The following is a 72089-nucleotide window of genomic DNA, read 5'->3' as shown; positions in this document are numbered from 1 at the left end:
TGTTTACCGACCGACCAACCAACCAACCGATCAACCGACCGACATAGTGAGTTGTAGAAAGATGGCGGATTTCCTGTAATTCACAATTACTTCTTTTCACGCTGCTGCTCTAGCCTGCTACGTCACACGAAATGACTCATTAATTAGTTGAAATCAAGCAGCAGTTATAGTACTACACTTTGGGCCTGTTTCTGCTGCATCAAAAATAACCGGTTAAAATCGGTGTGAATAAATTAAAATCGGTGTGAATAAATTAACTCCATTTTCTTGGCAGCAGAAACAGGACAAATTTGTGGTAACCGGTTAAAAGGCAGCGCAAAATAACCGGTTAAAAACACCAATTTAAATCGGTGTTAGAACGCCGTTTAACCGGTTATCGCTGAGCAATTCTTAGCTGCAACACGAAATAACGGTTATTTGATTGACAGTTGTGACCCCGGGTCAGATACCGTCGCATACGATGTGTGTTTTCCTCGTGGTTTTGACAGTCGAACGAAGAAGTGAACATGTATGTGGATGAATGAAATCACAAGATAGGTTATTCAGTTGTGGGGGGGGGGGGGGAGAGAAAGTACGGGGAAGGATGGCAGGCAATAGAAAAGAATCACAGATAATAAATAAGAGCATTTTTGCGAAAGTAAAAGAGGAGTTTGGGGTGGAGTTCCGGGGACTACCCAAGCTAAGCAATTTGAGGCGTTAGTACACGCTCGCGAAGGGTATGGATGGTCCTATATAAACACCAAAACTGAAACAAAAAAGGGACTCAGAATGTTGCAAATACCTACCAAACGATAGTAGATAATGGTTAATTAATTATGAAAACCCAAATTTTATAGCAAAAATCATCCGAATTTATGTTATAAACGATGAATTTAGCAACAAAAACTTAGTGCCTTTAATAGGAGAACAATGAACATTCTTTGATCGTTTTACATAATATAATTTTTTAGAAAAACATCACATCGACCGAAAACAAAGGTAATCAGAGCCTTTGATAATATATTAAATATGATTTTATTAAGCATAGAAATGTGTTATTATTTATGTTAGTACATAAATATACGAAACAATGTTTAATACTCATTACTTTATTAAAGGCACTATGTGCGTGCGATATTCTATGACTTGGATACTCTCGTTTTATTTAAGTTTTTGTGGCTAAACTCATCGTTTTTAACATAAATTCGGATGATTTTTGCTATAAAAGTTGGGTTTTCATAATTAATTAACAATTATCTACTCTCGTTTGGTAGGTATTGCAACATTCTGAGTCTCGTTTTTGTTTCCGTTTGGTGTTTTGTAGGACCGCGCTCGCGAAAGACAACAGTCGTTCACGTGGGAAGGGCCGTATTTCATCGCCTTTGTTGAGGATAAAAATTATCCTAGGTGATCGGGCGCTGCACGACCCTCCCCATCATGTTATTGAAGGCGCCATGAGAATTAATTTTATTAAGGCCGGTGCACACCAAACGCGAAGCCGCGAATTTCGCGTTAAAAAGTGACGCACGCGGCAGGCGACGGACGCTTCCAGTGTGAACATACAAGCGAACAGTGTACGATAGTCGAATTTCAACTTCAACGCGTTGAAAACGACAGCAGCGAAGGCTTCGCACGCGAATTTTCAAAAGTTGAACCTTGGTCAACTTTTTGAGGCGTCGCGAGCGCGGTTTGCGTTCGTCAACCAATCAGAAGTCAGGAATATCTCTCATCGACGACACCGACGGCAAAAAAATGGTGGCTGACGAGCGAGGTCTTTATGGAAATACTTACCCTTCTTGTCTTTACGATAAGGGAAGTAAGTCATACACAGACAGAAACATAAGGATTAATGCATGAAGACAATAATTTCAGACAAACATCTGTGTAGAAGAATGCCAGAAAAACTAGGCCTAAAACGCGTCAGATATCAATTTGTAAAGTGAGTTGGCAAGCCTATTTCTATCTAGCCTAGGCCTAGCTAGGCCTACCTAGGTTTAGGCAATACTAGGGCCTAGCTAGGCCTACCTAGCCTAGGCTACATATACCCTAGTAGGCTAGGCCATGCCAAGTAGTACTTATAGGCCTACATAATACTTACTAATCCCTACTAGTCTACTATGTGCTAGGCCAGGCCTAGCCTAGGTTAAGCCTACTACTAAATATGAGTACAGTACTACTAGCCCTAACTAACCTAGCTAGGCCTAGCCTACTTATTATTATTACTTAATATTTATAGGCCTAATATTTAGTTGATTTAGTGTTGTAAGGCTAGGATAGGCCTAGTAGTAGTAGGCCTAATATTAATACATAAATACTGTTGTTTTTTTTTTAGGTCAATTAGATGAACATTGATAAATCATATGGGATCCTTCAGGCTATTACCAGCGTTACAAACTCCACCAATGACCAAGCTAGTAGTTTAAGCGGCCAGTATTATTATTGCCATGGAATTAAGAGCAATTGCTCCTCAAAAACGTGGACTGGCAATTATGAGGCTGATACAGGTTTGTATAGACTTTTTTCAAATGGGTATGTCAGTTGGTGACATACATTGGCCAGAAAAAATGATTTGAGCAATATGCCTTACTATAGCAATTTTTTAATACTTGTTTCATTTTTTTTTTAATAGAAAATGGAAGAGATTAAGGAGGAGTTGGACTGTAACTAGTATTTATTAAGTGGTTATAGAAGGAAAGCTGAACTGAATTTCTTTTTTTAGCAATAGAGAACACATGGAAATATATGTATATGTTTTGTTATACTCCAATACTAAAAAAATAGTAAAATTGGCTGCCAGCTAATGGAATTTTTTTCATTTTATAAGTGAAAACATAAGTTTTGTTGGGTTTTTTTCTATGTAAGTGATTAACTTTGTTAAAACTACAAAATGGCCTATTCAAATTTGATTTTAATCATCTTCATTTTTCATGATTCTATGGGACAATACATCTTTAAGTTTAGTGTCATTTTTTGGACAAGATATATTGTCTTCCTGAAAATATAATTTAAAACATTTTCGTTGTGTGTGTTATACAGTATAACACTTTAGGGTTAGTTATTCACTTTTAACAATAATAATATTTCTTCAATTTTCATTTTTTTTTTTGGGATGATACCTTTTAAATTTATTATTTTGATATTATTTTGCGAAAGTATTCAGGAGTAGTAAAAAAGAAAATCTGGTTGATATTTAATGATACCTTTAAAAACAATGATTCACTATTTCAATAAGTGTATTTATGTGAAAAAGTCATAAGATAATATACAGTGTAACGATTAATTATTTAATGATACCCTTAAAAACAATGATTCACTATTTAAATAAGTGTATTTATGTGAAAAAAAGTCATAAGATAATATAAAGTGTAAATATGAGTTTGGGATATTTATTACATTTAATCAAATGAGAAAAAAACTGTATGTTTTGTCATGAATAATATAATATTTAATAATAATTAGAAAATGAATGTGAAAACTTTACATTAATATATAGGCCTATAGTTTATTTTATTTATTTATTTATTTATTCAATTTCTGCCATAAACATAAGAAGACAAAACAATTATAAAAGGAGGCACGGAAAGACCAAACAGGTGCTAAACACCTATGCTATAGTTGGTCAACCCATTGAGATTCCCAGTTCGTGTTTATATGAAATGTTTTATATGGTTATAAAATGTTGTTGCAATGTGACTGTAATTACAATTGCACCTCTGTTGATTGGTAGGCTGACGCTGCAAAAGATATTTGTAACGCCACTAATACTCAGCAGATCACATGTACGTGTAATCAACAATAAACGCTTTAATTCTTGTAACTGTATTGATATTGGATACATCTTTTTCTGTCCTTGTGATACGATGTTTGACTGCTTGGAGGGAGGGGCTAAAAGTCACAGGGGTAAGTTGTCACAGTGCTTTTTCAACCCTTTAAAGAAATGGAATGTTCCAGTTAGTGACCTGATTTGTTACCCCTTACTGTGCACTTCACACATACCGAAGACCAAGACAAAACTATTTCTAGATTTCATGTACTAAAAACACCTCATTTTTTGGCCTATAGATCAACTTTTTGTATTTCTACTAAAAACGGTATGTATGCTTATCATTGTGGTTTACAAAGGAGAAATTTATGTTATAATGTAGTTAAATATCAGTGCTAAACAATGTTCAAGAGTATGGTCGCTTGTTTACCACGGATTTTGTGTAACGAGTGGGTTTTCTATTAAATATGGTAGTGGGGCAAGTTGTCACAACCTGTGACAACTTTCCCCTAAACATTTTATTTTAGTGTTTTATCTATCCCAGTCCTACGGCCTAAGAAACGTTCTCTAGTCATATACACTCTCTTACAGACTATTTACTATTTTAGGCCTCTATTACTGTCATATAAATAAATAAACTGCTAGATAGGCCTATTCTTGCTTTGTAGGCCTAATCATTTTGTTTTCTTGTCAATTGGATAGGATATAGGGACCCCTAATAATCGAGAAAACACAATGTTTATATTATTTTTTCTATTTTATTCATATGGTACGCAATTAAAAGCGTAAAAAAAGTTTTAGATGAACATCAGAACCAAAGAAGAAAGAAATTGGATGTGTTTGTAATGCAAAGAAGATTATTCCGTGTCAGGAGGAATCTGTATCATGTTCTCTGTCTGTGAAGAATAGGCTCATGAAGATTGTGCTGGTATCAATGAATCAGATGCAGACTTCACATGTGAATGATGTTGCTAGCTAGATTTTATTTAAAGTGACATTGTAGATAAATGTATTGCGGACTCTCTGCAACAGGACTATAGACTATAAATAGACCTATATCGATTACAACATACTTTAATACTTATTATTATTGTTTTTAATACATTATTCATCATCTAAACTCACTAACTTATGTATAAACACACTTTCTATAAATAAATAAGTTTTAAGCAGATCTTTCATGCATATTGTCTTATTTTTAACGATGTGACAAAGTGCCCCACTGAGCTGCATGTGACAACTTGCCCCATGTACGGGGCAAGTTGTCACATCTGACCCATTGGGGAAAAGTGCTCCCCTGGGTCACGGTCAAGAGTATTTTCACAATCAATGGTCCCCTTATATAGACCATACCCTAGGCTATATTTGAAGGTACAAACTAAGTTAATTTAGCCTAAAACTTAATATTTATAGGAGATTAGAATGAATGTGTGACTTTTAGCCCCTATCTCCCCTACATACAATCATGCACATTTCAGGCTTTGGAAAAGGATAACATTTTCCCACCAAAACCAAACACTGTGAATGGTTTAACCAGGGAAGAGTTAAATTACATTTTAATTTAACTCTTCTCTGGTTTCACTTACACTATTCATTGTATGCAGATCCAACCTGGAACACCCTAGCAATCGCGCCGAATCAGCAGATCGTGACGCGTTTAGTGGGAACCGACAAGAAAAACTAATAGACGCATGACAATTCAACTTTCAAAGCGATCCGTCAAATGACGCGTGACGCATGACGCTTCGCTGCTTCGCGTTCGGTGTGCACCGGCCTTTAGCGATGTAAGTAGGCTTTACAAAAAACAAAACTTGTAGACCTGGAGACAACATTTTATTTTTTTAACATGTTTGAGTGAGATGTTCGGCGATCACACACGTGTGTACTCACGACGTCGATGTAAACAAACAGCCAACTTACTACTTCCGTCTGAGTGTATTGCATTTTGGGTAATTATGACGTTTTGCTCGACGACCACCCATAGATTTAACCGGTTATTTCGGAGCACAAATTGAGCAGAAACGCGGTCTTGTTATTGTTATCTATTTTTAATCTATTTAAAAATAACCGGTTAAATTGCGTTATGCAGCAGAAACAGACCCTTTATTTGTTAAAATAGAAACTCCACTATAATGTATAGGTAGCAGCTGCATTTCTGATATTTATGAGTCCCATGATAATACTGTATTTCGCTGTCAGATAATCATTGAATTATTATCAAAACAGTCCATGAAAGTTTTGTTTGTAACATGATACTTCACACTTGAAGTATCTAAGGGGTGATGAAGTGACCCCCAGACTTGACCTTATCAATAAAATAAACTAAGTTGAGTCTGTTTCATATCAAAGTTATTCACTTCTGTAACAAAATTCACATTATAGAAAAAGAAAAGAAACGTTTAATTATAACTCAAAAACCACATTGTCTGACAGACAATTGAAGTATTTTTTGCTTTTAATTACATTTTTTCAGGTAAAATAACTATTATGTGACAATAAAATGGCACATTCAAAACAAATTTGAAATAAAAAATATTTTTCAGAGGGACAATATATCTTTAAAACTGTTACATCAATAAGCGAGCAGCGTTTTTTGTAAGAAATATGTCTTGTTTATTTTGTTATACATCCATACTAGGCCTTTCGGTGAAGTTAAACATATTTTTCCCGTTCCTCATTAGGCATAATAAAAGAACTTTCGTAACTTTCTTGTTAAAAGTAAACTATAATATAGGAATGCTTGAGCCAAAAATCCCACAAAAGTTATCCTGACATTTGAGAGAAATATTGATTTAAAAACGATAACAAATAAAATTTCTGCCGTTGCCATTTTCCCTCACCTGATCGACCTTAATTGGACCAATAATGCGCAATTTATTTTCAGCAGACGACAAACTTCTCGACTAAACAACCAGTTCAGACGTTTTGGGGCTTGCAGATGAGGAAGAAATAAAAAAGTATTATTGTCAACTCTTGGTGCATTTTTTATACAAAAATACAAGCGCAACGAAGATCAGGTAAAAGTGGAGAAGCATTCGAACAACATGTTGATGTATTCAAGAGTTCAAAAGTACAAAAAAACTAATACAACTTAGGATGCTTGGCAGCCTGAGGCACAGAGTGAGACTACAGACTACACCTGTAGTATAGGTAGGTGTACTAAGCCTATATAGACGCGATGCTATGCAGCATGCAGTGGGGCCGCTGTACACACAGACGGATGATCAGTAAACCGTAACATATAAGGTCATTACTATTATACTTGATTTATTTAACAATGTCAATACTATATTCACAGCTAGTGTAATTAATATAGTAAGCAGAACATACAATTCAGCAAGCTGGTAAGAAAAGACTAGTTAGAGTTAGTAGTACTAGAAGTGTAGGCCTAGCAGTAGAGGAGTACTGTATTGGGCTTAAACTATATTCATCTGCCATGGTGGCGATTTTTTTTTCGCTGCTTACATAACTCCACCGGAACTCCGTGAGTCTAAACATACCCTAAACCATTGAGGTATCCCTCCGAGGTTAAAACAAATAATGTGGAATGTTCCATTCATGGCAATTCAATACATTTGTATAAATGTATATTAAATCTATCAAAATAGTATTTTTTAAAGAAAATCGGCCTGTCTTCAACATTATAATGATGCACTCGAGCTGTTCAACCGGTTTTCAGCTATTAAAAACAGGCATTCCCACCGATCACAAAAACTATTGAGACAAAAAGACATTCCCAAGTCTCTAACTTTTAATGGCTGGGATGATAACTGGTATCCTTTTAAGAAACGGTTCAGATCTTTCGCAAAGGCGCAGAACCTTACCGCCGGGGATAGTAAAAATGGCCTTTTTTTGTGTATAGAGGGACCTGCGGCGAAGTTCTTAACCAATCTTCTAAGTATGGAGCCAACATTAGATTTCAAAGAGATGATGGATGTCCTCAGTGTACGTTTTGGAGACGGTGAGCGGTCTCTAAAACAGGAACGACACGAAACTAAAGAAGAATGGGCACGTAGAGTCATGACTGTGACCGAGAAAGCCTGTAGTGATCTACCTAGATCTAGAGTGCAAAAGCTACAGGTGGAATGGTTCTGCACTGGGTGTCACGACAAGGAGGCTGGTGAGTAAGTTTCACGGAAACATTGTGCTACTATCACCGAAGCTCTTGAAAATATAGGAGGTTTAACTGTCGCCGCAAAGGGTTGTACAGAGAGCAAGGAGCAAAGTCAGAAATGATTTAATGTCCCGTACTAGGTCTGTGACTTATACTCTCTGTAGCTCAACCCATCATCACATATCCTCACACGAAGCTCAAGCTTCTGAAATCTGGAGTAGGCCGAAAGCGGAGTCATCAATTGGAGAAGAGGACGTGCCCAATGGGAAATCTCTTACCATGATGAAGGCTGCATGGTGGCAAGGTAAAAACAGACTTCCTGGCACATCCGATGAACTCCAACCTTTGGCATCTTACTCTTCACCAACATCGGACATGCTTCCTGTAGCAGGCCCATGTATTACCATGGAACAACTAGAGACCACAAAACAAGGGTGCATTTTACCCACTGGTGAAATGCCTAAAACTCTTGTAGGAGGAGATTCTAGAAATAACGCGCGATTTACCGAATTTTGCCCTTACGTAAATGTATAATATATAGATTATGCATATACTCATGCAAGCCTTCACATTATTACGATAATTTGTTGCTGAAATGCAAACACTCAATGTCGATTCGAGTACTATGCTGTATGCAGGGAGTTGCCCTGCTGTGTTTAGCCATCCTCCCCCACCTCCTTCTTCAATATTTCCAATCTTTGTCGTTCGTTTAACCATACCTTTTTCAGAATTCCATTACATAAGAAATATAATAAAATACTATCAAGTAATTTAATTATAAGAGTATGTGTATTAGGGGTTGGATAAATAATGTGGGATATCGTAAATGTTGTTATTATTAGGGAGGTTTCGCAACCTTACGAATACGATAACGAAAACGGATACGTCACACATTTGTGAAACTTTTGAGCTGATCCCCAATTCATATTCGTAAAGCATATTCGTGTTGACGAATATCACCAGTCATATTCGTAACTACAAAACGAGTATAGTTTTTGATCTATTTTGCACATTTTGCATTTGAATCAGTAATGATTCATGATTATAATATAATTATACTTTTATTGAAAGTAATTTACTAAAGTTATTTACTAAAATGTCAGGTCAATTTTGATGAAATAGCAGTTTTTAAAATCCATCACTCGCTTTGATGTTACGCAAGGCCTAGGCAGTCAAGCATCGAGCAACACGTACCTGCGCTTCGCTCAAATTTACCGCAGTCATATTTTGGACGGCACCCTCAATATTTCGTTGCCATGCAAAAAAACAGATTTTTACTGGCTTATGAAAAACGAATACATGTGCGTGACGTATCCGTTTTTGTTATCGTATTCGTAAGATTGCGAAACCTCACTATTATTAATTTATTATTATTTTCCCTGCCAGAGTTTGTCGTCTAGTTTTCCATAGATTTAATGTATATTTCTTAATTTTTTTTTTCAAAGTTACATTTTTCTTTTTTTTTTTACGTGTAATAAAAAATAGACTCCTAATGCTTTGACTGGTTCTTTGGCCATTGCATATCTAACGGCTTATTTGTGTTGTTAGCTATTTCAACCTAGCTATTATAGCCTGTGATTTGCTGACGTTTAATTTTAATCATGACACTGCTGTGAAATGTTCTAGTAACGTAATTAATTTTCTTACTGATTTTTTATCTTGCAAGATAAACTTGGATATTGGGTTATTTTAATTTCTCTTTCATCTATATATAAATTATGCATACTTCTGACATAGACGAGCACAATGGAAAAACTTCGGGACAAAAATCTCCATCTTTGATACATAGGCTACCATAAATTGTGTTTATTTTCGAATAGTGCGTGTGAAGGGGTCAGTAGTTAGCAAAATAAAAATTATGCTAAAAATCAACCAAGATCAAATTAAATATATTATTCATGAAGTATCGAAGTATAATTGTGGGGAATATTATATAAAATTATATCGGGATAACTGATGTTAAGACCGTTTGTTTTAAATCGATACATGAAACCCCGATATATGAGTTGTTGAGTAAGTAGAAATAACTGTAGGCTATCACCTGAGATACTTCTGCCCATGTTGCAAGCCGTCTAAAACGTCTTTCTTCTTGGAAAGAAACGACCCACTGTGTCGCGGAAGTTAATTTCAAAAGATGTTTAAACTAAATAATATATTACTTATACCAATTACGATGTTATATATTTAAAAAAAAACGCCCAACACCTTCCTAATAAAAACTTAGAATGATAATATTATATAATACACAAAATATTGTATTATATTTATAACACAATTATATTGTAGTAGAATTCATTGGACTGTTATCTTCAATTTACCAAGTATTTGTTATTCCTTTTACCACCCACTTTTCATAATTAGAGGATTTTATTTGAATATAACTGTTACCATACTAAATAAAACTAAAACATTAAACGTATATATAATAATAATAATAATAATAAACTCCGCCTCCCTACCTCGCCCTATAATAAAGGTCTTACCAAAAACGACCAAGCGATACAAAACGTCCTTCTAAAACATTTTTACAGGAGTCAATAATATTTCCGCAACCATCGAACAGTGGGCCAGACTCGTTTCAATGTTTGCCAAAAGTAAAAAATGGTAAATGTGACAATCCAAACTTGTTAAAATTGTAGTAGAAAGAAGATATCTTAAATTATATAAATCCACAAATAATTTTATTTTTGGTAAATTTTAATAGTGTTTTGTAGCCATGGAAACTGAGAGAAACCATGCAATTTCGCTTACAATTACCAAAAACAACAGTGTTAATAAATTCGTTGTTATTTTTTTCTAGAAAAAAACAATGGCTTTTGTACTGCATGACATGTGTATACTGTATTAGGCAGTAAAAATAAAATGTCAATTATTGCTTTATTTTGGGTGAGGTTAAATGTCACCAATTAAAGGCCCAAAATACAAACAAAATCGATTCACGCGCTAATGTTGACATTAATATTTCGAGCAAAGCTTGAGATTTTACGTTAATACCAAATTACCACCACATTTCATATAGCAAGCTATTTAAATGTTCTCAATCTCAATCTCATTTCAGGGAAAATATCACTATTTTTAGTAAATTCTGTTAAATTATTAATAGTAATGAAATAATCAAGTCTGCATTGTACTAATCGGTTGCGTTGTGTCCACGTGTGTATACATTTTAATGGGTGCATATTCCTCAATATATCTATAAAATCGAAGTATTTTATATATCTAAAATTGTATCAACTACTTTTTGTTTCAGTTTAATATTTACTTTTACTGAAGTATGCCTTATTAAATAATGCAAAAAATAACCTCCGGAATAAAAACCTATAAAATGTGGAATTTCCTGAAGGTGCTATTCAAGATTATAAAAGCTGAAACCGTGTAAGATGTTGTACAATACCAACAGGTGATCATATTATTCTAATGATAACCTAATTAACAATGCCTCATTTAAAAGCGTATCAAATAGATTACTGATATATACAAATTCTACAATTATCCGATTCTACGCCAATTTGTGAAGCCATTCCTACCTCAATATAATTTAAAATAATAAAACACATTAAAATGGTGATTAAAACATTAGTGATAAATATAATATTTACAGTATGTTCTTACCGGCAAAGTTATCGGTGACACTTTCTTTAGTAGGCGTCCAAACACGTTGAAAATCAGTGAGAAGTAAAATGAAAAAAAGAGATGTATAACATATTAAATACGTGTATGTATACCAGTATAATTGTCGAATGCCAATGTCACTATTTATAACGTTTAAACTCTTCAGGAACTACATTTTTGTAATCGTTCAATTAAGGGAAAAAGTAAACCAATTTATTTATTTAATTCACAAAAACCTTTTATAATAAGAAATATGGGGTAAAGTGCGAAACATTTTCATTATTATAGGTCGCCTTCTGTCGTGAACGGAAATGCCAATTAGTGTTACATTCATCTATGGCACGCCAGGCCTGGTGATTTCGTTAACAAAAAGTCATAGCCCCTCTGTAGTTTTAATCTAATATTTTCCATAAACTAACCAGAGAGGGCGCACTATAATTTTACCCGGAAGCCACGTTTTGTGTGAGTGACCTCTAGAACAAAGAACAACTAATCATATAACAGTTGCATTTATTTTAATAATAACAGTATAATAAAATCAATTAGCAATTTATATATATATATTTTTAGTAATAATAATGATAATATATTCGCTTTAAACTTGAAAATATTAATAATACTGATATTAAATAGATAATAAAATTAACTCCATCATGTAGGTTAAGTATTGTTCGGTCTGTAAGATCAGGGAAGAGTTAACTCTTCCCTGGTAAGATTACCTTGTTTTTACTATGTCATTTTACTTGTATAATTCTTAGTTAAGACTTAAATGTTATGTTTGACACTTTTCTTTTTGTTTTTACATTGCCTTGTAAAAGAACGCAACGTGTGCCGCTGATACAAAAGCGTTTGTTCAATAAATTTATCTTATCTTATCTTATCTCTACAACGAAATAGAGCCTTAAAAACGAAAAAAAATATGAATATTCATGAGAAAATGTTAAATGAGTGGTTATTTTATCTTACTATGGGATGGCGAGAAAGAACGCGTGTTTCTTCGAAGCCTGGTGAGTGACACGCAAGTGAAGTTTCAACGCAAATTAAATTATTATGCAATAGTATGATTGAAACTGCATTTTTTGTTTGTTTTTAGTGCCAATTTTATGTGAACTCGACTCAAAACACATAAAAGGCGCCTACATGCATAAATACTATCCCTTTCCTGTTCAACTACCCGAGAGAGTTGGTAAACAACCTTTTTAAACCAGCTTGATGATTTTTTTTATATAAACGATGTGCTGCACCAGCTGAGATTTTGCTAATTGGATAGATAATTTTGATGTTTTATTTGTTGTTGATGAGTACATAGGTCTACATGATTTCTTAGAAAGTGACTTGCCATAATAATATTTATATTCATGCAATAATGGATATGCTATTAGGTTAGTGACACCCGAGTAAATTTTCAACACAAAAAATAAATGATTATGCAATAACTTTTTTATTGTAACTTAAAGATTGCATTTTGGGAGGGGGTTAGTGCCAATTAGGCCAGGAACTTCCTTAAAAACAACCCATTTTTCTGTGAAACATCAGATAAGTTGGCCTACCAGCCCTGTTGTTATATTGATAACATGAATATAGCTGTGGAGAGAATTATTATTGTTGATTCTGATATGAACTGGACCTATATACACACAATATACAACAAATACTTTGTGTACATGTACCTCATGGTACATGTATTTTCATTTATAGTCCATAGACTGGAAGGGGTTACCGTGCACCCTCCCCCACAGTTAAACTTCTTTGCTATTTTTTTCTTCCCACCTGCATAGCGAAAAAATCGATGTTAACAAGAAAAATATAGGGATGCATTGTGTGTACTTGCGTCATTTGTAATGATCATCAGCGTTTTATCTTCCAATATTTTTTAGGGGTAGGGGGTAACATTTATCCTAACCCAAGAATCAAACATCTAATTAATTTTATCTTAGTACAATTGTGTAGCATACATCATTTAAAATCTTATACAATTAATCGGACGATTATTAAGGTCAGTAGGGGTCAAAGGGTCATTGACCTTTTGTAAAAATGCAAATTTTTGCCAAAATATAGATAAATTTCAACATAGTATCTACAATTTTTAATATTTTTTATCTTAATTGTGTTTTACTTGTGCTTACTGACATATTGAATAGGAAAATATATGTTAACAAAATTAAAATTGCAGTTCATTATATACAAATTGTCATTTTTTATTCTTAAAAATTGCAATAAAAGAAATATATTTTTGGAGTAGGGGGTAACATTAACAGTCACTGAGCTTTTTGCAAAAATGAAATTTTTTGGCAATTTTTTCAAAATCAGATCTCAAATTTTTTATATTTTTGGGGTAGTGGTTAACATTTAACGCAAGAATCAAACATCTAATTATTATGTTCTTGGTATCATTGTGTAGTTCTCAATGGCTAGCATCTGTCATAATGTTATCTGGAAACTCCGGTACCAGTACATGTCGAATACATCCGATATATAAACTTTATTAGTGAGCTAAGTGGCACATCATGTAACATATTTAGGTCACATAAAATGTTATTAGTTTCCTCTTTAACTCGACTGGATAACGACCCTTTAACATTCTCGACGTGGTACGGTTGGAAAACAACTAGTCCTCAGTTGTACGCACGCGCACCAGTGATCAAATTGATACGCCATCATCTATTCAGTATATTTATTTACGAGGCGGGATCTCCGAAGAGATATAGTATATATATCTAACATTTATAAATATATATATATAAATATATTATCAAGCAGGCGGTCCGAGTTCGAGTCTCGGTTGGGGCGACTTTTTCTCATTCTCACAGATTTCCTCATCTTTATCGTTTCAAATTAATTAATTAAATTTCTGTATATCACCGGGCGGTTAGAATTAATGTTCTTTGCCTGTTGTGTTTATATATATAAAAAGCATTTCTTCGGAGATCCCGCCTCGTGTATAAATATACTGAAAGATGAGGGCGTATCAATTTGATCTCTGTTGCGTGTGCGTACAACTGAGGACTAGTGCTGTTCCGCCGTACCACGATGAGATTGTTAAAAGGTCGCTATCCAATCGAGTTTGAACAATACCATGAAAACCCCAGTGGTCTAATGGTTAGGACATCTGCATATCAAGCAGGCGGTCCAAGTTCTAGTATCGGTTGGGGCGACTTTTTCTCATTCTCACAGATTTCCTCATCTTTATCGTTTCAAATTAATTAATTAAATTTCAGGATATCACCGGGCGGTTTAGAATTAATGTTCTTTGCCTGTTGTGTTTATATATATAAAAGTATCTCTTCGGAGATCCCGCCTCATGAATAAAAATACTGAAAGATGAGGGCGTATCAATTTGATCTCTGTTGCGCGTGCGTACAACTGAGGACTAGTGCTGTTCCGCCGTACCACGCTGAGAATGTTAAAGAGTCGCTATCCAATGGAGTTCGAACAATACCATGAAAGCCCCAGTGGTCTAATGGTTAGGACATCTGCATATCAAGCAAGCGGTCCGAGTTCGAGACTCGGTAGGGGCGACTCATTCTCACAGATTTCCTCATCTTTATCGTTTCAAATTAATTAATTAAATTTCAGTATATCACCTGGCGGATTAGAATTAATGTTCTTTGCCTATTGTGTATATATATAAATCAATGATGTTGCGTAGCACTGTGTAAATTATATATAAATCATACTGTAAATTATAGAAACAGTGCTTATATTCGGAACATGATCTCATAAAAATACGGAACTTTCGCCAATGAGCTATGCTTGACGCGATTATGAGATCATGTTCCGAATATGAGCACTGTTTCTATAATTTACAGTATGATTTATATATAAATAAAAATACTGTAAGATGAGGGCGTATCAATTTGATCTCTGGTGCGCGTGCGTACAACTGAGGACTAGTGCTGTTCCGCTGTACCACGCCGAGAATGTTAAAGAGTCGCCATCCAATCGAGTTCGAACAATACCATAAAAGCCCCAGTGGTCTAATGCTTAGGACATCTGCATATCAAGCAGGCGGTCCGATTTCGAGCCTCGGTTGGGGCGACTTTTTCTCATTCTCACAGATTTCCTCATCTTTATCGTTTCAAATTAATTAATTAAATTTCAGTATATCACCGGGCGGTTTAGAATTAATGTTCTTTGCCTGATTTGTGTTTATATATATATATATATATACATATATATATATATATATATATATATATATATACATATATATATATATATATATATCCGCCTCACAATGGAGTTTTTACTGCCTGTGTGAGCGCACAATGGCATTTGACCTGCTTGTGTAAGATCACAATGGCATGCGTTCTGCCGCCATGAGAGCACATTGGCAGTTGTCCTGCGTGTGTGAGGCCCTTTGGCATTTACCTGCTGGCACTTACCTGCTGGCATTTACCTGCTTGGACCATGGCATCGGACCTGCTTGAGTTGAGAGGTGTGGACAATTTCGATCGCGTTTGCTATACGTCGGCAACGTTATGATTTCTCGTTGGCATTTACCTGCTGACTTTCAGGCTCTGCATTAACTATATTTTTGGAAAAGTAAATAAACAAAGGTTCCGATCTTCCTCCATTCGATGCAAAGATTAAAATTGAGTTGGCTTTTGTTAGTAAGAGGTAAGAAAAGTAAAATACATCTATTTTCTGATTACATCATACTGACTGCTAGGCTAATAAAGTACATTTTAGGCCAGGCCTATCATAGAGAAGATGGTATATAGAATAGGCCTAGCCTAGGCTAGACTATGGTAGCCTACTAACTAGGCCTAGGACTAATAGGCGTAGGGCTGGGATGCTAGGTAAGGCGCCTACCTAACACAGGCCTTAGTTTAGGGGTGGCTGCCCTAAAGGCCTACGCTGGCTAGCTTGCTCTGCCTATGTAGTATTGCATGCTTAATTATTTTTCTTTGTTTTTATTTGCAGAAATTCAATATAGGCCTAGGCCTATTTATATACTGCCTGACCAAGTTTCTGAGAATTTATGAAACATCAAACTGTACACAGTACCTTATGCATACACACATTATAGGCCTTACAAGGCCTAATATAATATAATTATTGTTAGCTATATTATTTACAAATAAATAATGTAATGTTAAGTTATATAGGCTAGGCTTAAATGTATACAGGTACTGTATATTCAAAATTGTGTAGGCTACTACTTTTACTTATTTATATTATTTTAATATATCCCAAATAAACGAATTCATAAGTACAACATTCAATTTCTGCCAAGAACTACGCTACTCTACACACTAAATAAAATTATATATATTTTTAAATGTCTAATTTTAAAATTTGACTAATTTTGTTTATGAATTATGTTTGTGTTCCTGTGTGCAAATGTTGTATAATCATTTTTTTTAAATTAAGTATTCTGATGTGTAGGTCTTACAATGATCTAGTTCAAATGTTTTCTAACATCAATTTTTTATTTGTAATATTTCAGCATTTAATGTCGTTTTTAATAATATATAGGCCTATGCCTAAATCTGTTAAGTTTGTTTTTGTTTAATGTACACTTTTAATGTAAATCAAATTGTATAGAGTATTTTTATGGCAATCCTTTACACTGGAATAAATGAAAATGAATAATAAATGAAAATGAATAATAAATGGAAAATGAAAATAGTAAATTAATGTAATATATTATTGTATGAACATTAATTTTTGTTGGTACATATAACTCTAAATTGATAATTAAAAAGCAATCAAAGTAGTCATTTTTTGCTGTATTTTCACTAATCCAAGCAGTAATTGTTATATCAATTGGAATATAAATAAAAATAAGCATTTTGAATCAAATTTAGATTTATTCTTGTGTTTAAAAGAGTCTGTTATATGGTATTATTAGTTTAGGGGTCGTTGCCACTTTTGCCTTATTTATTTATTATTTTTGAAGAATTTTAGGTAAAACGTAATCATGGTGAAGTTTAGCATGCAGCTGATAGACAAGAAGAAACAACTCCATCCATGTGATAAAGTCAAACTCCACGCTCAACCATACGCTTTAACGTGCAACCACTAAATTCCAATCTTCTTATCTGTAGCTATATACACTTATACATCCTTTGATAAATCAACAATTTTATATTTAGAAATTGGATTTGATCAGGTTTAGGCCTACAAATAATTAAAGATGTTAATTCAATATTTATTTTTTTTTAAACTTTATTTATTCACTTTGTTTATTTAATCACAAATAGCAATATAATTCAATTTAAAAAAAATTTTACTAAAATATCACAAACAACAAAACAAACAAACAAATATCTATAAACTACTCAAAAGAATTTTAGTTTGTTGCAAAATATTAATAAAACATAAATGTTCATTTTACAAAATAATACAATAGTAAACTTCCATTTTATTGAGTAATGTTCTCATCATAGTACACACAATAACCATATCTATTACTAGTAAAACAGCGTCCTCTCTTTTTATTTCGCGTAGGTTTCAAATAACGGGGAAAAAAGTCACATAATATCTAATTAATGACTAATAATTACATTACATTTAATATTTAATAGCATAAGTGTGTTCCACTCATAAAAGAGTATTTAATTTCAAAATGTTAATACAGTATATCGAAAAGTTAGATTTTTATTAGTAATAGATATTTAGTATTATTTGGATAAAATAAAACTGTAAAACATCATTAAAAAACCATCGCGGAAAAATACTTAACCAACTTCAATTTTGTTCAAATTTAGTACAATAATTTTATATGTATTTATTTATCTTGTGTAAAAAAATTGTGTACTTTACTAGAATTTTAGATGATTTAGACATTTTTTAATTTTCAAAATTTGATGCCTATGGTTCTATAATACATTTACAACATTATTTTTACTAAAAGTGCGCCTAAGTTAATAAAAAAAAAAATTGACACTAGTATTTTTCTTTTACATTATAACATTTGTGTAGTAAATTTGTCTTCTCATAAGCTATTATAGTGTAGGCCTATACATTTATTATTATAGGAGAACCCCTCGTTTGGGGGGATAGCTCTTTTAAGGGGAATATTTCCCGATAAACGAGATTTTTTTTAATGTTTTAACACTATAGCCAACCCCTATACTAAAGGGAAATGGACAGCAATTGAGTCGTCAGGGACAATATAAAAAAAAATAAGACAAATAATTATAGTCATTTATATCATTATTAATACAAAACATGATTATATCGTAATTATGTTAATAAAAAGTAGGCCTATGATAAATTTTCTTGGGTTCGACAGTAATTTTTATTGGTGAAACGTTGGCTGCTAATTCAATTTTCTTAATCAAGAGATCAATTTTTGTTTATTTTGGTATATTGACTTCAATATATTAGGAGAGAGTGAGATAAAGCAGTCGTGAATTATTTCCATAATGTTCCATTACATTCGCCATTTACATCGCATAAATAGTATTTTATAGTGGATTTGGAATAGCTATAGATCATGTGTGTATTTTAAACTAACTACAATATATCAGGGGACAGTGAGATTTAAGCATTAATGAAATTCCATCAAACAAATTTGTCATTTTGGAATTTCGCCTTAACGTCTGTTTTTTTACATTTGCCATTTACATCGCATTATAAATGGTATTATTATTATTTTTATAGTAGATTTGGAATAGCTAGAACATGTGTGATAATAGTTTTGACTACACTATATCAGGGGAGAGTGGGATTAAAGCAGTCGTGAATTTGTAAAAAAATTTTCAACAAATATAATTTTGCAATTTCGCCTTAACGTCTGTTTTTTTTATATTTGCCATTTAGGCCTACATCGCATTATAAATGGTATTATTATTTTTATAGCAGATTTAGAATAGATACAAAATGTGGGGTAGTAGTTTTGACTACACACTATATAAATAAAATAAAATAAACTATAGGGTCTATTATAAATGGTATTATTCTTTTTATAGTGGATTAGCTAGAACATGTGTGATAGTATACTAAAATATCAGGGAAGAGTGAGATTAAAGCAGTTTTCGTTTTCGTAAAGCCTTTCGTCTGTTTTGTTTACAATCGCCATTTACATCGCATTCATATGAATGTATAATATATCAATGTTATATTCCGTAAATAAAAGCGACACTCGCGCGCTGTCGTACACCTTGAAACGTGGCCAATTTGTGCAAAAATCATCATTATCTATATATAAATTTACGTAAGGGCAAAATTCGGTAAATCGTGCCTTACTTTTAGAATTTTTACTCGATGGTATATAAAGTTGGTTCGTACTTTCGGTACTGATTTTAACCACCTGATGTAACCCTGTTTACTAATTAAATTGAGTTAGATAATTAGTTATTGACGATTAAAACGAATTTAGGTTCAACGATTTGCCCCAAATAGGGGTGTTTTCCGATCGTGGTATACACTGTCTAATGGATGTCCATCTTGAAAAATACCCGCCACAAAAATGCGAGGAGGTTTCGCATTTTCCTATCTCCTCCTACGATAATTGATTTTAATAGCTGAAAACCGGTTGAACAGCTCGAGTACAGTATCATAATGTTGAAGACAGGCCGATTTTCTTTAAAAAATACTATTTTGATAGATTTAATATACGTTTATACAAATGTATTGATTTGCGAAGAATGGAACATTCCAATCTCTGTGTCGTTCCACAAGTTTCTATTCCCTCAGGCGTCGTAAAGGAAAGTACTGTATACTCATAAAAAATAATTCGATCCATTTTTTTTTCAATCTGTGCTGCAGAGGTTGAATATAATTTTTTTTAAACGGATAATGAGCTAGCGTTTTCAGTCGCAGTATATTTATGTACAAATCTTTATTATTGCAGTTAAACCACCCACATCATCACCCTTCCCTCACTGGCATGAGTAGCGTTGTAAAGCCAGTAGAGGATAGGCCTACAGTGCATCACATGCCTTAAACGCAGAACAACTTTGGTGGGTAGGGTAGGAACCAACTTAAGTATGAATTGGCTCTAAGAAACAATTGAAAACCATTAGGCCTACTAATTAAGTTGAGTTAGATAATTTAATATTTATTGAAGATTAAATCGAATTTATGATTTGCCGCGAATAGAGGTGGTTTTCACAAATTGTTATACATTATATAAACATATACACGTCGTAGTGATGTGTCGTTACACGTACTGTACTTTTCAATCGACTAGGACGGTGATAGTTTCAAAAAAGTATTACATCGCAATGTTTTACTGTGTTTAGTGGTATATTATTTGTAAAACATGAAAACAATTAATATTTCGTTACTAAATAAATAAATAAATAAAGAATAAATAGATAAAGAATATATTTAAAAACTGTTCCTCTTTGCCCCATCCTCTTCCCCATCCCTCAACCCTAATGTTACATATAAAACACAAATTAAGTTTGTTTAAATTTGACTTAAACAATTGGTCTCATTTTGTGACAAGTTTCTTTTTCGGAAGTAATTCCCAGGGTGCTAATTTTAGTTGAGTACATAAATCACAGTGTCTATTTATTCGTTCCTGTAAACGACATGTATTATTGTCCTGCGGTACGTACATTTGAAATCGCCAGTTTTTTAACGCTGACATTATTAGTATTCGAGAACCATCTGTGGGCACGACCTAGATGGTACGCGAGCAAAGCGAGCGTACCATCTAGTTCTATTAAAATTTTCTCCATTATTAATCGTCGGAATTATCTGGTTCAAACGGTAAAATGTGTAGAAATAAAAGCTTCATATTAGGCCTATTTCATAAATCAAATCCCTTAAATATGTGTTATCTCGTCGGAAAATCTAGTTTTTAATCACAATTTTGCTACCTTTTACAGTGTAGCCACCCATACTTCGTATAGGGTCCATGTACTTCCAACCATTGTAGTTTGAAAACTACTGTTAGGATTCACAGCTGTTCCCGCTATGCATAATTTTTCTGAAAAGTCCAGCGCCCTCAGACGGAGGAGAGTGGTAGCAGACGACGTTCACAGTGATTACGGAAACCGCGCGAGCCTTGAATTCTATTTACATTGTCAACAGTCGGAGAGCCGCGTTGGGAAATATGACCGTTATCGTGAAATTTTCGACTTTGCATGACGTCATCAATTTTAGACGCCCTCTCTCGTCACAGAACCGTCAATGATTCGCGCGAAAACATTTGCATATAGTGTACGTCATTTAACTGCTGTTAAATAAACATTAGTGGGCCAGAGAAATACCATATATGGTGATATCGATTCCTTATATATCTAAGATGTACCAGGTAACCACCTTTTCATGAATAATACATTAGATTAGTTGTCAGGGAAAGTTTATTGAAATCTTCATGTGCGTCCACCGAAGCCAACATTTTTTGGATGGGTGTTTGTTTACAAAGTTTCCATTAGTGGGATTTGCATCCCAGACAGTAATTTTGTTTAAAAACGGTATATATGGATAGAGTAAGTATTAATGGTCTGTTTTATGTTGAAATTGGCTTGAAACCTTATTCAAGCTCCCTTTACCGAACATTTGAAAAAAGGTCCTCATGTCACATGTTGTATGCATCTGCAGCGGCGTTGACAGTGTACCGCACACGCATGTGGTAATGACTGTAGTGTTAGTGTTAGTGGGTGCATGATATATCAATCAAAATTACATACAATATCGAAACATTTACTTAATTGTTATATTATGATATAATAATTATACTTATACTTACATTTTAACCTACTAGGCCTGTAATACTATTATTGACAACAAGCTCACCCAGCCAGGGCCTCTAGGCCTAGTTAGAATAACATAACAGGCCTGCTGGCAAGGCCTAGAGTTATGCAGTAGTCACAATATTAATCATGATGGCTATATTTTTAGTTCAGATGTCTTATATTTAATGTAGCCTAATGTATAGCCTTGTAGGACTAAATATTCTGCTCTGGAATTCTCTCTCAACTGTTCTATATAAATAAAACAGGATCAAAGATGTCTTTTTTTTAGTCATAAAATGTAGTTCATTTTGCCTAGTTTTATATTTTTTGAGCAATTTGATTATAGGAATTTATTTATTTTGGTTTCTGTTGTTAATTACAGGCATACATTCATAGCTTTCATCTACTAGGCCTACTACTGTTACTGCAAGTGGCTATTTGTTCCTCAGTTTTAGGTAGGTATGCAGTAATTGGGAATCAGAATAGCATGGCTCCGCCTAAGCAATGTCAAATTATACATCCATTCAAAGAAAGTGGACCATGTAAGTTGTGTGGTAAATCTGACAGTAAGGAAAAATATTGGCATATTAAGGCAAAGCAACCACAACATGAGGTTGCAGTTAAACATATAACAATGTATTGTAAAGATATTAGTGAGCTTGACTGTATATGTTGGAACTGTGTTCGAAAATGGAACTCAGATGAGCCACCTCCATTAAAAAAGCCTAAGCTTAATGCTTGTTTGAAACAGTGTATTTTACCTAATTGTAATTCCAAAGATACAAGTATACATAGTACACAAAAAGGGGACGAATCTTCCGTTAGGAATTGTTTTGGAATAGATTTTGAAGAGGGAACAATAGTTACAATGTCTAATGGTAATTTTAATTTTTGCAAAATCCATTACAATGAATATCATAGATTTTTAAATCCGCTTGTTAGTTGTGATGCATGCAGTCGAATTAGTGACCACAGATATCGTAGTAATATTAAGGATACCTCTGCCCTAGAAGAATTTTTTCAGTACAAATCTCTTTTAACAGCAGCCTTTGACTTTCAGAAAACAATTTTATGTTTGAAATGCTATCTTGCATTTGAAAAGTTCTGTAAAGCAGATGAATTTTCCAACAGAGAGTATGGAAAGAAAAAATACTTAAAGAGGTTACTATCTGGTGTTATAGAGGAGGCAGACAGTAGAGATTGTATTAACAACTCTTTACAAAAAACTGTCGTCTTTTTAGGGGATGAACTTCTTTCCGATAAAGCTATTCTATTTGACACTGTTTATCGTTATTATTTACAGGTTTACAGTCAATTTGATGTAACCAATTGTGTTAACCATAATAATGATCATTTGATTTCAGAGAAAAATATCAAGGCCTTACTCAAAAGGCGGATAAATGCATTAATTGGCCAATGTCATCACTTTTACTGGAAGTGATACTGGTAGAGAGCGCCTAGGAATGATTTATAGACGAAAGAACTCAAACATTGAACTTTGTCTTTTGGTTTCTTTGTTTGAATGTAGGAAAAGTATTAAGTCTCTAGAGGAACACTTAGAAAAGAGCAATAACAAATGTGAAGCTTTAGAAGAAAAGCTCAGAAAGAAGTCCTTAGATGCAATTGGTAACTTAAATGATTCTACTGTTGATAACTTGCGTGACAAATTATGGTTGATGGGAAAGTCTTTTACAGGTTGTTCAATAACCATTGACAAATTTAAACCATTAGCATTAATTGAGATGTTTGATCCATTTATTTGGAATTTCCTTACTAGAATGACCCTAACTGATGTTGAAAAGACAGTGGTTTGTAAAGCAGGTATTAACTTCAACTGGGCAACACATTGTATGAAAACACATGAAAATGCTCAGATGAACCACACTAGACTGTTGAAAAGGATGAATATCATGTGTTGCCTTATGTTTCTAATGAATAATGAGGCTTACAAGCCATATCATCTTCTGATTTCTGATATCATTGACAGGTTCTCTCATTCTTCCACAGAATGTTTAACCGAATTGTCCCAATTTGGGATATGTACATCAAAGTCTACTACACTTAGGTATCAAGTTGCTATTGCTGAAGCAGAGATAAGGTCTAAGGAGAAAATTGTTACAGAATCATTTCCAATTATTTCTATTGATAACGTAAATAAGCAAGCCAAGTATGCTGCTGTACGTGCTAATGATAAAGCCAGAGGTTTTAATGGAACATCTGTACAGGCTGTTGAGCCTCTTCCTTTCACAGCAAAGTTAACCAATGAAACAGTTTTGATTTCAGAATCTGAGAATGAAATACCCACAACCAGTACAGCTAATGCGTCAAAAACCTACAGTAGGCATAGGAAACTTGAACCTGCATTAGTAGCAGACTATCATAGTTCAAATTACCAGCCAGGTGAGGTTCTCCCACAGCTTCCTAATAAATTGCCTCTTAACTTAGATGATTTTAAACCATCTATTACAGAAACTCAGGCACTTGAAAGGACAGGGGATTTCCTGTTTAGGTATGTTTTATCAAAGGTTATCAACAATAAATCACAGCCTGATATTTCTTTGCCAGGTATTAAGGGGACATCATATGCATCAAGTTCATCTAAATTAACAGAAATTTCAAAGTTTCACTTTGTCTCTGTCAATGTTTTACCTGCAGACAATAAGGATACCATTTTTAATATTCTGTGGCAATTGTATGATAGGTTTGGTGTTGGTGACTCGTGTAAATACCTTGTTGTTGCTGGCGATTTCAAGACTTGGGACATTGTATGGAACCTAAAGTCAATATATGGTGATGAACTGGCTTGGGTTCTCCCATACATTGGTGATTGGCATCTCCTAAAAAACTATCAGGCACCTCTGATGAAAGTTTACTTAGATGCTGGACTAAAAACTTTGTTAGAAAGGTGTGGCTATCAGGGAGCAAAGTTTGCATCGGTAGCTAATGCTACTGGTTTTGATGCAACCCACCAATTTCTGTTGCAAGTGTGGGAATGTTTTTATAGGTTTGAAGTTGCTCAATATCTGTTGACTTGTTCTGAAACCACCAGGCATACAATCGAAAGTTTTGTAACTAGTGTTACTTTTGATAATTTGCAGGACAATGCTACTGATTGTATATCTAACCATGATATTCATTTACTTAATTCCCATACAGCTATAGCAGAATTTCAGGAACAGTTTAAAAAATACACTGACAGACATTGTGCCAATAATGCTACCTATAGATTTTGGCACAATTTTATCCACAGGGACATGTTCCATTACATTTCTTTATATCTATCACTACGTGGTCGTGATTTTGACTTAAGAAATGCTTCAGTTTTGCAAATGGCTCCAATGTTCCATGCACTAGACCGGCAGAATTATTTGCGAATAATCCCTTTTCACATTGCAGATTTAAAGAGATTTCCAGCAGAGGTAGTGGACTTTTTTGGTAAAGGTGCTTTTGTTGCCAGTATAACAGGTACCAATTGGTCATGTGTTGGAGTTGACGAAGCACACGAGATGATCATTAACAAAAATATCAAGATGGCCATGACAAACTCTGACGAGGATTATTTATCAAAGCTTTTACACTATTTGCCTCATAGAACAAAAGCTATTGCTAATCTCAATTCTATTACAAACAGAAAGTCAACTTCTTCTAATGAACCGTTTTTATCATCATCAGTGATAAAATACCAAGAACAGAATGTCCAACTAATGCTATCTGAAATTAACAAAACATCTTCTCTAGTTTCAGGTAACAAAACAAACATTCAGCATTTATTTACAAACGAGTCAGCATCCTTGAAGGCAAACACAGATTTAACTTCCTTTTATGAGGTAGGAAAAGAAAGTTTTATTTCTTTTGTTAAATTTGTTGTTCTGTCACTGCCATCTTCAAAACGACCTGTTAGGAGAAGACACAACATCTGTACTTTTACTCCTCCAAAACAAACAGTGTCGAGGCAAAAAACAAAGCTAAAAGACACAGAACTTCAACTGAAAATAATGAAACTAAGGTTTGCCAATCTTTGTGCTTCAAATAATGAAGACAATGTACATAATCAATGTGTTCCTCTCCCAAAGGCACTTTGCACAGAGGATGGTCTACCGTTTAAATCTAACAAAGCCATGTCTTCTGCTGTATATCAGACTAAATATCCAGACTCATTTACTGATGTTTATCCTCAGAAAGATGACCAAACTGCATACATCGCAGAAGGAATGATTATCATCCATGAACACCGACCATTGCCAAATCATGATAAATTTATTGATTTCTACAACCATCTTTACAGACAATGGGTGCTTAAACCATTTAGAGATTATAGAGCTGCTGAAGTTCATATCATCTTTGATCATCCAGGAAGGCATGGGCTAAGCCCAAAAGATCTAGAAAGATCAAGAAGGGATGAAAAACACTGTAATAACAAATCAGTTTCAATTTCAGTTGATGTGAATTCCAAGATTCCAAAGCAGTGGGCATTATTTTTAGGTGATAGGACCAATAAACGCAAGTTAGTTAACACATTATCTTCATTTTTCCTTTCTAAAGCAAAGCAGGATTTGAAGATTGGACAATTACTTATCACAGCAGGTGGGTTTGATGATGATGCTACCGACAAAGCATTTATATCGCGTTTAGGTTCCACAGAAGAGGCTCCAAATTACAGATCAAATCATGAGGAAGGAGATTCCCGTGTTTGGTTCCATTGTCGTCAAACTTCTTGTGCTAATGTAATCATTTTTAGTCCTGACAGAGACATTATTCACATTGGGTTGCCTGTTATGAAACATATGCATGGGAAGAACGTCAGCATCCAACTACGAGCTAAAAGAGGTGACAATTTGTTTATGAATATTAATTCATTTTTATCACACCTACAGGTTGATGCTCAGTTGGATAAACTGAACAATTACAAAGACGAAATCCCTAATCTTTTACAGATGCTGTTTGTGTGCAGTGGATGTGACTTTGTTTCCTTTTTTAGGTCTCATTCCAAAAAGACATTCATGAACGCCTTTTTTGAAAATTGTAAATTTATTACAGGTAGCTCTCTTACAGGTAAACTTAACCAGATAGCAACATGTGACAGGGATGAAGGTTATTTAGCTTTCTTAAGGCTGGTTGCTTGTGTGTATCACAAGAAACATCACAATGCATTTTATGGATGTACAGTAGAGCAGGTTTTTAATGAAGTCAAAGTTGAAGGATTAAAATCAGGTCTTTCTGATGTTAAAATTCATTCAGTGTTCATGAAGAGGTTACGTGATGCTATAGATTGTAGGGTCGGTCTGGAAGAGCTTATGATTCCTTCAGATGATGCTTTAAAATTTCACTGGTACCGTTCATGTTATGTGGTTCAGATGTGGTCTCAAGCAAGTAATGGTTTTGTTGAGCTTCTCAACATGAATGATTATGGATGGAGTACAGTTGATAATAAAGTAAACATTGTTTGGGATAGTGAGGATAATTGAAAAAAGTCAGAGAGGAAGCAAAATTTCTGAAAAAGGGTTGTTCTTGTAAGTCAGGATGTAAAAGGAAACAATGTTCATGTTTGAAAGCAGGTAGAAATTGTGGTGTAAGTTGCAAATGTGTAGGCTGTCTAAATATTCATGGTGCTAGTATCCAGGTAGATGAATGCTCTAAAGAGGTAGCAGATGTAGTAATTCAAAATGAGGATGAAAACAGTGATGTTGATTATGACATAGATGATGAATCTGATATAGAAATAGAGGAACTGGAAGAAATGTTCAGGATTGTAACAGAACGTTTTTAGTCATGGTGACAATGATTGAAAATTGTTGTTCTTTTTCGTTTTCTTTGTATGTAATGGTTAGTTGTCTCTTGCACAGTTTTCTAGTCTTGGTACATTTCCACAGATTGGTCGAGCTTGTCTTTCTGGAGAGGAATACACATTTTTCTCGCAATTAATATATGTTGTAAATTTGTAAATCCTTTTTATATCGGTTTACGGTGGTCTTTCAGTTTATGCAATAAAACAGTTATTGTAATTTGTATCTGCCGTTTCATTACTGCACTTCCTTTACACAAAACCCCTATACAGTATAATACAGGTATTCAGATTGAATCATTTCTTGAAGAGATAGGTTTTGTCACAGTGACAATGATTTAAAATATTTAAATAACCAGTATTCGCTCAATTTTCATTATTTAGTTTTGCTCCTTCTTTGTCACCCAAAACCATCCTGCCCATGACCGACCACAATGGTATCTCACTAACATTCCTTCCCTAATATCATTGCTGTCAATTTTCCAAACCTTACTTTTTACATTCCACTTAAATTTCCATATTATCTAATACTGTAAACATTTATATTTCTCAGCATACTATTTTATTTTTAGCAATAAGTACAGTATATGTCTACAATATTGAATTTGATATGGTTTTGTCATGAAGTGCATTATGATCTGTAAATCTACGTTAAAGGAAAGAGTATTATTTGCTCATTGTAATTAATACATACACAGTATTTTGTGTTATAAGGTGTTTGTGTTTAATATTGATGCAGGTATTCAGGTTTAATTGTTTTCTGAGGAGATATGTTTTGTTATAGTGACAATAATTTCAACTCCGACTTTACTTAGACTTTCTTTACATCTCAGTTATTCGGTTTACAGTAACAATTAAATATCAAATTCTCATTTTTCAAGGTATATATTTATATCAAAGGAAATCATCTTGATGAAGGTTAAATAGATTGTATTATGGTTTTTGCACTACACAGTACTTTGTGCAACATTTTTATATAGAAAATCATATTATGCAACTGGCATTTTTTATTATAAGTAGTTGGTTCATTGTTTTTTTTTTTATGTTGGTTAATTCAGGTACATGGTTATTAAAAACAAATTATATAGTTATTTATGGAATTTTCTAGAGATATTATTTAATAGTATTAATATTTATATTGACTCAGTGTTTTCACCTAACAAAGTACAAAAACAACTATTAATCCAGATGCATAAGGTGCTATAACAAAAACAAGTTTAACATAAAGTATTTAATATTGATATTGGTTGAATGCAATGTATACAGTACTTGTATATTAAAAATAATTATTATTTCCGATGCCTGCTATAAGAACCAAGTTACAGTATTTTATATGTGTATTCGTCACTGAACTCAAAGGTATAAAAGGTGCTATATCAAAAAGAGTAATTATAGTGTAGGATAGTATTGGTTTGAATGTACTCATTTAATACTTAGTAAAAATCGTCCATTAACCATTTATAATGTGTAAACATATTTACTTGCATTAAATGGTGGCATTTTTTTTATTAAGTAGTTGTTTTTTTAGTTGGTTAATTCAAGTACAAGAAGGTGTTTTTAAAAAAAAAATTATCGTAAGTTATGGAATTCGTGTAGTTATAGTAGTTGTTTAATAGTTATTTATGGAATTTTCTAGAGATACTATTATTAGTAGACCTAGTTAATTGTTATAGTGTGTTAAAATAATATTTATATTGGAAATGCAACTGGCTTTTTCTCATTCAATGAAAAGTGCAAAATGTGCTATAAAAAACTGCTAAGTTATGCTAGAGTAACAGTATTTAATATTTATTATATGTGTGTATTCGTTATTGTAATTTAACTGAAAGGTTTATAATGTGCAGTAAGCCTGGCATATCATAAGGAGTGATCATAAGGTGCATTATAAAAAAAAAAGAGACTAATAGTATTGGTTAAATGTGCTAATCTAATTATACTTAATTAAAATGTTTTCAAGTGTAATCATTTATAGTGATGATTAAGGTTACTGTAGTTATTTCAGATGGCCAAAGTGCTACAAAAAGAACTTTTGTATGTTATCGGAATTAAAAATTGTTTGAATTTGAACTTTATTTTAATGATTAAGTGCAATGATTAAGTGCAAAAATATCAATAAAAATCAGAAAATGGCTCAGTATTTGTGTGTCTATTGTTGTGAATTGCACATTGTATCCGATTCATTTGGCTACCCTACTAGTACTCAGAGACAAAATATGTAAATAATAATAAACCAACTTTTTTTATATAGGCCTAGGCCTACGTTTTCATCAACAACCGGATTGAACCGATTTAACAGGGAGACGGTTCGGTTCGGGACGATTCGTACCAGGTTCGTAAAAACGTAAACAAAGATTCAAAATGGCGATTTTTCGATCGAAACAGAACAGAAATGTAGTAGGTTTGGTTTGATTAGTGGGAGTTGCATCCCAAGAAAGCTTAAAATTAGATTTTAATTTTAATTGATAGCTTATTAGTTTATCTTGGAAAGATTTTAAATTCGCTTTGAAACCTTATCTAGAAAATATGAAATTTAATAATTTTTTACCATCATTTAAAAAAAAATATAAGTAAAAAAGTTTACACATAAAATAATGATATTTCTCGAAACAAAAAAAATGTAGAATTTAGATGACAGTTTTTATCATTATTTACGCTTTTAGTTCAACTATTGAAATACGTTTATTGATTTCATCTAATATCAAAATTATACCTTTTTTGAAGTGTAATAAAATAGCAAAAATTCCCACATTTTCCACGAAGCGCGCCCTCACAATGAATGAAATCAGTGATGCGTTACCAACGCGGCTTTCCGACTGTCAACGAAATCGGCGATTATGATAACACTTTTATCGTCGAAGTGTAAACATCATATATAAACATTTTGATTAGCGTATTCATACATGTTATTATAAAATAAGGCGCTAGTTCCGTTTCGCACCTGTTTTTATTTCGACTTCCTTTTGACTCCAAATTGTTAAGCAACTTATTGTGAATACCACACCTTAAAATTGGGCCTCATAAGTACTTTTATGAAGAAGAATCACATAAAAAGTAACAAATAAATCCTTAAATTGATGATTTTACAGACATGATTCTGCTGGCATACCGTTCGCGAATTTAGCATACTCGAAGTTCAATATTTTCGTTTCTATGGAGCGCCAAAACAGCAACAACAATAGATGGTTAAAAACTCAGTGGAATGCGTCTTCTTTTAATGCATTTATTATTGAAATACACGTTTAATTTTAATATATTTTGTCAATAAAAATGCTGTAACATTTTACTGCTAATAATTTGCTGTTTTCAAATAGCAACCAACCCTAGGCCTAACTAAGAGCAAGACTAGGCTATAGACTAAGAGGAATATTATTTAGATCAGGTATACCCCCTACAGCAGTACATGTAATATGATGATGCATTTGTCGATTTTCATTCCTAAAATAAAAGTTCCTGCAAAAAGCATGTACAGTATCAACAGTAATATTTTTGTTGCATTGACATTGACAAAGTATGATAAAATTGAACGTAATTTTCACCAATAAATGCATTAAATATACGCAATTTACTGAGTTTTTAGCCCTCTATTATGATTGCTCTTTTGGCGCTCCATAGAAACAACAACATTGAACATGGAGTATGCGAAATTCACAAACCGATGTGCGAGAAACACGTCTGTAAATTCATCAATTTAAAGGATTTATTTTTTATTTTTTGTGTGATCTCCTTCGTAAAAGTATTTTTGAGGCCTAATTCTAAGGTGTGGTACTCACGATAAAGTTTCTTAACCAATTTTGAGTCGAAATAAACGACAGGTGCGAAACGGAACTAGCGCCTAAAATAATCATTCTACCTAAGATTTAGGGTGAAATATTAAATAAATTATTATAAAGTGTATTTTTTCTAAATAAATCAACGACTACATATACGGAAGTAAAACAATAACAACGATGAACAGCGCCACATAGTTGTAAACAACGTAAGTTATTAAAATTATCCTTGAATCTGTACTTATTTTGTTTGCAATCCTAATTATTAAGTAATACTATATTTACTATGTGATAAATCAATATTATATAAATAAATAGGTTTAGGTTTGGTAAAAAGGTGACGGTAAAAAAATTGAATAAATCGCCCGAATGTACGCCTCTCTTTCCGAACGAACTGTGTAACGGTTGGGTACACACGAATTAGAGGCGCGGGGATGACCGCGCCGAGCATACCTAATATGCTGGCCTAAACTCTAGGCCTAGGCATTGATTGTTAAGTTATTTTGTAGTCTACCTTGTCGAAAGTTGAAAGTGTTAATTTTCTGATATATCTATATGTTTATAAATTATTTTGTATGTTGCAAGTAGGCTGGTATGGTAATATTTATTATACTGAGGTAGGCCTACATTTTGAATATGTACCATTGTATAGCCTATTACTGTAGGCCAAAGACTATATCAACATTTTTTTTGTTTTGCAGATCATGGAGTTTCACGAAAAGGCGCTGTCGTCAATATTTTTCTGTTGTGGGAAAAAAATTAAACGTAATGATGAAAGATATAATTTAGAAAATATGAAAATCACACCACAATCATTTGACGTTGAAAATATTAATCTTCCCAAAGCACTATGTTCAACCTGCCATTCCAAATTTTGTAAGGGACATATTTTGACACCTTTTCAGTTTCAATCGCATAGCGAAAATCATTGTGTAACCTGTTACTTGTATACAAATCAGCAAAGACCAGGCCCAAGACCGAAGCCTTCTAATCTAAGAAGCAAGAGTGGTATATTTTCAAAAGATATCACTCCACTTCCTGCAGTCAGTCGGCAGTTTGTTATTTTTAACCAAGTTGATGAAATCTATCAGTGCAATATTTGCAACAACCTGTTGTCACTTGATAGCATCCAGACACCCTGTTCCCATTTCTTTTGTACCTTCTGTGTCAACAAATTATTTAATGCCCTTTCGAAACCATCAATTCCTTGTTTTATTTGCGGCTTCAATTTTAACAAAGATAATTTGATCAAAATTCCAACAATTTTAGAACATTCATTATCTTCTGTTTCACTTAAATGTCGCATATGCAAGGAAGAGTTATGTTTAATGGGAACAGTAGGCCATAGTTGTAAGACCAACAAAGAACAGGCATTTATGACTATTCAAAATGCTGTGCATCAAATTGAAGAAACTACAGCTGCAAGTAATGTGTACCCCACAGAACTGACAAAATTGGCTCATAAACTGGTACACAAAGATGTGACAAATGGGCAAATGTCTTTAAAAACTCAAGGGCGGGTAAGATTTAAATTCTGTTTTAAAATCAAATGCATCTTATAATATTTTTACAAAAATTAATACACTAAATGTTACTACAGTATTTTCTTCTGTATATTAATTCATAATTTTTTAATAATAAACTAGCCACTCAAGATGGTTACTAAATCACAAGCCTCCACAACTGTAGTGACAACAGAAATTAAACAACAACAAATGGATGGGATGAAATGTCTTGCAATTATGAATGCATGCAAGATTAATAATTGGTCTCAGCAAAGAGTATTACGGAGGTACAGTACTGTATGTTTACAAATAAAATTACCCAACTTTAATTATAGAAAGTTCAAAACCTATTTGTATACAGGCCGCAATCTGAAATGCGTGTTAAATAAATCCTTTTGAACCAAAGTAGCTTTGAATTATGTAAAAAATAATTGTTACACATACTACTGTATATTAATATATTTTTAATTAGTAGCTGAATCACAATTTTAAACATTTTTCTATAAATATTTTAGATTTTGCCCAGGCTTGTTTGCATCTGAGAGGGAAATGAGGTCAGTACAAGAAAAGATAGTTGGGGACTACTTACAGTAGTTAAATCTTTAGAGTATATGTTTGTGAAGAGAGAATGCGCAACTTCAATTGGAGGCCTGGTCCTGGAAGAGGTACCTGTTGTTAGGTTGACAAACATAAAACAGTTGGTGTTCGACTACTTAAATCAGTATGACATGTAAGTTCAACTTTATTTCATTATTATTCTATTATGGTTAACAATTGTACTGTATTATATCTTTATGTAACCTTTATACAATTTTAGATGCCAAATTTCTCACTTATACAATTATTTATTTAGGTCAGAACAACCGTTGCACTACCATGATGGGGATATTTTTTTAAATTTGGTGGGGACAAAGGTGGGAATTCAACGAAATTCGAGCTCCAACTTTGTTGTTTGGAGAAACCAAATGCTTTGTACAACATAATGGTTGTACTTGTCTTTGAGGCTCCAGACTTGACAGTCAATATCGAGAAGGGACTAGACCTTATATTAGATGAAATAATGGAGTTGGAAGGATGTCAGTGGACTTCCCCAACAACACAACAGTAAGTTAATGCAATCATCAAACCATGATTTATATTTTTTTAAACCCTACTGTATAAAGAAGAATAAACTACTATCATGTAATTTGGCAATGATTTTAATGACAGATAGTTAATTTTGTGTCTAATATATACTGTAAAAGTAATTTTTTTTCAGAACCCACAAAATCAGATTGTTCGTGTTTGGGGATTATGACTTCCTTTGCCGGTTATATGGATTGATTGGGCCAAATGGTGAGTACATTTTGTTTATGTTTTTTTTTTTTGTTATGTTTATTTCACCAAATTGTAATTTCAGAATTGTATTCCTTTCAGGAAAGTACAGTTGTATTTACTGCTATGCCAGCCAAGAGGACATAAAGCATAACTAGACATGAAACTCGTCACTTTGACGAGTTAGTTATCCGCACGACAAACGCCACGTCCACGCCATACGTTGGAATATTGCACACGGAAAAAGATTATGGCATTATGACCTGAACTGAAGACTATGATATGTTGTTATTGCTGAATTCTATTATTTTGATTCATATATAGTATACACAGTGTAATCTGTATACATATCACATACAGTGTAGAATAGGGGAAATTACGGGACCTGCTATTTATTGCAATTTTTAACATGTTGATGGTTTTAAAATGAAACGCGAAGGTAGCAATTTTGGAAGGAAATTATCTCAGCAACAACATATTAACGTGTAGAAGAAATTTGAATACGTGAAATATTAATGCGCGCTCTTTTAAATGTAATGAACTATGCCGCAAAAGATGAAAATACGACTTTTTTTATTTAACTGGCCATATGATGACGTCACCACATCCGATTGGCAAAATGTTCACATGATTTTGTATCTACAATCCAATAGCTTCAAGAAAACGTTTTAATCGTGATTATCACATTTTATTCTTACGAGCTATAACAGATTGAAATTTACTGTAAAGATGAAATTAATGCCACACGTAATTTAAATTTTTAGGCATGATGACGTCATAAAAATTAAAATATTTTCAACTCATGCTAAAGATAGTTGATTGACCTAGACAATATCAAAATCAGGGTGAAAATGGAAAACGGATAAGTGGAGATGCCCTCTATTAAATGTGAGGAGTTATGACGAAAGATACAAAAATCCTAAATTTCATATTCGCGTGGCCATACGATGACGTCACAATGTCCGGTTAGTCATATTAATGCATGATCTGATATCTACAACTCATCAACTTCCAGAATATGTAATAAAAATAATTTTTACCGTTTAGTTTAGAAACTACGATTGTTTAAAAAAAGGCTTAATTTTGACGAATTTTTTCATCAAAAAAGCTCGCAAATTATCATATTCTACGTGCTCGTATGACGTAATTTGAAGTTGAAATTATTTAAAAGTTGGTAAAATTACTAGAAAAGGCTGGAAAAACATAAATCACTCGAAAAAATGACGTTTTTAACGCTACGTGTGCACCACGCGCGTAAAAATTTGCGCACGTGTGGGAATTTTTGACATGCTCAAAATGACATGAAACGCGTATAAAGTTGATTAGAAATTGATTTTTCGCATTGGAAAATTTTAAACGCGCGTGCGCGCGTAACTTTGTCTAAAACATGCCATTTTTAGTGCACAAAAAGTTAGCGCACGATATAAATTAGACTTTTGCTAAGTTTCAATTTAAATTGTTATATGGTTTTCGATCTATGTTAAATACGCGAAATTCATAAAAACGCGCGTAAGTCATGTTGCGCAACTCTGACGTTATTCAATTATAGGAAAGCACAACTTCACGTGATTGCCCATATGTTGACAAAGTTATAAAATGTTAACTTTACACGTTTTAGAGATACGCTCTGCACAAAAATGACAGAAAGAAAGAAGAATAATACAGAAAAAAAAAAAAAAAAAAAGATGATGAAACAGGACAGTTACAAGGAGTTATCCGCCATAGTGCGGATAACTAATAAGAAGCCAAGTGAAAACAGGTGCCTTAATTCCTATAATAAGGACTTCAAGTGCTTTGTGGACCATGGCAGTGACCCCAAGAAAAGTAAATTAATATCGCACAGCATCATCAGGCCCTATATGCTAGGTATTGAATTAGACAAAGTGAGTATACAATCTTCACAATTATTGTAGGCGTCGACTTATTGTTATTAACATTTTTGGATTGATAAAGGTTACAAAAAAAATATTAAAATTTGCATTACATACATTATCTATTTACAAACTACAGTATACTTAATACTAAAAACCAATAAATACACTGATTATGTTATAATAACATCTAGTACGAAACTTACTCCAAATAATGAGTGAGTCATGATTCAACATTTCGGTCTTTATCAGGAATGATGATTATCCAAATAAAAATCAACTTCTCATTTAAATTTGGAATAAGCTTTATACTATGTAGTAAACAACAATTTAACATAAAAGTTAAACAGTTATATTATTATTATTAGTATCATAACATTAACATGTATTACCTTTATTCTCCATTATATAATTCCATGTATTACAAAATTAATATTTTCCAGGTATCAATTCCAGCACTTCATATCTCGCTAGGTCTCTTTAAGAAGATGTATAATCAACTTGAAAAAGAAGTTCATAACTTAGATCTCATCATATTTAATATGAGACAGGATGCTGCTATTCAGATTGGTAACAAGTTTTTTTTTCTAATGAAATGTTTACATTTTTCCAGAAAAATTTCCAATTCATGATCACTATAAATTAACTTAATATCATTAGGTGGTAACCTGCCAGACTTTGAGAAGACAATTTTGCAAGCAGCATCAAAGCGAAGTTCATGTACACAAAAAATCAGTTCTGTAAATGAGGAGCTTGATGAACTGAGAAATACACTCTCTCTGTCACTAGTGAAGCACAATGATGCTAACGAAATTTCTGAAATCACCAACAAAATATATCTGAAAGAACAGAGTGTTAAAGACTTGGTTAGTTAATTTTATTTGTTTAGTTTACTACACTATTCAATTAGAAATAATCACTAAAAGCAAAATATGTATTTGTGTTTCAGCAATCTACTATGAATGAAGAAATCAAATATGCAACCGGACCATTATGTACAGAAATGGACAACATTTTAACAGCAAACAAAATACCCCGACAACAATATCACGGGAAAAGTTTTGTTGGCAATCATGTGTATAGAGCATGCAAAGTAAGTACTAAAATGGTCAAAGTCTCTTAATTAAAGAAATTATAAATATCTAATTACAAATTAAATTGACATACAGATGAATAACTCTCTTGCATACGCATTGTCCAACACTAAAAAATACCATTCTTTTCTCAGTTTAACATTATAGACAAGTTAATGGATGGATTGGAAATTGTATTGAAGCAACAGATGCATCATTGCAAAGACAAACACACAACCATTCTAGCGACAAAACTGTCGAAGATAAGACAGTCGTTTACGCCACCATTTAAACTGTTTAGTCAAGTTCATGCATGCATCAACCATACACGATTCATTGATGATCCTGAAATTGATGCATATGGTAAGTCCAAAATAATTTTTTTTTGCAAAATCATGTTTAAAATAATGAAAAGGGGCATTGCAACCATCAAGAATAACAGATATACATAAGAATAACTCTTAATAATTTTTAATTTCTTCAATATAGAACATGCAATAAAGTCATTCTCTGTAGAGTACAGAAAGATTGCCCCTGGTGTGGTACAGCCGAAACTCCACATGTTGGAGCATCACTCTGTACCATTTATGCGTCGATGGAAGGTGGGCATCGGCCTACTTGCAGAACAAGGTGGAGAATTAATCCACTCAGAGTTCAACAGACGGAAAAGGGCCGTTCATGGTATAAGAAATAATCTTGATCAGCTAATGTCTATAATGAAATCCCATCTGACATTTACCTCTCCAGAAATACAGCAGGTACAAATACCAATCAAGAAATCCAGAAAATCAGAAGACTGAATAAAGAATGAAAACATGGGGATTTGTAAAATATTGTACATACATATGTGATTAAACAAGAAAATAAAATTTACCTCAGGGCTTTAATTTGATGATCTGGTATACACGCTCATCATACTTGGTACTGTTGGATTCAATTTGACTTCCTCTTTCACAAGTTCAGTTTCAAACCCCAAATGTGAAGAACAATTTAAAAAAAAACATTTAAAAACAAATTATACTACAGTATTTTATTCCAAATTTTCAATTTTATAGTTTGCCGTACTGTATGATGTAAGACAAAAAATGTATTGATAAATTTCAATTCAATTTGTTGATTATTATTAAAATCAATATTTTTCATTTTTGCAATTAAATAGCCATTTAAAAAAAAGGACAGAATTGGTTATGGTTTTATATATTAGTATACTTAAATTTAATGTGTGCTGTAAAACAATAAAGTGTTTTTTAATAGAAAAAATGACTTACCAAACACCAATTGTTTTTCACATTTCTAACAATAGCATACCATTTCTTCATTTTCCGGTACTACTAGGGCCTAGGCCTGAACAAAAATAGTTATATTGTATCATTATGTATTATGAATATATATGGACTGGTACATGGAATGTGAATATAATGTTACTACTGTACAGTGTAAATAAATTTGTTGTTGCATGGTTAATAAATGTTTCACTAGGCTAGCCTACTACTACTACTACCGTAGTTTACTAACTAGGCCTCCAAGCTTAGCCAGTAGTAGAATTAGGCCTAGAATTTAATCTCATCAAAATTTATTGTTTGTATGTGACTTGTAATTGTATTGTAAAATATAAAAATCCCTTACATCCACGACCAGTTAAACTATTCTCTCTACTCACTAAAACTAGGCCTAGCCACAGCTACTACAACAGTAGTAGAGTAGTACTACCCGGGGGCCTATTTAGACTAGGCCTAGCCCCCCCCCCCCCCCCCTAGTCAATTTATTAAACAACTGTGGTTAAATTTCCACAACGATTCTTATGATTGAATGGGCCTAGGCCTAGACCAGGTTCAATGTGCGAAATCGTAAGTCTCTAGACACAGTAGTTTCGAGACGTCCGCGTGAAGCTGAGGCTATACTAGTCAGCCAGCCACGGAATACACCACTCTCTAAAAAATGTTGTTATTCGTTTTTTTCACCGTCACCTTTTGATATCTCCCCTACCACAAGCTTCACAAATAACTAAGTTACCAACTATTACTAAGGGTTTTCTATGAAAATTAGGTTTTAAAAAGATATACAAAAACACATTTACTTACATTTCTAATCGCGTCAGCTACATAAATAAGGTGCGAAATTGGGTTAATTTATGATTAAATGCCCGCCCTGAAGAACCATGTGATTAATTGTGAAAAACATCTCACAGCGTCATAAGGCTTTGTTTCCTCATGAATATTCATGATTTCAATTATTTACTTCTCTGATTACGTTCTCATTGGCTATTTATGTTTACTAATTTTATGCACGATTGCTTCTCCTTGCCACACGTGTGATAGGTATTGCTTGTTTGTTTATATAACTACTCCACTAACGTTGGGGGCGCTTCGGTTTATTTCTATCTGTGGAACAGCTGTGGATTTCACTTGTTCAAGTGGAATTAGATTTTTAAATAAATATTCATGAAAATGATATAAAACTTATTTCTATTGGTTGAGAAATGACGTCGGAAAAGCCTTTTTTTTTGTATACATGATCGATTTAATGAACAGGATTTTAGAAGCCTGTAGAGAAAGGATAGGGAAATTATAATTGCGTATCCATCGAGGGACTAGCAGGTCTTCAACCAGATTGTAAATTGGCTATACAAATATCGCATCTTAAGATACATTTAAAATCACATATCATTTTAAAGTCAAAATATTGAGGAAACTGAAAAGTCTAATTTTGTTTTATTTTATTAAACAAAACATGATATTTCAATGCAAAAACAAATGGGTGTCCATGTAAATTTGAATAGCGTGACAGATCCGCACGGTTTCGCTGCGTGATTAGGTGTACGCGCACCGCGCCTGGTAACTTATACACTATGTCATTATGTCCACAATTAGTGGACATAGGGTTACTATGTAACAACGGTTATCACACATGTACCATCTGCACAGTATATGGATTAATAAAATTGCTTTACTGTACTATTAAACTTGTGTTTTAATTATCTGATACCGTTTTCATGACACCGCTATAATGTGACTACCTTATCAATAATAGAAGCGTCCAAATCAAATGGTAAACAGCTGCAGCTCGCGTACGAAGTCTGCAGTGAAATTGCGCACTGCAGTTTGCACTGAATTAAAATTTAATTTCACTAAAATAAATGTAAAACGATAATTAAAATTGATATGATAAATGGTACTATTATTTTTATGGAATAGCTAGAACATGTGTGATAGTAGTTTTAACTACACTATCAGGGAAGAATGAGATTAAAGCAGTCATGAATTAATATTTTTATAAGATTTTTTTAGCAAATATAATTTTTCTATTTCGCCTTAACGTCTGTTTTTTTTACATTCGCCATTTACATAGCATTATAAATGGTATTATTTTTATAGTGGATTTGGAATAGCTAGAACATGTGTGATAGTAATTTTAACTACACTATCAGGGAAGAATGAGATTAAAGCAGTCGTGAATTAATATTTTTATAAAATTTGTTAGCAAATAATTTTCAAATATAATTTCATTATTTCGCCATAATGCACTGTTTTTCAAATTCGTCTTTGCATTAAATGTAATTATTTTTACAGTGGATTTGGAATAGTTAAAACAACAGCAAGCTATATACCGCATTATATCATTACATTTTCTAAACAAAACACATTTTTCAAAATAATATAAAAATGACAATGTTGTTATACATATGTATCTGTTACTTTATTTTATAAAACAATACAACACATGGTGGCTCAAAGGGCGAAATTGCTTGTAATGTAATAAGAATATTTACTATTAAAAAAATTACAATATAAACATTGCAATTTAAATATCAATGAATCAAGGAGAAATACATAAAACAGTAAACTTAGAGGCGTATGGCATTATCCTTGGGAGATGGCCAACAGAACACCAATCAGAAGAGTGGCTGCTCTGTGTAGTCACTACAGGTATACAATATATAATTCATGAGTCATTAAGTAATTGAATATAATATAGAATTGGGCTATTAAAGAATCAGGTTTTGTATAAATTGAGTGATTTTATTACAATTAGGTTTTGTCTATTATGTTTTTGGTAACGAGCGGGAGGTACAAGTTCAAAAGAATGAGGCTTAGTTATCAAACAAACCCTTCGAGAGCAGATTGGATTTCTAGGACTAATTTAAATTCCAAGGATAATACAACATACCCTTTTCTGTATAGTTTCAATAGTATTACTTAGACCTGAGTGCCACACAACATCTGCATCTTCTTATATATCCTTTGTGGACGGTTGTTTTGTGAAGCCCAGATTGTTTAAGGGTTCACAATACAAACAGTTTTCTACAATGTTATGACTGAGATTATTCTGAAGGGTAACACCAAAAAATACAGTCTAAACAATAGTAATTGGTTTATCATCAAAGCAAAATTGTATTTACTAGATGGTACGCTCGCTTCGCTCGCGTACCATCTAGGTCGTGCCCACAGATGGTTCTCGAATAAATAGTAATTTCAGCGTTTAAAAAACTGGCGACTTCAAATGCACATGCAGGACAATAATACATGTTGTTTATAGGAACGAATAAATAGACACGGTGATTTATGTACTCAACTAAAATTAGCACCCCGCGAATTACTTCCGAAAAAGAAGTTTGTCACAAAATAAGAAACAAACTGAATTTGTGTTTTGTATGTAACATTTGGGTTGAAGGATGGGGAAGAGGATGGATGCAAAGACGAACAATTTTTAAATATATTCTTTATCGATTTAGTAACGAAATATGAATTGTTTTCATGTTTTACAAATAATATACCAGTAAACACAGTAAAACATTGCGATTTAATACTTTGTTGAAACTGTCACCGTCATAGTCGATTGAAATAGTACAGTTCATGTAACGATAAATCACTAATACGACGTTTATATTTTTGTTGAAGTTACATGATTACAAACGTTCAGAAGGAACTGTCAGTAATATATTAAACACCTCTATTCGGGGCAAATCGTAAATTCGCTTTAATCGTCAATAAATAATTATCTAACTCAACTTAATTAGTAGGGCTAATGGTCAAGTGTCTCATAGAGCCAATTATGCTACCCACTACCCAACTTGTATTGAAAATTAAGTTGTTTCCTAACCACCAAAGTTGTTCTGCGTTTAGGGCATGTACTGATCATTCGTACTGTAGGCCTGTCCTCTACTGGCTTTACAACGCTACTCATGCCAGTGAGGGGAGGGTGGTGGTGTTGGTGGTGGTTTAGCTGCAATAATAAAGTTGATTGTACATAATAGACGGCGACTGGAAAGGCTAGCTCATTATGCGTTAAAAAAAAGGATTCCACAGATTGGAAAAAAATGTATCGAATTTCTATTATGACTTTACAGTACTTGTCTTTACGACGCCTGAGGGAATAGACACTTGTGGAACAGAGATTGGAATGTTCCATTTATCGCAGTTCAAAACATTTGTATAAACGTTTATTAAATCTATCAAAATAGTATTTTTTAAAGAAAATCGGCCTGTCTTCAACATTATGATGCTGTACTCGAGCTGTTCAACCGGTTTCCAGCTATTAAAAACAATTATCGTAGGAGGAGATAGGAAAATGCGAAGCATCCTCGCATTATTGTCTGCGGGTATTTTTCAAGTTGGACATCTATTAGACAGTGTATACCACGACCACGAAACACCCCTATTTGGGGCAAATCGTTGAACCTAAATTCGTTTTAATTGTCAATAACTAATTATCTAACTCAATTTAATTAGTAAACATGGTTACATCAGATGGTTAAAATCAGTACCGAAAGTACGAACCAACTTTATATACCATCGAGTAAAAATTCTAGAAATAAACTGCGATTTATCGAATTTTGCCCTTACGAAAATTTATATATAGATGGTGTGTTTTTTTGCAAAGCAGACCTGCAATGCATGGCTTTTTAGGATTAAGCACCAATCAAATAAAACATTAAGGTCATATATTAATCGTGAATTAAAATTTGTTTTGTCAACATATATGTTTTTTATTTTGCCTTAACATACTGTTTTTTTTACATTCGCCATTTATATCGCCATAAATGTAATTAATATTATTTTTCACATTGCTGTTTTATGTATATAAATATATATATCTTTTCTAATTTCTCTAAATCTCGCCTAAATACGCGAGAAATTAGTCTGCGGGATTGCTATGTTGACGTTGCTACAGGTTACTGCTGGATAGCCATCTGTATACATATTTTTGTCCACACCAAACGCTCAGCTTTTTGAAAGATCTAAATGAGAAAACAATAATTTATAAGTTATTTTATTGTATATTTTATTTATTTATTGGTTCTCCTTTAAAGCAGAGAAATGCTATTAATTAACGATGAGTCAGTTTGGTGCAAAAGAAACACCCAGACCGTGTTTGATGTTACTATGGGTTACTTTGATGGAGCAGAAACATGCAAATTAATTGGTTTATTCATACTAGCCAAACTTAAGACGAAATATGGTAATAACATAGGACTCTACAGAGATGATGGACTTGTAACACATTCAAAGAATACAATTTGAAAATCACCATCGAGGCAAACAAGAAGATAAGTAACTATCTAGATGTTACACTCAACTTGAATGACAGAACCTACAGACTTTTCCTGAAAGAAAATATCAAACCCTGCTATGCCCACTGTAAGAGTAACCATCTGCCTTCCATATTTAAAAACATCTAACGAAGAGGTCTTTAAAAGCACAAAGAAACCTTACCAGGAAGCCTTAAATGAAAGCTGACTACAAACTAACATCTAGCCCAAACACTAACAACACGCGAGAAAACAAGAAGAGAAACAGACACCGGAACATTATATGGTTTAATCAGGGAGTTGTTATTATAATAACAACTCCCTGGTTTAATCCTCCATATAGTAATAATGTTAAAACTAGAATTGGCCATGAATTTCTAAGAACTGTAAAGGCATATAGATGGGAAATGCTTAAAAAGTGGTGTAGTATACCAGGCCACTGTCAGAAGAAACGACACTTAACAAAGTTGAAACATATGTTGGACTGACAGAAAATACTTTTGAGTGTATATACATGGGGCATATAAGCTCATTCCGTAATGAAAAGTATAACAAATAGTACATGGCGGGTATTAGCCAAATGTAAGCCTATTCCAAAAGAAATATTTCATTATATATAAGCCTGATATTTGCTCTCTTAATCAAAGGAACACATTATTGAACACATGCAGGCATAGAAGAACATTCTTATTGAGATACCAAAAGCAATAATTACAGATAAATAGAACAGTCGAATATATAACTATTGTTCTGTCGCTTTCATATATTAAGTATTAGCAATTATACCCGCCCAGGGCGGGATTCCAATTTAGTATAAAACCATCTCAATGAAATTCCGTTTAATTAGATGTACCTCATAACCCCCTGGACGCAAGTATCTCCCTATACTCACCAACTCAATCACACCCAACACTCGGGTGATTTGTTAAAAATAAATTCTTCCCAGTACAAATATTACTTCAAGAACTTTAGCTTCCTAATAAGAGGGAGATACATAGCTGATAGGCATGATGGTTTAAGTACTTTGCAAACTGTGTAAATGAATACGTGTCATATTGGGTAATGATTAAAATATCTAATTTTGATACCGCTGAATTACCTCTTCAATAACCTTCTTAGCCTGGGTGCAGTACAAATTTTGCGGGAAAAAGTATAGGAAATTTTTTTTTTCTGATAGAGTAGGCCTATACCATATAGAATGTCAGAAAAAAAATCCCCATCCCAGGGTCTTGGGGAAAATTTTTTACAGAACTTTTAAATTTTGGCCTATATAACACACACAAATGCCTATTAACACACACAAATGCCTATTAACACACACAAATACCTATATATAGGTGATTGAGAAAAACCAGGGAAAACAAATTTTCCTATACTTTTTTCCCGCAAATGTGTATAATAATTGTTCTGCACCCATCTTTTTCCTCTCTCCATCCCACCTCAATCAACAAACCTTAACTCCTCCGTAGGACAGTTCAAATGTAGTAACTTTTCCCAGTACAATTCCAATTATGTCGTACTACATTACCCCCAAATGCCAGTATCTCCGCCTTTCCCCTTCCCAACACACCCCATACTGGGTGATGTGTTTAAGACTTTTCCAGTACAAATTGTGTTAAGTCATTAACCCATAACCCCTCAGTAACAGTTTTCGAATGTAGCTTTACATTCCCAGTACAGTTTCGGTCATGATGAAAGGCCTACGACCCCACACCAAGCCCCCTTCTCAGAGATAATTAAATTCTTTTAAAATTTCCTAAACAATTCTGGTCAGTTTGATAGCCTACTACCACAAGCCCAAGCAGAAATCCCCACCATCCTCTCAAACACCCCCCTCCCACAAAAACCCCAGGACTCGGGGGAATTTTTTTAATGTAGTTTAAAACCTCCCCAGTACAATTGCGGTCATTTTGATACCCCATATGTATGGGGTCATGTGCAGAAACAGAAATGTGTATACCGAACAAACACAGGGTGGGTTTCAAATTAGTTTAAAGCCTTCTCAGTACATAACACCTGACGCCAGTATCTCCCTATACTCACCAACCTCCACCCCTCTTCAATAAAACCACACACTCTTTTTTAAAAACAAAAACAAACAAAAAACAGGACAAATTCAATTCAACTTTAGCTTCAAAATGAGAGGGGTATAATAGCTATGATAGGCCTATAGTACGTTGTAAAGTGTGTAAATGAATAGGTGTCATATTGGCTGATATCTAATATCTAATTTTTATACTGCGGTACCCCAGCGTTCTTTCTCCTCTCACCATACCAGCCACAATCAACAAAACTTAACTTTGCTGCAGGACAGTCCAAATGTAGTAAATTTTGATGGTACAATTCCAATCATATAGGCTACTTAATTTCCTCCTCCATCCCAACACACCCCATATACTGGGTGATGTGTTTAAAATGGTTCCAGTACAAATTATGTTAGCCATCACTCCCAACCCATAATCCCTCAGTGGCTGTTTTCAAATGTAGTTTAAAACATTTCCAGTACAGTTTCGGTCATCGGAAATAGGCTACATCTCCACCCCAAACTCCCAGCCCCTTCCAAGCGATAATTAAAATACTTTAACATTTTTCTACCACAATTCTGGTCAATTTGTTTGATAGCCTACTATCCCTAACCTAAGCAAAATCCTCACTATCCCCTCAACCCCACACCTGACCCTCTCTCCCCACCCCCTCTCCCACTTGAATCCAAGATGGCGGATGATGTTGAAATATAGTTTAGAACTTTCCAGGTACAATTGTGGTCATTTGATACCAAACATTTTAATTCTTCTTCGTCTTAATAAGAGGGTGATGCATTTGCAAACTATGTAAATGAATAGGTGTCATATTGCCTAACCCTACAGCCCCACCCCAAACTCCCATCCCCTTCCCAGATATAATTAAAATACTTTAATAATGTCGTTTACAATTCTGGTCAATTTGATAGCCTACAACCACTAGCCCAAGCAGATATCCACACCATCCTCTCAAACATGTGATGGGTTATACAGTAGCTGTATCGGATAAGTCATAAAACCTCCAGTTACAGCTGCCAAATTAATATGTCTTATTTGAGATGAGACTGTGTTGGACAATTCTAAGAGTTAGATGGACAGAGGGAAAAACTAATGAATGGGTGAGGGGGCGGATTTATATATATACATATATGTTATGTATCCATTTACATACGATTTTGTCAACGCTTTTACAGGAAAAGGGTGTACAAATCAACATTAAAAATCGTATAAATCTGAGTTCAACTTCAACATTACGATCGTTAAAAAACTGACGGATCATATGCTTCATAAATTGAAGTTGAAGCATCAAAACCCATAACTTTTCCAATTTTTACACGGGCCCGGCCGCACATGACCAGCTTGGCTTCGCAAAAACTTCACATCTATCTGTCTCAGCAACGCCAAGAAACCATTAACGATTGCGTAAACAATGTGTAAATATTTGAGGTCCAGCTCGATCATTGTATTACAACCAAGGAGTGGTAGAATAGTATTTGTTTTTATAGTTTATTATGTAATTTATTTATTGTAAGGGCCACAATGGAAATAAGTTTGACCTTTGGTTACTTTTTTGTGTTACCCTGAATTCATTCTTTGTATTTTTTTTTATGTTGTGTTATTTTATGAATTCGAATAAAGAAATAAAATAAGAAATAAATAAAGTTAATATCAAGGAAGGTCTGCAGCTGCTATGTGTGTACCTTAAATAGAAGATTGCCAACACATGGCATAAGAAGCAAGACTATAAAGCTATACACACCTATAGAAGTGGTGGACAGCAGACACACATTGATATGCCTTTAATGAGGTTATGGCTAAGGTCTTGTATTATAAACTGAGATGTGCCAACGAAGACACCAGGGCCAATTCCATCCCATAGGGAAGATAATGGCAGAGACCAAATAGAACCAGTACAGAATGACTATAATAGAGGCAGCAGTTAGGAAAAGAGAGGGAACACCGATAAGTGGTGGTAGACGAAGGAAATATAGGAGGCTGAAGTGGAAGTAATAGACTAGAAGATAACTTGAACAGTAGTATAATATCCCGTACAGTCCAATGAAAAATTCATAAATTAATTAATGAATATTAATATATTAATTATGAGTGTAGTATTTATGAATAATTAATATTTTAAAGGGTATTATTTATTAATAAATAAATTAATTAATTAATTATGAGGGGTAGTTTTTAAGAATAATTAATATTTTAAAAAGTATTATTATGAATAAATGAATAAATGAATTAATTATGAAGAGTAGTTTTTATGAATATTAATATTTTAAAGGGTATTATTTATGAATAAATGAATTAATTAATTTGTTTAGCGATCTCAGTCCAATGTATAAGTAATGAGATGTTTTAATATTCATGAATATCAATATATTTTTATTAATATGAGGGGTGTTTTAATGAATAATTAGTAAATGAGTGATAGTTTTACGTATAATTTTCAAACGTAATACATGTATTACATAATGTTTAAATAAATATTGACATTTAAATATTAAAGACAATGTGCTTACCTTCATTGAGAAGTCTGATGTACAGTTTAATGAATAAAATCCACAAGTTTAATCAGCTTTGATTACTGTTTTTTATGTTTGTATAAGGAATCATAACATCAAAAAAAATATATATTTTCAATATAAATGTATTATATGTTGTCGATAGTTGTTGAAAAAAAAATGTAATTACAAACTCTACTATGACACGCATGTAAACACAAAACTCTACTATGACACGCATGTAAACACAAACAGCATTTACTTCTCTAACGTCAAGAAACTCGACAATGTAATGGTTTTATAATTCATTCTCTACTATGACACACATGTAAACACAAACAACATTTACTTCTCTAACGTCAAGCAACTCGACAATTTAATTGTTTTATAGGCCTAATTCTTTAAAGAATACCGATTTACCCTTTATGACATTCTAACTGTAATTATAGCAGTGAAGGTGTAAACATCTAGTTATTCACCATTGTGTTATTTACTAACATCGATAACATCCAATGTATAAGTATACCCTTCTTATAACTTATGTCAGATGTTGCAGTAATTAGTTCCGTAAACTAAGTTTGATATTCGCCATAACACTATGTCATATCATCAAACGACTTGTCAAAGTAATTATTCTCTAAAAGAGTGTTAACAAATACCTATTTACCGAAGGAAAGCGGTCCGCTAATCACGCTAAACATCCAGTCATTGTCATTGCGTTCTTAACATGAATTTTCATATAAGTACTGAACAAAAGGAACAAGAATCATGAAACAACTATTTTTTATGTAACAAAATTTAATGACAAAATAAATTTTATAACAAAATTAATGATAAATTTAAATTTATGTAAAAAAAGATTCTTGATAAATTATTTTTTATGTAACGAATTTCATGAAAATTTTTGTTTCTTGTGTAACATGTTTCTGTATCTGAAATTAATCGACATACTAAATAAAGAAGAAATCTATAATCACAATCAATTAGATTTATAAACAAATATTGATTCCCATACAAAAAAGTATAAATAAATTCAATTATTTACAAAAAAAAAAAAATGCATAAATGATATTTACAAAATAATTACAAAGGTTAAAAGTAAATTCTTTTATTTACAAGAATATTACACAAACAAAACTTAACAACTTAAACAAACTACTGAGCAAATGGACTGAAAATAATTTTTTTATGTTACATACGTTTGATAAAATCAATTGATGCAACTAATTCTTTGCAAAATAATTTTCTGTTACAAACTTCTTGTAAAAAATAAATTTATGTAACAAATTTCTTTACAAAATTATTTTTATGTAACAAATTTATCTTCACAAATATTTTTATGAAACAAACTTCTTAACAAATTTATCTTATGTAACAAATTTCTTTACAAAATTATTTGTATGTAACCAATGTCCTTGAAAAATATATATAACATGACATAAATTAAATTTAAATATGTTTGATTAATTTTTTGAATTAGCACCATCTACTGTAACTAGAGGCCACAATTTTAAAATTAAAAAAGTTCATAGTAAATCGAAACACAGACAGAAATTCTTTTCAATATCTGCACTAAATGATTGGAATAGTTTGCCATATCATATAGTAAATGCATCCTCTATAAATAATTTTAAAACCCATCTTGAAACACACTGGAAAACCCACAACCTAAAGTTTGAGCCATATAACCAAGATGTTCAAAGAGGGACTTACAAACCTTAACAGGTTTATAGTCTAAAGGTCAAGGTAAATCAAGGTAAATAATGACAGGTAAATAAAATTATAACACTGAATCATTATTTATTTTTTTTTTTTACTTTTTTTATAGGCCTATAGCTGTTTTATTAGTATGTATTTTTTTTTTTGTCACAACCATAAATGAACAACAAACCTAATTACGGCCTAAATTAAATAAATGTACAAAGTAAATTCAGTATAATATATTTTATTTATTTTTGACAACTATCTTGACAAAATTTAATTATGTTATACGGTATTTATTCTATTCAAAGTGTGTCATCCTTTGTAAATGTCATTAGCTTCTGTCGGAACAATGGGTTTCTTTTCTTTGATCATGTAGATTTTCAATTTCAATCCATTTCTATAATGTCTAATCTGCAATCATTAATTTCCGTTCGCTCTTTTTTTGTTTATAAAATCTCTCACTATACTAAGGATTAAAAATTACAATCGGCTCCGTATATTCACATTTTTTTTACCAAATTAAATGTTAATGTTGTAACTTTCTAAACACAAATAAATCACATAAATAATAAAAACACATTTCCTGACAAAATTAGTTTCTATGTTACAACTTCTTTTTAAAAACAAAAATAAAGGTTTTAAGTTGTAACTTTCTTGGTAATTACATCCATTATCATTTGTTTTGTCGAGCGTTATGGTTGATTTAGAGGAAGTAGTTTTAGCATACATTGAATATAAAATGACGGGGTTAGTTGTTTTGGATTCACCCATCCTCCAGAGTACTATTCATGCTTGTAAAGAGTTGGAAAACAATTTTAATGTGTTAGAATTGTGTAAAGATATTTCTTTGGAAGCGCTGTATTATGTATTAGAACAAATGATGAGCGATAGAAAAATAAACGTCGGCAGACTTGTGACAGGACTCGTTGTATGTACATGTGTTGCGACACAATGTGACACAGAATTGCAGTTAGAAAATGTAAAACGTGTCTCCTGTGGATTTTTCAAGGAAAAGTTTTCGTTATTTGAACTTCGTAATGAAGATGAGTCGGTTAGTATGTTTCGTTTTTTGTTCGTGGGTAGTTTAACAAATATTCTTAAATTATTCATTTTATTTATAATGCGCGTGTTTTGTTTACTAATTATTTTTATTTGTTATTTTCGTTCAGAATTTGTCTCTGTGTAGGAAGGGAGATGTTTTTTTCAAAGCAGTGGCATTTTTAGTGACTGGTATGGTGTTAACGCTTGTTTTTCGTTGAATGTCTTCAGATGTTTCCTCTAGTCATCAAAACAAATTATTATAAACACCATATTGTATTGATCTCTCTAATTAATTTTAGATGTGTTATCATTTATCTAAAATGTATATTTCTCAATAATAAGCATTTACTTTATAAATTTGGTAAAAATACATTTATAATATTCCTTCTTATTGAAAGTGTCGTTACAAACCGTGCGTCTCAAATTTGTTTCCCTTTGTGTGCGTTTTTATATCAGTACGTATTGTGTCTTTCTTAAAAGATTTAAAATTGAAAACACGTATAAAATGAAATTCATTTTGAAATAAAGAAATTGTATTTAAATTTAATAAGTCTATGCTTTATACATTTTGTATGTTTATTTTTGTAATATTACCTATATATAAAATATAACTACTGTTAAAAATACTACTGTTTAAAATAAAAAATAAAAAGTAAACAGAATATTTTTAATCACAATCATTTAATATGTATGTTTGCAATTACATTTAACAAATTTAAAAACTTCATACACGAGTTAAACAACACGCAAAGATCAAATTTCATTTTTGTTGTTGATGTTAAAAACAAAATGTATTTCAATACACATTCTATTGTAATACACTTTACAAAATATAATTTTTAATCGCAATCATTATTATGTATGTTTGCAATTACATTTAACATATTCAAAAACTTTTTTTTTGTTTGTTTTTTTGTATAAATAAATTAGAAAAACATCATACACGAATTAAACAACACGCAAAGATAAAATTTCATTTTTTGTTGTTGATGTTAAAAACAAAATGTATTTCAATACACATTCTACTTTAACAGAAAAGAAAAAATTAAGTAAAGTCAAGAAATAAACTTATCATTAATTAAAATAGGAAAACTACTTTTACAAATTTACACGGACATAAATTAAGTCAAAACATAATTAATTTATTAATTAAACAAATCTATTGCAATACACAAACATAATAATAATAAAAATTCAACAGAAAATAAAACAAATTAAATTAATTCGAAAAATTAATTTACCATGAATTAAAATAGGGTAACTACTTTTACAAATTTATAAAAAATAAATATTAAGTGAGATTTTGGTTTACGGTTTATTTTGTTAGGATTAGTTGTTGTTATTTTTTCCAGTCCGATTCCTCGTACCATGCTACCAACTATTTCAAAATTGACTTCCTTTGATTTTTGGAAATCTAGAGTCAAACCTTTGATTTTGCAAACAGTTTGTCTGAATCAAATTTTATACACGTTATTTTTCCAAATCCATTCCCCATTGTTCATCAATAGCACTTACAAGTACCCAGTTTTGTTTGAATTTACGTTGAATGGATGTGTGTAATGTATTGCTTGTTCAGTCAGTCTTGAACTTGTCTCTTGGTAATATTTAAATCGTCTTTTACATTTTGATTAAGTCGGTCCACACCACCAAAACTATCAGGATGCTTAGGATCTTAATATACTTTTCTTAAGTACTCATTCATATTCATTACCCTCATTCACCCAAATGAAAATTAAAAAAATAAATCAAATACTTAATAACACGCAAAGATCAAATTTCATTTTCGTTGTTGTTGCTTTTAAAAGAAAAAAACATAACCTTTATTTTAACACACATTCTATTTCAATATAATTTATAACCATAATAATAATAAATTTACCGAAAAGAAATAAGAATTATAAAATTATGTAACATTAATTAAAAAAGTGTTAAGATATTATTTTAAATTTGTACAAATTACAATTGGTAAAGAATCTTATTAAAAAGTTCTGAATCATTTGTAATCAACTTTATGGCTTTATCGAACGCATCAACATTGATACAACGTAAATGAAAGTAGTTTAGCGCCCATTCAAAAGCGCTATTGTCCACAAGTTTCAATGCCAGAATTGGTCGAAAAAATGTTAGGAGTTGTTCATATCTTGAGCCGTGAAAGTTATAACGTTCAACCATGTCCTTCAGAATGAATATAAATTCTTCTTTGAAAACCTTCTCAATTGTTCTCATTATTTCTTTGTACTCAAGTTCGGTAGTTTCTTTCTTAATCTCCGCCTCCAGCACAGGGTTCAGGTACTCTTCTGCAAACACCTCATCTTCTACATCGGCTTTTCTTGCCAGAAATAGGTGGTAGTCAACTACCGATGACGTGTTGTCGTATAAAATCCTCTCCTCTTCAGAAATTATTCTCGATCTATAATGTTCGTCTTCTTCAGTATTAGATACATTATTGAAATCAACGTTCATTGGAGGTGGGGGGTTGAATCGCCATTAAACGCGTCATACAATTTGAAGTCTAAAGCAGGAAAACTGTACTGTTTTCAAATTAACAATCTGTATATATATAGTAAATCAGGTACCGTGTTAAGAATAAAATAAATTACATATATCATACTTAATTCAATAATTCATAGAATAAATACCAACGCAATTACTAAGTATTCATTAAAACACTCTCATATTAATAAAAATATATTAATATTCACGAATATTAAAACATCTCATTCATTATTCATTGGACTGAGATCGCTACGCTTACAAAAACAACGAATTATGATTGGTAGATTAATTCATTAGCGCTATGTTTATAAGGAATCTTATTGGTTCATTGCCTGATGACGTCACATACCCGCTAAAATCACAGGATTTGAAAAAATAGACAGCGGATTGATGTTATGATTTTGTTCTTATACAAACATAAAAAAAAGCAGTAATCAAAGCTGATTAAACTTGTAGATTTTATTCATTAAAATATACTATAATATCAGACTTCTCAATGAAGGTAAGCACATTATTTTTAATTTTTATTTATTTATTTATTTATTTATTACCATCTTTATAATAATATATATAATGCGGTTATGTAACTAAACGAAAAAAAAAAAGGATAAAAACTAATAAAATAATTAAATAACTTTTAATATCTTTGAATATCTCAACAAGGACAACGAATTCTAATTTCATTAGCATTATGCTTATAAGGAATCTTATTGGTTCATTGCCGGATGACGTCACATACCCGCTAAAATCACAGAATTACAAAAAAATGACCTGTCCACGCCTCACATGTAAACTAATTCCATGGAAAGACAGCGAATTGATGTTATGATTCCTTTACAAACATAAAAAAACAGTAATCAAAGCTGAATAAACTTGTGGATTTTATTCATTAAACTGTACATCAGACTTCTCAATGAAGGTAAGCACATTGTCTTTAATATTTAAATGTAAATATTTATTTAAACATTATGTAATACATGTATTACGTTTGAAAATTATACGTAAAACTATCACTCATTTACTGATTATTCATTAAAACACCCCTCATATTAATAAAAATATATTAATATTCATGAATATTAAAACATCTCATTACTTATACATTGGACTGAGATCGCTAAACAAATTAATTAATTCATTTATTCATAAATAATACCCTTTAAAATATTAATATTCATAAAAACTACTCTTCATAATTAATTCATTTATTCATTTATTCATAATAATACCTTTTAAAATATTAATTATTCTTAAAAACTACCCCCTCATAATTAATTAATTTATTAATTAATAATACCCTTTAAAATACTAATTATTCATAAATACTACACTCATAATTAATATATAAATATTCATTAATTAATTTATGAATTATTCATTGGACTGTACGGGATATACTACTTTGAACTCCAGCCAGTAAAGCACAAGAAAGATATAAGCAAGCTATGTCTGCAGCAATGTTAGCTGCAAGGTACGCTAAGAGAAAGCAAGTGAAGAGCTGTAAGAACAGTTAGAAACCCAATAACTGATAGGAAGTATGAGCAAGGCTAAGAAAAAAAGTGTAACATGCCAGCAATCTGTGAGTCTTCAGGCATAGATATATATATCAACTAAAGTAGGTTACGTATCTAGGCAGCTGGTTACATAAGGACAGAGAACTGAAGAAGAAGACTGCAAGGAACAGGTGAGTGAATGTTAGAGGAGTGATATATGACGAGATCAAGGAAGCTAGAGCCAGGTATAAGACTACATGACTAGACCAGTAGGCATGCATGGGGTGGAAAACTCGATGTCAGATAAAGAAACTGGAGGCTGTTGAGATGAGACGCAAGAGAGCTATCAAAAGAGTGAAACTATACGTTAGACAAATGAGGGATAACATTCAAGAATGCAGGCTCTGATATTATGGATATATGCAGATGAGGGAGAAGAATGCTATAATGGGATGGATAGCAGAAAGAGTAGGAATGAGTAGAAGACCAAGAGGGGGCTGAGAAAGAGATGGACACACTGTATTAGGCATAATGGAAGAGAAGTGGATCTAGGTATAGTACTGTAGATGGGGATCGAAAAAAGGGTGGAGGACAAGAAGGCCTGCCACCATAAGTGGACAAATGAGATTATGATGATTAAGATATTGCTAAAGAAACTCTTTGATAGTGGAAATTGCAACACACTATAAATTAAAGAAATACTGACAGCACAATAATATTTAGTTTGTTGTATTAATAAAAGTCAACTAAAACCTGGAATAACTCCTAGATTACTTCTATACTGAGAAAAGAATGAATTAATAAAATGAAGGCTGTGTTCATTCGTCCAGCATTACATAGGGCATTAACATAACTTTATCCTAACCTTAAACTCAGTGTAACTATCTTACTGCACTATGTATTGTAATTCCGGACAAATAAACAAAGCGTAAAATTATAAAAAAATAACACCTATTGTAACAGAGGATAAATCGTAAAATGAACTTGATGAATTACCTAGGTTTCTTTTTGCCCGAGATTGTCGCAATTGATCTGGAAAACACAGGCGATCGTTTGGTGGACACATCTGCTAAACAATTGCTAAGTTTAGGTAAAACATCTGGCAGATCTACAGTACAAGAAAATAATAAACAGAAAAACACATGTATGTGAATATGTACACAACAATAGTCAACATTTATAATAACAGACAAATCCCAGAATTAGGTAATTTGCTGACAGTAATATCCAATTTTTATAATAAATATGAAATAGAAGTATATTAAAACATAAATTACAAGAATATGGGTGGAATTTATTAGTTTCAATATTATATAAATATTAAACATGAAACTTACGATTACACTCCATACAGCAACCACTTCATTCAGTTTGTCAATTTGTTTGAGAAGCTTTTCATCAACTCTGCTCAGCTCCACATTTTCTGATTCATATCCATATCATCAATCAATAGAGAACAAAAATATATCAAATCATAGTTTGGCAATTAATAGGATTCCGGTGTCAAGATACAATGACACATTACTACACCTACAACCAAGTTACATAGCAGAATTTTAATATAGCATTTGTATTTGATATTGACTATGATCAGCATGATTTACAATCAATGAACATGCTCCTGAATATTGTAATGTTGTAGAGAAAACCAAAAAACAAAACAAAATGAATTCATGCTCATTATAATGTGACATTTAAACAGAGAAATGTATATCAAATGAAAACTACCTTGAGATGTTCATCCATCTGTCCCAGCAACGCTCGAAAGAACCAAGAAACCATTAACGACCTTGGTCCGGCTCTTTCCAACTTTAATGATTTGAACATTCGACACAACTTAACGCAACTAGTAGAAACGTTTCGTCAACAGGAAAACAGGCTTTAGGCACAAAAAAGAAAAAAAAAACAGTTTCGTATATTTAATAGGCTATGGTCTATAAAACCCACTATATTCAGATAATTATATGACAAGAATCGACTGGCAAAAACGCCTCAGATGCTATCTCCGGGCATCTAGAAAAACCCTCCCTAGATGATTATTTTCCCATCGTCCCCCAATTTATCAAAATCCTAGATCCACCCCCGTTACTTGGGAAGGAAATAGAAATGTCTGAGAAAGAAGATCTCCATAGATGGCTATAACATATTTTCTAAATCAAAATGAAAAAAGACTACACTAATTAATTATACTAGTGAAAGACTGCCACAAAAATTGTACAGTAGTATTACATGATACCTCTTTGTCACAAGAATGCTTGCAGATGGTAAAACAAAAAAGGTGGAATAGAAATTTACCATTACCAATCAGGTACAACAATATCACTAGCCAATACTGTCAATGGCTTTTGAGGTACACCCACTGCTTTATGTTTTCCTTACTTTTAACAAATATAATATACAATAAAATATATGTTTACAATTTAACAAATGCTGGAACAAATAAGAAAATTTAAATACCAATATTAACACATTTTTAAATTTAAAAATTTTCTTTTAATAAAAAAAAATATGAATTATATATTATATGAATAATGAAATGCATTTTAAAAATAAATCTAAAAAAAATACAAATCTTGTTAACATCATATTTTCTTTCTGCTGATTCTTTGTGAATATGTTTACCAATTACAACATCAACATTAATTGTCTTAGTTGATCAAATTAGCAATTGAAATGACCTACCTGTATGTCTATTTTAGCCTATCTTTACAACAGTAAACAAGGAGATTACAAATGCACTCTCTACATCATCATCGATTTACAATTAAGGCTGTACAATAAAAGTTTGTGTAAAATAAAAAATGTTTTGAACAATGTATTTACATTACATTTTTACAATAAACTTACTCAGTCAATTTCCCCTAGCAAAAACCACTGTGCCTGAGAACTGCTTTCTGAAATTCCTCATGGGATGACAAATATTTCTTTTTTTTCTCCTCATTGGTTCCTATAGAAAACAATCAGTCAAGCAAATTAGGAATACATGGCCAAAATTTATACTGTCAATGAATTTATACTGTAGGAAGAGTTTGAAAACAAGACAGTGTTGTTGCTTTTCTCATTCTCATCTTCACTTGATGAATCCAAGAAACGTTTGTTGGGACTCTTCATTCCATTTCATTTACTAAGGAGTGTTAGTAATGTTTTTGGTTGAGGCATACTCTTTCATCTGAAAACACACTGTTTATTTGTAGTACTAGCTTAGTAGCTAGTTGGAAGTCTTTGGTAATGTACAGTACTTTCATTAAAAAAAAGAAGCACTTATTATAATGGAAAGGTTTGTAATTGGATGGATGGGTAGGGTTAAATAATCCTAAAACAATGGCTTGTATTATGTTGGCAATATACAAAATGAGAGAAAACAACAGTCTTGTTCACATGTCTCGCTGATTGTGAGCCACACTTGACCGATGGATTATTATAGGAATCTGGTAAAAGAAAGAAAAATGTGAAGCAGTGGGTGTACAGTACCTAAGTCATTAGTAGATGTTGAATAACAGGTTAGTGTGGCAAATTATCTTAGGCTTTAATTGTAATTCAATTTAGCATTGAAATATAAAAGTCCAGCAAAAAAAAAAATTAAATGCTGGCAAATTACAGTAATAACAAATGTATCTATTTCTTATAACTAGTTGCTGACTAACAACTTGAAATTATCAACAATTATAATTAACAATTTATGGAACATTCCATTTAATTATAATATTTTGTGAATCATGGTTAGCTCAGTGAGTAAAGACTATTGATATCAATACTCACTCAGTTAGTACAGTCGAGTTCGAATTTGCGAAATTTGTAAATAATAAAATAAATGCAAAATGTCAAAAACCATCAAAATTTAAAAAAATGTAAATGAATAAAAATTATCACTACACAAAAAAAACACCACAATTATGGAAAACAGATTATTTAAAATTATCAATTGTGAGCAATATGAGGTCATTTGTATAATTTAGGCAGAAATTTAGTTTCTATTCCACTTTTTTATTTTATGGTGACCCATTGCATACACATCAAACCACAAATACATTTTATACTGTATTTTATTTAGTTTCAGCGCGCATCATCTAATTTCGACTACAACCATCATGCACTTTTGTGTGTTGATTTCAAGTCCGTAAGCAGCTGTAGTTTTATTATTATTCCAATACCTCATATCTTAATTCTATAAATTAGCAATTCATATTTTAACATTAACATGCTGTCTGATTGATAGAGTTGAACATGCATGTCCCTCTTATTTGCTTCTTACCCTCCTATTCGACATGTACATGCACGTTGTCACTTTCTAATGCGCACCCTAGATTAATGTTCACACAGCACAATTTATCTTTATTGTCTTTTATTTTTGTAAATTCCTACTGTGTGTAAGACAATGAAGTTCCACCCAGTATTGCTTTCATTTTTAAATTTACAGACATTTCAAGGTGAAGGAATAAAAAATCAATGACTGTAAATAGTTCCGAATTTTATTCTTGATACAATAGTTTGTCAGCGTACTTTTATCAGGGATATTAATACAGTACTTACTAATCCCATGCGTATTAGTACTGTATAACCAAATATTAAGGCAGACGGAGCACAGGTTACTGCTCTAGTACTATAATAGTGCTAGGCTTAAAATAAAACCATACACACTTTTTCTGTGGCCTACCTGGTGAAATATAATATAATATATTATTTTATAAATACTAAGCATCTTTTTAATAACAATTAATAATAGGCCTATATATGAGGCTATGTTGTTAAAGGGTGTCTTTGTGGGTATTCCAAGCCTCTCAAAAGACGACCGAAGTAAACACCCAACTTTTATTTTATATTTGGAAAGAGTATAGGCCTAAGCCTAGATACAGTAGGCACATAGATACAGTACATCACATACAGTATCAATCAATCAAATTCAGTACTCACTACATTATGAATTCCATGTCATATAGGCCTAGGTAGGCCTATTCTATGAGAATTAACAACTCCCTGGGTAGGCTAGTCCTACTACTGTAGGCCCTAGCCGAACCCCCCTAGCCGAACCCCCCTAGCCTATTCACTATGGTGACTACTTCTTCGCATGCAGCTAAAGTAAAATGACGTCACGTTAAAGCGTGTCGTCACAGAGTTTCACGCATATGCAAAAGGGTGTTTTGTCTCTGCTTCTTGTGCGCTCATGATTTTACAAAATGTTTTCAGAGTGATTAATGATGGTGCGATCGGTGGTACAGAAAATAATCCGATATTGTTCCAGATAACAAAGAAGCAGATTAAATATAGTTGTTTATTCGACCCAGTGGCGTAACAGGCGGGGGAGCAGGGGGGGGGGGCGGAATACCCCCCTGGCGGATTTTACCGGGTTGAGAAGCGTTCGATCGGGCTGGGTAACAAGTCAAAAAAATAAAATACAAAGAAAGGATAGAAGAAAGAAAAAGAAAGAAAATATAAGATATAAGATAAGAATAAAATATACGATATATGATATGGCTTCAAATGAGTCAAATGAGTCACAGTACAGTATGATATTCAAGTAAGATGATATGAAATACACAAAATCCTGACTGACAACTCGTGGGAAGACGCACTGCTTATCAGTACATTAACATGCGGTCAGTTGACTGTGGTTTTTGGCGTCTTTTATCTAAGCCGCCATCGCGGGCATCTCATACACAATGGTGACGCTGTGCTGTGCGTGTGAGGCCACCTTAAAAAAATACACTCCTACTAATCGTATGTAACGCGCTAGCGATCAGCAAAACGAACGTACTTTCGTGGCTGGCTGTCACTCCAATACTCAATCTTTCACAGGCCCGTAACCAGGGGGAGATCGGGGGATCGTACCCCCCGCCATGGGGGGGAGGGGCTGTGGCTCAAGTACTTCGTGTCTGGAAGGCTTTTTCCCTCTTTGCCCCCCCTGACAAGACCCCCTTGTTACGCGGCTGATTCGACCCATTTGGCTTAAGCCCCTTTCTCACAGATGTGTCTGCAATATACCGGTACAGTGCTGGCGTCGTGCCGGTATCGTTACCGGCATATACCCATTCTCATCGGACTATCATGCCGGAAATATAACCGGTATATACCGGCTTTCTGTGAGAAAGGAGTCGGGCATATTCGGCCAATAAAAAGTCTCTTACAAAATAATTATTGAGGGCGTCCTTTATTGTTATTATTATTTGTCTAGGGATATATGGCGGCGAATGTTAGGTTACAGATTATTATCTTCCTTTGTAGCATATTTATGCAATACATGCTATGTACAGTATATTGTGCATATATTATACAGGTACAGCAATTAATTAGCCGTCATCGGCAATCTGTAAAACACCTTAGAAGGCTGTACAATTTACAAGGCGACGAAGGGTCAGGCTAGTTAAGTTAGGCACCAACAAAGAGCTAGGCCTATATGGCCTAGGCCTGCTATATAGATTATGCTACAAATTTCTTCTTGTCCCCTTATTTTAAGCAGCAATCTTATCTCATTATCCCTCCAGTTCGAAATTATTATTGTTAATTGAATTGAATCGGCGCCAAAGTGATACACTTGACTGCGCAAGGTGTCTGAAGCCTCGACAGGGAACCCCGGAATATAACGGCGTTACGTTCTCACAGAATGCCCGTCTGGCATTGCGGGGAATATCCCTAGAATATTACTAGGTCTAAAGCAGGTCATGTCGATGCCGGCATGGTGCCGGCATGATGCCAAGAAGACCCATTCTCACAGAAAACCATACCGGCATGGTAATGGTATATTCCCGCAATATTCCTGGCACTCAGCTCTGTGAGAAAGGGGCTTTAGATGCCTAGCCCTATAGACAGACTTTCTATGATACCTACTCACTAGCGGCCTAACTAAAGACAAGTAAAATACAGTATACACTACCCACTATCAGGCCATCCATATCCTGGCGCTACTGCAGTTCGCACCACACAGTCATATCTTCGATTTCTCACCTCAACTTTCGTTTTTTACACTCACAACATAATATTATTATGTAACATGTTTATACGATTCGACCACTTACGAAGTAATTTTTTAAAAATAACAATACATTTCAAAACATTTTAAACAATACTGAACTCGCTGTCAACACACTGCGAAATGTTGGCCACCTTATATTTATCACTTAATTGCCAGAATTTATGCTTCATTTTACCCCAAATTTCCAAAACTATAGAGGGCAGTGTTATAAAATCCGATTACACATATAGGCCTACCCTATTTAGTTTTGAAAAGCAAGAAATGTTTTCAGCTGGCGAAATAAAGGTTAAATTAATATTTAATTATTAGTATTACTATTATTATTTATATTAATGGTTCCTATCAATGTTTTATGTACGGACTCATATCGTCGCCGTTTTGATAATGTACAGCTGGTTCTTTATAAAACCACTCTTTGCAGTTTAAAAATAAAAGCAGAAAATAAAACATACATTGATTTCTGGCAATTTTCTGAATCTAAAATGGCCACAGTTCAATCGAAGTTTTCGCGAAAAAAGGAGCTGTTTTGAAAGGCATTTTTTTATTGTGATAAAGGTAATATAACGGTGGCTAAATCATGGGAACATGTTACATAATGGCCCAAAATTGTATGATGTGAGTGCGAGAAAAAAATGAAGCAAGAAATCGAAGATATAACAGTGTGGTGCGAAACTGCAGTAGCGCCCATATCCTCCCCTTCATCGTTACCGCGTGGCATTGTGCAGATACTAACCCAGCATACTAGCTAACTTCCCACCCACCCTAGCTCTCAGGTATGCACTGCGCTGCCACTACAGACAGTAGGAGGCCTAGCCTAATTCGGGCCTCATGTCTTGCAGCATTTGAAAATACATACTAATATTGTACATTATTATTATTTTGTATTCGCACTGGAAGTATCTAGGCTCTCCTGTCATGTTAAAATTAAAGTATATTATTTATTATCCTCAGCAGTGAAAACAATTATATTTTGTTGTATATTTTCGATAAATCTCGCGTCGCGTGTGTGTGTGTGTGTGTGTGGTGGAAAAAACTCTCAGCAAGTTCGCTTCATTAAATATGCATGAGACTCTGTGACGACCCACTTTAACGTGACGTCATTTTACTTTAGCTGCATGCGAAGAAGTAGTCACCATTCACTATAGATCCCACTATAGTATATTAGTATTAATCTAATGTCCGATTGTGTGTTACCATAATTATTAAAACAAATATATAAAGATTCACAATCACAGTTGGATAATAATTTAACCATATTATAGGGAAAATAAATGACATAAAAATAAAATGCCTAGGCCTAGTTAAAACGGTTAAACCTGATCGTCCGTGCGTGAAGCTGATGGTCTAGGCCTAGGCCCGATCGGAATTCGTCCGTGAACGAGGCGAGCGAGTGCAATCACTCCCCTACTACCGTACGTATAGGCCTAGGCATAGGCCTAGGTAGGCTAGGGCCTAGGGCCTACTAGGCTAGCTAGGCCTTGGCTTAACTGCCGGGAGTGATTTAAAACACACTTAAATAATAAATTTGGTCAACTTCTACACACAGTACACACCAAAATACAAACGTCACACATGCAGCACCCCTGAAAATGTATTCAGGAGTGCCATTTGTAGCACACAGTCAGCTACAATTTTCAAAAGACAAGGCCTGGCCTAGGCCAGGTAGCCGCCTAGCCTAGGAGGTTCCGGTAGTAGCAAAGAACTTATAACACAAGAATCTCCTGTTCGTCCGAAGCGCGTAACAATTTTGAAAGGCATTGTGGGATAGAATAGAGCTATGGGTGGCGCCATTGTGAGCCATGGAGTAGGGCGCCCGCATCAAATTAGAAAGTCAAAATCATAGAGGGGATCTGCTAATGCTCTAGGGGGGATAGAGTAATTGACTGAGGATAGGGCACCCGCATCAAATTAGAAAGTCAAAATCATAGAGGGGATCTGCTAATACTCTAGGGGGAGGGGAGGGGGGTAGAGTAATTGACTTCCTAGTTTGGAGGGGGCGCTGCTCCATGCTGTGAAATGGCGTCGCCCAGTTTGACCTTTTAACCCTGTACTTCCGATACTGTGTTTTGAATGCAAATTGAAGAACAGGAGATTCTTGTGTTATAAGTTCTTTGGTAGTAGCCTCGGCTAGGCCTAATACTTCTAGGCCTAGGCTAGTAGGCCTAGCAGTAGTAGTAGCTAGGCTAGTAGTAGGCCCTGCCGCCTTACACTTTCTTCTTCAATTCTTGTGATAAACAAGAAATATTTCTTACAAAAAACGCCGCGTAACTTTTTGACTGGACAGTCTTCATTAATCTAATATAATAGTTCGGCCAATCAAAACGCAAGTGAACAATTGGGACTTTACTTGTGATTTATGTCATTGGCCTGTCAACACAGTCGTTTTTTCTTTCTAGAATACAAACTTGTATTGGGAATAATTTATCAGTGGGACAGCCAGTCGACAAATCGTGTCAAATTTCGACTCGGAGAGGGCGCCCTACTTTTCTAATTTAGTTCAAAATTGCTAAATTTTAGGGTGTTGGAAAAAACATAATATTTGTAAATTTAGCTGATTATCGGAAAAATATTGTTAGTGAAATAAATTCATAAATGGTTTTAATATATTGTCATGTAAAATTAAATGTATTTGAACAAAACGATAATCTGTAATTTAACGGCAAAATCAACCAATGTCTTTTTTTCGAAATTGTACCCTAGAAAATCATTAAAATAAAATATTTAGAAAAATTGAACAGTCCTGAATTTAAAATCCCTGTTAGAAAATTAATAATCTACAGAATACGATATTAAGATACAAAATTCGGTGGTTGGGATGCAGCTCCGACTATTCAAACTAAAGGTACCACTATTTGTTCCATCGAAAACTAGCGAAACCGCCATTTTGTAAACACATCGTCATCGTGTTTATGAATTTATTTATATCGAACGATATACGCGATGTTTATAATTGTCCGCGTATAAGAATTCATATAAATAAATACATTCCAATACAACGTATATTATTACTTGTTTATTTATCACAGTATACATTTTAGTTGAGGAATATTTATCATAACTATTATAATAGCTTTTATACGAGTTTGAGGCCTAGCCCTATTAGCGACCGATTGTTCCAGGGGCGGAAAGTCACTTAGTGACGTTGTGATCGGGCGCGTCGGGCCTAGCTAATATTAATAATATGACCTGAAATAAGCGGCTAACAAGAACTGTTATATACTTGCTTACAATTGTTTTGTTATTGATGAACAAACAAGCAATTAGATTGAATAACAAATTATTTATTCATTTTTTTTGGGTAAAAACATGTACAAACTAGTAGTACTGTATAATATAAATTATAATAATAGTAATATTAAACTAATACAGTATTAATAAAATATAAAATAGGCCTAACATACAATAAATATTCAATTTTTAAGGTCTACCACATGACAATAACATAATTTACAGAGTATAGTTTTCATTCAACATAAATATTTGTATTGTAATTCATCTAAATCCTCTGCAACATACATATATTATTTGTAATTCAACATTTTGTTATTAATTAAATTATAGTTTGGGTATGACAATGTCGGTAGGTACCGGTGTCATCTTTTTATCCACTTCACTCTCAGTTTGAAGTCACAAAGACAAAGAACTCTGCATCATCAACGATTCCTGAAAGTGTCAGAAAAAATAATAAATATTATTTAAAAAAAACGTTAATGTCTGGTTGTATATATTATTATAATTATAATATTATATGATGACATAAAAGTAAGGCAAATGGAAGCTGTATTTTATTAATTAAATTACAGTATTTATTTACTATTATTATTTATATAATCTAGGCCTACTAGTACTAGAAGCCTGCTAGGCATCTATTGAGCCTAATAAATCAAATAATAAATGAAAAATAAAATAATAATATTAATACTAATTGAAAAAAAGTATTTTTTTTTTGCGGGGATCAGACCACCAGGCTAGGCCGGCCAGGACCAATGATACTCGTAATCAGTACAACTTAACGACTATCGGATCAGCATCAACACAGTACAACACACGTCTCGCTATCGCCTATACTGACACACGTGTCTCGCGTTGCCGAAACCACGCTCACAGCTAGAAAATGTACCTACCTTTCGAGGCCTGAGAATACACCAACAAATTTTGAACAGGATAGAAATATATCATACTCGATTAAACTAATATTATTCTTGATAAAACAATTGATTATAATTTTTTTAATTTGTTGGGATGCACCTCCGACTATTCAGAAAATGGACAACAAAACAGTAGTCAAATCGTACCACATTTATAAATTTCACGAGTCCCGACTTCAGTCGCCGAATGTATTGTATTAGCTTCGGTTTCTGTCACATATCTATCTATATCAAATATATGTGTGTATGACGTCACAGTCAGGAGTTCCCAGCATGCTTTGAATAAAAGTTACACTCTCTCTCATTGATCTCATTATAGTCGTCTGTCATTTTATTTCTTGCAACTAATAATTGCAATATATACGTTTAACAACGTCACATGGTGTCAGAAGTGGTGCATTTTATTGTATAAAATAATTTGCAATGGAATCATTCAGGTTTAAGACCCCTGAAAGTTTTGATTTTGATGGGCCAAGCATTTACACGCAGTGGAAACGATGGAAGCAGCGCTTCGATTTATTCATGACAGCCACCGATTCAAACGGCAAGGGCGATAAAACGAAAATAGCGATCCTGCTCACGGTGCTCGAAAAACGAGGGCTTGAAATTTTCAACAATTTTACATATGTTGAGGGTGAGTCAAAAGATAATTATGACAATGTATTAACCAAGTTTGAGAACTACTGTAAAAAGAGAGATCCAGTCATGGCCATGCGAGCCAAATTTTGGTCGTATCAACGACCAGAGAAGGGCAAGGTTTAGATGAATACATGAACGATTTGAGAACAATGGCCGACGACTGCAAATTTCAGGACGTAAACGCAATTTTAAGAGATAAATTATTTTTCGGGATCTCAGACGCAACAATGAAACTTAAAGCCCCATTCCCTACGTTTTTTAGATCTAATTTAAGATCACAAACTATATTTAATGTAAAAATAATACTATATGGTCCTATTGCGATAACTTTTTTCGTCTTTAAACGGTTAAAAATGTGAAAAATAAATCGATTTTAATAATTATAGCGGCCCGCTATAAATCCCAAAATGCATTGCGCGCGGATTGATATTGTTGTTTTTCACCTGTAATTCGCCCACTTTTCGATCGATCGTGAAGCCAAAACAAATGGAAGACTCCTAACTTTTCAGCGAAAATACCGGGTTTCCCCCAATTTGTATCAACGGAGTCTGGCAAAAATAGAAAGATAATTAATGCAGCAACTATACAACGTCAGGCTAGGTATATAGCTAGCGTACGATGTTCGTACGTTACCGATGTTTACCAGCTAGGCCTACAAAACTAAGCCTAGCTAGGCTAGGCCTGAGACCGTCCACGAGAGGTCGATCGCCGCGAGCTACTTAGGTAGTGCATTGTTTCTCAGTTTTTATCATAATTTACCATAAAACGTACATTTAAGACAAGGAAAGACATGGTTTAATGTTTTTAAAGTGATATATATGTATTATTTTCCAAAAAACGTCCAAAATTGCAGGGAAGGGGTCTTTAAGGTTATGGGAGATGATGGTAACGCATCTTTAGAGACTGTAGTCAAACGTATGCGTAATTATGAGAGTTCTAAGCGAGAATTGACACTGATAATGTCTGATAATCCTTTAAGTTTAATGTTTAGTTTTGATCTTCTTTGATGTATTTTATTTCTCAGTTGATTGTAATCCAACCTTTTCAGCTCTTGCTGCTGGTTGGAATTTGATGTTTTTATACCTTAATAAATAAAAAATAAATAAATAAAAATAAAGCTAGTGTAAATGAAGTAAAGAAAAGCCACACACACGCAGGCAGCATGAAGCACAAACAACAGTACAGCGACAAGCCGCGTACACGTAACCATAGCGAACGCGAAGTTCACGCGAATTGTATGCGTAAACATCCACCAAGGCAATGCCCAGCCTGGAACGAACGCTGTAGAAAATGTAATCGCTTGGGACACTTCAGTAGATTGACATTGTGTCCAGGCAGACAGAATGGTGTTGGTAGTAGTGGTAAGCGTAATTATAATTTTAATCCATCTAAGTTTAATAAGAAAATTGACAGTATCAATGCTAATGAATGTACATCTGATAGTAAATACCTTGTAGAAGAAGACGATATGTCTTTAACATTTGGTAGTTTTTATATTGATAGTGTTGGGAGAAACACTAATGACATGTGGTTGTATAAGATAAAGGTTAACAACACACATTTAATCAATGTCAAGGTAGATACAGGAGCGAATGTAAACTGCATTCCTAAGAGCTTATTTAAGAAATTAGATATTAAGACGAAAGTCAATGAGAGTAAAGCCAAGTTGTACAGTTACAGTACTGTAATCCCACACTGTGGTGTGGTGAGTTTGAAGATTTCACGGAACGATGGCATGCAAACAAGTGCTCATGAATTTTTCATTACTGAGGTAGATAGTCCACCTATTCTTGGACTAAGTTCGAGCACAGCATTAGGCATCATTAACCGCAATGTAGATTCAATCAAAATGGATGATTTAATGAGTAAATACTCAAAGAATTTTGAGGGACTGGGTTGCATGGGCGAACCATACAACATTAAGATTAAAGAGGGCGCCGTACCGGTCGTGCATCCACCCCGGAGAGTACCAATAAGTTTACATGATAAATTAAGAAACAAATTAGACGAGATGGAACGCCAAGGCGTAATCTCACGCACTAATCAGCCCACTGACTGGGTGAGTAGTTTAGTAGTTGTAGAAAAGAAGGACGGTTCTCTGAGGCTATGCCTCGACCCTAAAGATTTGAACAGGGAAATTAAAAGAGAGCATCACATGATTCCTACAACAGAGGATGTAATAAGTAAATTGTCAGGGCGTAAATTGTTCACGCACATAGATATGAAAGATGCATACTGGCAAATACCATTAACGGAGCACAGCACTGAGTTGTGCACCTTCAACACACCATTTGGGAGGTATTCATTTAAAAGATTTCCCTTTGGTCTATATAGTGCCAGTGAGGTTGTTCAAAAGGGAAACGAACAAATATTTGGAGGTATTGATAATGTATTTGTAATTTCTGATGACATGATAATTGCTACCGATGACGATGAAAAGCATCTAGTAGAGCAGTTAACGCCATAAAAATAGCCAAGTTGTGCACTTTATTACCAAAGCATGAAACTTTCCACAAAGTTTCTTTGATGTATATAGATTCAAAATATCTGGGGGTGCCAAGTGTCCAACGTCCGGTATGGCGGCCATCTTGATTTCAAAATGGCCACCATAAAAACAAAAAGTGTTCATATCTTGGCAACTATAAACAGTAGAGACTTGATTCTGGTGTTAAATTGTTCACAAACCACATATTTCTATTTGCTCTAATGAAAAGTTTCGTCCAAAAATGACCGGAAATGACGTTTCTTCCAGTTTGACCTTTGACCTCTTATCTGTATATCTCAGTAACTACTGATAATTTTCAATCGATTTTGGTGTCATTTTGTTCAGAATAGAGACATTTATATTTGTAGTAATGAAACATTTTCACATAAAATTACTGGAAATACAATTTATAACCTTTGACATATATAATTATGTGAACATACTGTATGTGGTTTAATTGGTATAAATGCACCTAATTTTTTTACCGAAATAAATGACACGGAATTATTATTCTGAATTTTTAACTTTTGATGTGATAGGATAGGCATAAAGTATGACAGATCACTGAGCTCATCTATGCCGACATGTTTGCTAAACTGTGATGTGTCAATCGTTTTTTCGTTGCATCTAAAAAAATTTACTCCATTTTTATGGTAATAGGCCTTTGCTGTAAACCTTTCATCTGAATCCTTTTCCTTGATTTTCTCTAGTCATTGATTTTTTAGCAAAATCCGAACTAAATCAATTCGTAAAAGACATCTAAATATAATTATTCAAGTAATCCTCAAATTAGTGACATGGACCTACAATATACTGTTCTGTACAAGACCTAGGCATCCACCTGTGAACTTTCACTTTAAAGGTCTTGGTTTCCTAATCATACAAGAAACAATGTCTAATTTCATCAATCAAAGTAGTGGGTCCAGACAAAGAAGGGGGTGTAAGACCATCCACAGACAAAGAAGGGGTTGTAAGACCATCCACATACAAAGAAAGGGGTTTAATACCATCCACAGACAAAGAAGGGGATGTAAGACCATCCACTGACAAAAAAAGGGGTATATGACCATCCACAGACAAAGAAGGGGGCGTAGGACCGTCCACAGACAAAGAAGGGGGTGCAAGACCATCCACTGAAAAAGAAAGGGGTATAGGACCACTTACAGACAAAGAAGAGGGTATAAGACCATCCACAGACAAATAAGGGGTGTAGGACCATCCACAGACAAAGAAAGGGAGAAGACCATCCACAGACAAAGAAGGGGATATAAGACCATCCACAGACAAAAGAAGGGGGTATAAGACCATCCACAGACAAAGAAGGGGGTGTAAGACCATCCACAGACAAATTAAAGGAGTGCAAGACCATCCATACACAAAGAAAGGGGTGTATAAGACCATCCACATACAAAAAAGGGGTGTAATACCATCAATGGACAAAGAAAGCGGTGTAAGATCACCCACAGGCATAGAAGGGGGTATAAGACCGTCCACAGAAAAAGAAAGAGGTGTAAGACCATCCACAGACAAAGAAGGGGGTGTAGAACCGTCCACAGACAAAGAAGGGGGTGTAAGACCATCCACCACTGACAAAGAAAGGGGTATAGGACCACTTACAGACAAAGAAGGGGTGTAAGACCATCCACAGACAAAAATGGAGGTATAGGACCATCGGACCATCCACAGACAAAGAAGGGGATGTAAGGCCACCCACAGACAAAGAAGGGGTGTAAGACCATCCACACACAAAGAAAGGGGTTTAATACCATCAACAGACAAAGAAAGAGGTGTAATACCATCAACAGACACAGAAGGGGGTATAAGACCATCCAAAGACAAAGAAAGGGGTATAAGACCGTCCACAGACAAAGAAAGGGGTGTAAAACCATCCACAGACAAAGAAGGGTGCATAAGACTATCCACAGACAAAGAAGGAGGGTTAGGACCATATTAAACGAGGAAGCATACAAAAATAAGATGCAATCAAAATAGGCCTACCACTTGGAAAACAATAAATTGTAGAATAACTGTGGCTTAATTGTTGAAATAGACAGTGTTCTTTGTAAGGTCATTAATAATATATTTATATAAACACAATCATCATACTATTCATTTGACAATCAAATACAGTCTTTCTCGAAAAGAAGCTCATACTATCACCTTTTCGAGGTTTTACGGTATTCAATAACATGTATGTTATTTCCTCTGTCAAACTATTAAAACTTTTAGCGAATCAGAAGGTGCCAGCACAATGTTTACCAATTTTATGTACTATATACAATTTAAGTCCATTAATTATTTAATATAATTACGCTTATCAGGGGTAAGTTCAAAATTAGGTGCACTTTAGACCAACAAAAACCACCTACAGTATATTCACATAATTAAAAATCAATAAATTAATGTCAAAGGTCATAAATTGTATTTTCGGTCATTTTATGTGAAAATGTTTCATTACTACAAATATAAATGTATTTATTCTGAACAAAATGACACCAAAATCGATTGAAAATGACCAGTAGTTACAGAGATATACAAATACGAGGTCAAAGGTCAAACTGTAAGAAACGTCATTTCCGGTCATTTTTGGACGAAACTTTTCATTAGAGCAAAGAGAAATATATAGTTTGTGAACA

The 72089-nt window shown here is 33.4% G+C and overlaps 1 protein-coding gene and 3 long non-coding RNA genes across 4 annotated transcripts; 2 read left to right on the top strand and 2 right to left on the bottom strand.

Annotated features, from left to right (window-relative positions):
- Window positions 1-1469: 1469 nt before the first annotated feature.
- Window positions 1470-2681, top strand: LOC140059472 (uncharacterized). The gene is made up of 3 exons (XR_011847197.1): window positions 1470-1918; window positions 2312-2483; window positions 2609-2681. It is a non-coding gene; the product is annotated as an uncharacterized lncRNA (long non-coding RNA).
- A 31202-nt stretch (window positions 2682-33883) lies between these two features.
- On the bottom strand, window positions 33884-38565 carry LOC140059142 (uncharacterized). The gene is made up of 2 exons (XR_011847127.1): window positions 38298-38565; window positions 33884-37189 (listed from the first exon to the last, which is right to left on the bottom strand). It is a non-coding gene; the product is annotated as an uncharacterized lncRNA (long non-coding RNA).
- On the top strand, window positions 37061-38391 carry LOC140059141 (uncharacterized). Its single transcript, XM_072104981.1, has 4 exons — window positions 37061-37216; window positions 37300-37443; window positions 37579-37786; window positions 37913-38391. Exons 2-4 carry the CDS (start codon window positions 37309-37311, stop codon window positions 38221-38223), a joined length of 654 nt encoding a protein of 217 aa, XP_071961082.1. The 5' UTR covers window positions 37061-37216; window positions 37300-37308; the 3' UTR covers window positions 38224-38391.
- Window positions 38566-53697: 15132 nt separating the features above from the next.
- Window positions 53698-56648, bottom strand: LOC140059580 (uncharacterized). Its single transcript, XR_011847231.1, has 3 exons — window positions 56552-56648; window positions 56211-56322; window positions 53698-53775 (listed from the first exon to the last, which is right to left on the bottom strand). It is a non-coding gene; the product is annotated as an uncharacterized lncRNA (long non-coding RNA).
- Window positions 56649-72089: the final 15441 nt, after the last annotated feature.

Source organism: Antedon mediterranea, chromosome 9 (assembly GCF_964355755.1).
Source record: "Antedon mediterranea chromosome 9, ecAntMedi1.1, whole genome shotgun sequence".
Classification (NCBI taxonomy): Eukaryota; Metazoa; Echinodermata; class Crinoidea; order Comatulida; family Antedonidae; genus Antedon; species Antedon mediterranea.
This window is presented reverse-complemented; position numbering and strand designations above follow the sequence as displayed.

Bases quoted from the DNA above. Each gene is read 5' to 3' on its own strand.
- LOC140059141 (XM_072104981.1), top strand. From the start codon at position 37,309: ATGAATGAAGAAATCAAATATGCAACCGGACCATTATGTACAGAAATG. The intron at 37,444-37,578 runs GTAAGTACTAAA...TTCTTTTCTCAG, and splicing joins ATGTGTATAGAGCATGCAAA to TTTAACATTATAGACAAGTT. The intron at 37,787-37,912 runs GTAAGTCCAAAA...TCTTCAATATAG, and splicing joins TCCTGAAATTGATGCATATG to AACATGCAATAAAGTCATTC.